The sequence below is a fragment of the Capricornis sumatraensis genome, chromosome 3 (genome assembly GCF_032405125.1).
Source record: "Capricornis sumatraensis isolate serow.1 chromosome 3, serow.2, whole genome shotgun sequence".
NCBI classification, from domain to species: Eukaryota; Metazoa; Chordata; class Mammalia; order Artiodactyla; family Bovidae; genus Capricornis; species Capricornis sumatraensis.
This window is the reverse complement of record NC_091071.1, coordinates 171,545-240,349: the sequence shown is the minus strand read 5'-3', so window position 1 is coordinate 240,349 and position 68,805 is coordinate 171,545. Positions and strand designations below refer to the sequence as shown.

General features: G+C 63.3%; 1 protein-coding gene across 1 annotated transcript; it reads left to right on the top strand.

Annotated features, from left to right (window-relative positions):
- Positions 1 to 12,222: 12,222 nt before the first annotated feature.
- PDGFA (platelet derived growth factor subunit A) lies at positions 12,223 to 29,482 on the top strand. The gene is made up of 7 exons (XM_068968284.1): positions 12,223 to 12,419; positions 13,801 to 13,897; positions 18,473 to 18,577; positions 19,859 to 20,046; positions 25,470 to 25,596; positions 26,121 to 26,189; positions 27,932 to 29,482. The coding sequence occupies exons 1-6, from the start codon at positions 12,357 to 12,359 to the stop codon at positions 26,174 to 26,176; spliced, it is 636 nt and encodes a 211-aa protein (XP_068824385.1). The 5' UTR covers positions 12,223 to 12,356; the 3' UTR covers positions 26,177 to 26,189; positions 27,932 to 29,482.
- Positions 29,483 to 68,805: the final 39,323 nt, after the last annotated feature.

Here is a 68,805-nt window from a genome sequence, read left to right as displayed (position 1 = left end):
TGCTGGTCACTGCTGCCCACTTCTCAGTCCTGGTGTTTGTAACCCCCGTGCTTCTCCTGAGAGGCTGACGGGGGCCCAGCGCTGGGGCTCCCCCATGTGCCAAAGCCAGTGGGCACCTCTGAGTCAGGGCGGGCCTGGTGATCCCCTTTGGGTGGAGCAGGGCGGGCCTGAGTCACCAGTGCCAACAGCGGCAGGGACTTCCCAGGACCAGCCGTGGGGGCTGCCTCGGCTCTGCCCCGCTGCGGTTACTCGCTCTGAAGGAAGCGGAACTGAGGCCTCCAGCTTACAACTGCAGAGCCCCGACCTCCTGTCAGGCTGACGGACAGGAGGAGCCCCGACTTCCTGTCAGGCTCATGGACAGGTCCACCAGCCCAGCGCTCAGAGCCCTGACCTCCGGAGCTCACCTCTCTGGGCTGTGGCTTCACTGTCTGCCTTGGGACCATTCGCTTGGTGGGAGTAGGGAGCTACGGCAGACTTTATCCTCCTGGGATACTGAGACTGGGGCCGGGGAGACCTGACTCACACCCCGAACACACTAGGAAGAGTCAGGCCAGATTCGGGCGGGGTCTTCCCAGGGGCTGAGCTGCCCTCGCCCAGGACCCCGCGGCTGCTCTGGAGTTCAGGGTCCTAGTCAGACCCTCAGTGACGTCGGAGGCCTCTTCCTGGCCACGTCGGGCCCAACGGCCTAGTCGTGGTGGGAAGGCGTGTGGCTCCCTGTGGTGTGTGGAAGAGCTGTGTGCGGTGGGGAGGCCAGGCTGCCTTCAGAACCCGGGTGGTCCTGACTCCCGGGGTGTCTCGGGAGACAGAGCGGGGTCAGGCTGGGCCGGACCCCGACGCCTGCGGATGGAACGCGTTGCGGACCCCAGGGCCTGCTTTCTCACGGCCTGCGTCTGCCTCCTCCCATCAGCTTTGGCAGACGGAGCTGGTGGGGAGGACAGACTTATTTATAACCTGATATCTGCCGGGGAAAGCGCTTTGTAGTTCCGGGGAGGGCCCTGGTGGCGGTGAGGGAGCCTGCTGGCAGAGCCCTTTCTCCATCATTAAGGTTGGACTCGCCTGCAGCCTGACCCCGCTCTCATCTCGCACAAGGGTGGGCGTCATTTAAGCATCTCCTGGAGGGTTTCTCCAGCCCAGAGTTTATTAGGGTAACTTTGGAGCAGAAGTGACCTGGGCGGATTCGCCTCTGAAAGGATCACTGACTGTGCAGTCTTGGGGTACACGGGATAAAGGGAAGGGGTGGGGCTGCGGCTGGCTCGGAGGCGAGGACTGAAGACTGGTCAAATTTCAGAGAGTCAGTAGACAAGGTTTCCTGCCCGCTCAGAGGTACAGAGTAAGAAAGAGTTCACTGTTGGCTCTGAGACTCCTGGGCCTAGCAGTAGGGGTGAGGGGATGGTGTCCCCAGAACTCAGAGGTAGGTCTGGGGGATCGTCTTGGTTGGGGAGGTGCTGGCCTGAAGGGCCCTGGGGTTCAGGAGGGAGCTCTGGGCTGGAGACCCCAGTGCAGGATGGTCCGCGTGGAGGCCATGTGGGAGCCTGCAAGGCGGGGGGGGTGGCAGACCGTCCAGGGAGGGGAGACAGGAATGGCCCTGGACCCAGCATGAGCAGACGCTGAGACTCGGCCTCCAGGAAGGGCGGCCGTCCCAGGACCGGCCTGGTCTCCCGCCGGGGGACACAGGAAGGGGCTCCTGCCCAGGTGGACGCGAGCTCAGTGGCCCCGGCCCAAGGGAACCCAAGCAGCCGCCGCCGTCCCCAAGCCCAGGGCTCCTTTCGCAGGGCTGCTGGTACTGAGCACCTGCTGTTTACCAGGCTTGGCGTCTCTGCAGAGAGCACCCTGTGCAACTGTCCGTCACCGGCCACGGGGCACCAGCTGCATTCAGACACGCGCCCAGCTCTGTGCTGAGCGCCTACCTCTCGGGCGCCACCACAGACACCGCGGGCCTACTTCCGCTCTCTTGCCCACCCTGTCTTTCAGGCCAGTGAAGGAAGTGTCTGCTAAAGGTTGCACCACAGGCAGGAGCGGGGAGGTCCTCAAACCCAGGACTGGCTCCTCGGGCCCGGGCTCTGGCCTGCCCACGCTGTGACTGCCCCCTGAGCCCCCACAGGGATGTGCAGAGGTGCCCAGAGGTTGCAGGGCCTTCCTTGCCCCAGGGGTGCCTGCAGGTCACAGCAGGACAGGGATAAGACTACCCCCGCACTTTGCTCTCTCTTGTTGAGAAAAACAACTTGGAGGCAGAGGCTGCCTCTGGCAGTCACACCCAGGCCTCAGCTCACTCCTCCAAAGGGCAGCTGAGAGTCCCCAGGGACACAGGTGTGAGCCTCGAATTCCAGGGTGCTCCAGGGGTCTGGGGTCAGAGCCAGGGCAGGGCAGCCTCTCAGGGAGGCCGGGTGCAAGGAGGGGCTGTGTCGTCTCATCAACCTGGGGGCTGAGGGCGACCCAAGGAGTCCTGGGCACTGGGTCCACAGCCCCCAGACACAGTCAGCGCCCCAGGCGTGGCAGTGAGACACAGTCCTGAGAAATCCGGGGCTGCACGGGGGTCAGGCGGGGGCTGCTGGGCGCAAGTCTGAGACGAGGCCCTGACCCAGTCACACCTGATGCCGCTCACCCGGGCCCAGCCATCCCCTGTCTCCTTGGGCGCCGTGAGCTGGGTCCCTGTCACAAGAGTTCTGATCCAAAAACCGGATTGTGGGGGTGGGCTGTGACTGCTCTTCCTGTCTGGAAGCTGTCACATTCTGGGAGATGACACGGAACGGGGGGCCTGCTGTCGGTTCTCTGACCCGGGACTTGACTGACAAGGACAAAGGGAGCCTGCCGGCCCACCCTTCCCCTCTGAGCCTCCAGGCCGGATCTCCATGCCCGGGGGTGTTCATGCATGAAGGGGGCCCCCTGTGACTGGGGTCCAACGTGTGCAGCCACGTCTCCGTGTGGCTGCCGAGAAGGGTGCGATCTTCACGTCCCACAGGCGCACACGGGCCCCCTGCGGAGCGGACGCCATCGTGACGGCGACTGGCACCGCTGTCCTGCTCAGGCTGACGCGGGAGAGCCTCCTGTGACTGCAGATGCGGGCAAGACGGAGAGGGTGCTCCCTCCTGCCTCCTGCCCCGCCCCGCCTCACCCCCCCATTCCTCCGCTTCCCTCCTCCTCTCCCACTCCCCTGACCCCTCCTCTCCTCCCAGGCCTCCTGGCCTCCGGAGAGCTGCCCTCCACGTCCCCTAGGGTGTGCCCAGCGGGCCAGGCTGCGTGAAGAAGCCTCTTTTACAAGGAAGTTCTGTGCCCTGGACCTCACTTGGCCCCAGAGGGCAGGACGCCTGCACCCAGGAGGACTCACAGAGCTCCGCCTGACCCAGACCAGCCTGGTCCCTCCCCCAGACGCCAGCCCACCAGGCTGCTGACGCTGCCACAAGACGGCCCTTTCCTCCGACGCCGGTCACAGGCAGGCGGGAACGTGCCGGGTTGACGACACGGCCACGGGGAGGAGGCCACGATGCTCTCAGTGTCTTTCCAGCACTTCTGCTTTTTCTTTCCACAGCAGTCCTGGAACCGAGGTCCCGGAGTCCTGCTTTCCCTGATGGGGAAACAGGCTTGGAGCTGTGATATGATTTGCCCCGTCACAGGGTCAGCAAGAGGCTGGGTCTGGAGCTAGGCTTGGCCGGCCCTGGGATGGCTTCCTGGAGGAGGAGGGCCAGCTGGCGAAGCTCTGTTCACCGAACTTGAGGCCCAGGGAGGTGGGAACCTGCTGCTCCCAGCCCAGAGCCCCGGTTTCTGATCCCACGCGGCTCGTTCCAAATAGAAGCGACTGAGTTTCTTCAACAAGATTAACTCACTGCAGGACTGAGAAAAAGGTGCCAGACAAGCCTCCCCCTGCAAGCGCCCCTCACGGACAGTGCCCTGTCTCTGCCAACACTGAGAAAAGCAGGGCGCCCCAAACCCGGTGGAGAAAACAGAGGTGAGACTGCCGGACACATCGCTGGAGTTTCCACGGCAGGAAACCCTGCTCCCCCGTTTCCCACTGGAGGGGAAGGGTTAGGGAAACAGTCGGTTCACACCTGGGGTTTCTGGCTGTTGCCAGGGTTTGCTGTTTCGAGCTGTGCTGCCCTGAGCCGTTTCGCCTGTGGTCGTTCTGGATCTGGGTCGTCTTTGTGGGCTAAGCGCCCAGCCGTGGGATGACGGGGTCAGGGGCCACGGCCACTTTCACGGCTCCTGATCCAAGGAGCCACTGGCTTTGCCCGCGACTGGCCCCTGCTGCGGAAGCAGCCCCCTCCGCCCTGCCTTCCCGCCTGGTGCCCTCCCCGTACGGGAAACAGCAGACCCCAGGGCTGTGTCTGAGGTGTTGGCTGCAGTGAGGTGTCTCCGTCACTTCTGAGCATCTCTCCTGGTTTTCTCATGAGACAACAGGAGCAAAGACCCCGGCAGATGTGTTTGAAAGTGTTGGCTTAATATACTTACTCTGTGCAGATGAAAATACATAGGGACGGCAGAAACGTGATTAGAACACACCACGGAAGGATTCCCTTTGTTCAGGGTTTAAAATGTTTTTACTTGTTTTCAATTTCTAAATCCGACGGTCTGTTTTGAAGTCAGAAAATGTGACGCATAGCAAATATAATTTGTCCTGTGTCTTCTAGAGCTCTGAAAGTTCTCTGCGTTCTAGAAGTTTGATCAACTACGGGAAAACTAGAAAACGGGAAATAACTTTCATTTTGGAACATTTCGACCTTTCGGAAAAGCGGGAGGAAGGGTCCGATGAGCGGCCAAGTGCCCTTCAGCTGCATCCAGCGCCCGTCCAGCGCCCCGCCTGCGCGCCGCCAGCCAGCCGCCCGCCGCCCGTCGCTCGTCTCCCCCGTCTCCGCCCGGGGACCCGTGCTCCGGCCTCCTGTGTGTGCTCACGTGCGTCTGTCCATCACCTGTCAGCGCCACTGCCTGCTCCCCGAACCACGTGAGAACAAGCTTTGGCATCCTGACCCATCACCTGCAGCAGCACCACGGTCTCCAAGGACAACAGAGCCCGCCCACGTCACTGTGACACCGTCACCACACCCAGGAGTCTTACCTGGGTACAGTCACCTAATGTTTGTCCCGCGGACCCAGCTGCGTCCTGCGAGCTACTTGCTGTTCTCGACGGAGGAGTCAGTCCAGGACTGGGTGCTGCGGTGACCTCCAGCTCTCTCCGTGTTCTCTTCACAGCGGTGATGTTTCCAAGGGGTCAGGAGCAGGTGTCTGCTGGAGTCTCTCTGAACCTGGGTGTGTCCTCCCCTCCTCAAGACAACGGTTTTGGTGAGAACACTGCAGTGGAGGGCAGGGGCCTCCCCCAAGACATACATGGTGAAGTTTGTTCCGAAACGTTTGCTTACCAACTTAATTTCTTATTCATTGAAATGTACTTCGTGGCAAGAAGTGAGGATTTAATCAGGTAGTTTCTCTAACCTGCCCCAGTGGCACTGCGTGCAGGACTTTCAGCGTCTCTCGTTTCCTCCTCTGGAGTCGCTTTAGCTTTTCCGGGCTCTGCGTGTCCCGGCCCGTCTGTCCCGCGCTCCATGCTGTTCTGACGATCGCAGCGCCCTGCCGTCTGACCTTCCTCTTCACGCTCAGAGCCCGTGCGCCTCTTCGTTCTGGGAGCACGGGTGCTCACCCCGTAACTCCGCCTCTTTGGGGCACTCTGATGTCCTCCCCCCGCCCCGCCCGTGAGCCAAGGTCGCCTCCCTGCTGACCCCGCGGGCGCTGGTCTGGCTTGCGCCTCTGCTCAGGGAGGTGCGGGCCTCCCCACGGGAAACCTTTCCATCCGGTGAGCCCGTCTCTCTGGAGGACGTGCTCTCGCCATCTCTCCTCTAGGAGGCCTGGGAAGCCAGCAATGCCTCTCGCCAGCCAACCTGTGAGCCCCAGACTCCGGCCTCCCCCTGGGGACTGAGTCCCATCAAATCTGGAGGCCAAGGGAGGCTGTCTACCCCCCTCACCCCATCCACAGCCCGGACAGAGGGACGGGGCCGCCAGCAGCCCCTGGGGAAGAGGAGTGCGTTGGCTCTGGGTTCAAGCCAGGTGACCACCAGACTTGAACCTTGGAGTTCACGTCTAAGATGCAGGAACTCGGCTATGAATCCTGAAGACAACAGTGGGGGTGAGGTCTGCCACTGGGGCCTGGCCAGTTGGCAGGCGGCCGTGGGGGACCAGTTTCTCTTTCTGTCCTCGCATGTGTCGGTTCTGCCCCCTAGAACAAGCCCACGCCCCTGACACGGTCGCGAGGTCTGTGGGACCTGCCCACCACCCACCAGTCCCAGCTCATGCCCTCCTGCTGGTCCTCGACACGCCTTGCCGGTTCCTGCTTCCAGGCCTTGGCACAGGCTGCTGTAGGCTGTGTGACCTTTGCCTAGAAGCTTCCATCCTGATCTCAGCACTGACTCCTTCAGAAACAGGCCTTCCTGACCACCCCAGCTTCCTGACCTGGAGGCGTGGACGCTAGTCACTTGTTTGCTGTTCCCTGGAGAGACTGCTGGCTCCACGAGGGCATCGTGTCAGCGCTGCACCCCTGTGCCCAGCACGGAAATACCTGCCGTGTGAATGAGGGTTTCTGAAAGCAGCCCCCCGGGGCTGGCTATTACCAGAGGCAGGAGAGGAGGCTCCAAGATGCTGAAGAGTTTGCTCAGGGTCATACGGCAGACGAGGCAAGCACGCGTGGTGGGCAGAGCAGGCCCCGGGTTGTTCTGGTCTCCAGGTGCTTCGGGCTTCCCAGGGCAGGACTTCTGCCCCGCCCCTGCCCTACTCATACTCACTGGCTTGGCTCCACCGAGGAGACAGGAACTCCGGATGCCCAGACCAGCCTTGTCCAGTAGAAACCTCACTAAAGCCACACGCAGTATTTTAAATTTTCTAGCCACCACATTAAACACAGGACCGACAAATGGGTGAGATCAGTCGCAATAGCAGTTTATTGACTTCATGTATCAAAAGTGCTATCCTTTCAGCAGGTAACGAATGTAAAACTTACTAGTGAAAATCTTTACACTCATCATCTTTATACCAGGTCTCGGAGGCCGTGTGTATTTTACACAAACAGCACATACCAGCCACGTTTCAAATGCCCAGTGGCCTCCCGTGGCAGGGGGCTCCCATCCTAGACAGACCAGGTCTGGCCTCGATTCCTGAAACCCCCAAGTGCCCCTTCCCAGAGGTCTTCATTGACAAAATATTCATAGAATGATTGTAGCCCATACGCTATGTAAAACCTCATTGCGGTTTGTGTGTTTAAAAGGAAAATATTTAATAGGGAGTTAAAACCAACACTGAGCATAGGGAGGCCGGACTGGAAAGGCCTGATCCTGAACCGGGGCCTGGGGCGGCTGAGATGATGACTTAATTAACACCCGCCTGGCACTTTTGATCTTCAAGGAGAGCTGCCCACTCAGCTGAGGCCGCTCCTGGATTAATTGCCCTGAACCAAGAAATCCTTGCCCAGAGATAAAGGGAAATGTGGTGTTTCGTCATGACAAATTGTTTTGAGATCTGCTTTGGCAGTGGGCAGAGACCTGGGTCTGGACGCCCAGCTGGCCACCCAGGCAGAGGCAGCTGTGCCCGAGCCTGGGGTGCCAGGGCCTGCAGGCACGTGTGTGCGGTGATTGCCTCCCTGGGCAGGAGGCTGGGTGGTGGGAGACAGCCGTGCACAGCAAGGTTGCCGGCCCCTACTCTTCAGATGTGAGAACAGATTCAAGGCAGGGCAGGGGCAAAGCGCTCCAGCAAAGCCAAGGTCACGGGGCAGAAGGCAGCTAGCGCCTCTCGGGACGGGGGAATTGAGGCCCTCACTGCCAGGGGGCCGCACCATCCTTCGTGTCCCTCTGAAACCTGCAGGGCCAGCTGGCCTGAGACAGCGCCCACCCCCAGCACTGGGAGAGCTGCCCCAGGAGTGGCTGTCTGGGGCTGTGCTCTGGGGCTGTGGGCAGTGCCCAACTTCCTGGCATCTGTAAGAGGGGTGGTGGGGCGGCTCTCCACCCGTGGGGGCCACTCAGAAACCCTCAGAAACCGAGGCGTCCAGTGGACATTAGTCATGACTCCCACTGCAAAAAAAAAAAAAAAAAAGGATACAAGGATGATAGCAGCAATGGAGTGCCAGCTGGTGCCAGGCCCCAGGCCAGCGCTGCACGCGCGGTGAGGTGGGCTGTAGGGTGAAGGGTCCTGGGCTGGCCTCAGGTCCTTAACAAAGGCGTCCCGCTCTCCAGGAGCGGCCGGGCCCTTCCCGCCCCTCCGCGGGTGGCGGGAGGGAGGGGGGGGGGTCATGGGCGGTGCCCAGAAGAACCAGCGAGGGGCAGACGCGCAGCCACCCGGCTGCACCGGGAGTCCCTCTCTGCACCTATTTGTAGCACCTGACTCACCTTAATTATGGGTCCGCGACACGTCGGGGCGCGCCGCGGGGACGCTGGAGATGGCCCGGAAGCACCGGCTCCGGGGGCGACCGGACATCCCGGGCTGCCAGGTGCGCCTTGACCTCCCACCAGCACTTACCCTCTCTGGAGCTCCCCCCCAGCGCCCCCTTCTTCCGCCTCGGGGCCGTTGGCTGCCAAGGGGCGCCCACAGCCTGCCAGGGCCGCGTGTCCTGGGCCTGGGCTCCCAACTGTGTGGGGGGGGGGGCGGGGGGATTAGGGTGGGAGCATCAGGAACCGGGAACTGGTCGGGGTCGAGTCGGACTCTCGGCCTGGGCGGGGATGCCCCGCGGAGCCCCGCCCTTGCGCTCTGCGAGGCCGCCCACGCCTCCTCCGACTCCAGTGTATATTTAGCCTCTTTATCAAATGTTTGCAGTGAACCGTGTGAACCGCCTAATAGAGGCTGGAAGTGAAACTCGATTCCTGGGCAGAAAGGAGCACGTGACCACACCTGAGCAGCCAGGATCGCCGGACAGGCGGGCTGGGCAGGTGCCGGAACGCCCACGTGCCTGGCTTCGGGACCCAGGGTCCCCTCTCCCGCCGCCGAGCCTCCATCTGAAACCGCCTCCCTACTCAGCCCCTTCCCGAGAGATGAGGACGCCAGGCTCTGAAAGGGGAAGGGGCCTCGGAGAGAGGCGCCAGGGCCGGGGAGTCCCCGCACGCGTGGATTCCCGTCCTGGTTGTTGATTCTTGCTCAAGTCGATTCAAGGTCTAGGAACCAGCGTCTAGCGATCTACTTTTGCCGGCTTTTTCGGAGGAGGGAGGGTGGGGGAGGGCTGTCCTTGGTGGCAGGGCAGACCTTGATGGACCAGTGTGAGTCTGCCCTGAGTCTCCCCCAAAAGCGGCTGTCACCGGCTGCACAAGTTTGTGCCACCCTGGGCAGCCGCTGTTGTCGTGGTCGCTATGACAACGAGCCGAGGTTTTATTTTTAATAGCCGCCAGAGATTAGAAGGATGCCTCCGTTGGCGCCCCCCTCCCCCCCACCCAATCTCGCCTGCTCTCTAACTTTGGCCTGGGCTCCTGTAGAAGATGCCCCCATTCCATGTTCCCAGATCTCTTCTCTTCTGCCCCAAACCCACATTTCTGTCCCAAACTCAAACTGGGAGCCCCTGAATTTCCAGGCTGGGATGGGGCACCGAGCGAATCACTTGCTCGAAGCTGGTGGGACCGCCCCCGCCCCCAGGACCTGGGGAACCTCTGTACAGAGGTTGGAGCCAGAAGGGCCCCCACCCCAGCCCCTGCAATACAAGGTGACCTTTCCTCATCCGAACACCCGCCATCAAACCAAGTCCTTCAGCCCCGAAGACGTGTGGGTCCTCAGGTCCCCTCTGCCTGTGAGGAACTGGACGCTTAAGCAGGTGTGATGCAGTCAACTCTCAGGAAATCTCTGGGCTCCGCCAGGGGAACAGCCCGAGTCCAAGCAGTGTGCTCTTTGCCTTCTGGAAACCATTCAGCGGACTCCCTCCAGTGCAGTGGGAGGTCTACTTGGGTGGACAAGGGCAGTACCAAGGCTTCCGGAGCTCTGCCTCACCCTCCTTCATTCTAAGCCCCGAGTGCGTGCTTTGGGGGGGAGGCTGCAGGTGAGGCTAGCAGGGGAGAGAGGCAGGTGCGCTGGGGGGCTGAGCTCTGGGAGACCCTGCCCGCTGGGAATCCCAGGAGGGGCCCACCCCTCCTCCCCGGAATCTGGGGGAAGCTGAGGGACCCCCCCCCCCCAGCCCCCGACCGAGGGCCCACTGGACTCGGCCTTTGAAATGCTGGAGCCCGAGAAACCAAGGATGAAAGAGCGCCTGGAAGGTTGCGTCTTTACTGCCTTTGGCTGGAGGGCAGCCTGGGCGGGGGCAGGGGCCCAACCCGGAGGATGGGGGTGTGGGGTGGAGGGCTCGGGCCAGCGAGGTTCTCTTTCCGCAGCCCACCCAGCCACTCGCAGTCCTTAGCCTTTAATGGCCTCCCGTCTAGCTGCGGGGTCACTTGGCTCGTTACCCCTCTAGCCCTGATGCCGGGGGCTTCTCCGCCCTTCTAGAGACCCGTCGCCAGGGTGCGGTCCCACCTGCTTAGGCAGGCGGGAGGGACCCAGCTCGGCGCACCGCCCTTCGGTGGCGGGGGCGCCGTCCAGCCCCGCTCAGGCCTCGGCCTTCCTCGCGTCGCTCCCCCGCATCTCTCTGTGCGGCGCCGCGGCCGGAGGTGGCGCTCTGTGCGCCCAGCGGATCCCGGCGCGGGAGGCTGAGACTCCCGGGCTCCTCTCGAGCGGCTCTTTTCTTTTCCTCCCTTCCAGCCCTCGAGTTTGTGGCTCAGACCGCCGCCAGGCCTTCCACGAGGGCGCGGGGACTTGGGGGTGCGGGAGCCCAGGGCGGGGACGAGGCCTGCGGCAGCCCCCTCCTCCGACCGGGGCGCCTTCCTCTCCCGGAATGTGGGTGGAGGTTCCTCGTTCAGACGCCCCAGGCATCGGATTCCGGGCGGGGGCGCGTGGCAGCCGCCAGGTGAGTGTCCCAGACGCGCCCCTAAACCCGCCCCACCTCTCACCAGAGCCTCACTCCCCCTCCTTTTATGGCGGGGGAGCCGGGGGCCCGGGATCCAAGCCGTGCAGAGGCCTGAGCACCAGGGCGGGGGGCGGGAGGCGGGGGCCGGCTCGCTTTTGCCCTTTTTGGCGTAGCCGCTCTGGGCGCTGCCCTCTGCCGCCGCTGGGGCCCAAGAGAGGCGAGCCGGCGACGGCGGCGCTTCTGCGGCCGCTTCCTCCCCTCCCCGTCCGGTGCTGCAGGGCTGCAGCTGGCACTGGGGGGTGGGCAAGCTCGAGGGAGGGGCGCCCGGGGAGCCCCGGGCAGCGCGCGGAGCCCCGGCGGCTGTGCTCGGCGCCGGGCCCGGGGCCTTGATGGGTTTTACTGCCTGCGCGAGCGCGTGTGTGTGCTCACTGCGGCCGCGGCGGGGCCCTGCCCGGCCCGTTCGGCCCCCACGCGCTTCCGAGGTGCGGGTCCGGGGCCCGGAATCCGGGGGAGGCGAGGGGGAGGGGGCGGGGGAGGGGCGCGCCGCGGCGCTATAACCCCCTCCCCGCCGCCGGCCGGCTCCACACGCGCGCCCCGCGGAGCCCGCACAACTCCGGCGAGCCGGGCCTGCCCGCGCCGCCTCCTCCTCCTCCTCCTTCTCTGTCGGCGGCGGCGGCGGCGGCGCCGGCTCGGCCCCGGCTCGGCCCTCAGGCCCGCGCGGCGAGGCCCCGGGCGGGCGGCGGCTGCCAGGCGGAGCGGCCGCGGGCGCTGCCCGGCTCGGGCCGGCGGAGGGCGGAGCGCTGCGCCGGAGCCGAGGGCGCGCCGCGGAGGGGCGCACGCAGGCCGCCGGGCCGCGCCGTGCTGGGCCGCGCCGTGCCCGGCCGGGCGGCGGCGGCGGCGGCGGCGAGAGGAGGCCGGAGGCGAGCGCGGGGCCGCTGGTGGGCGCGCAGGGCCGCCCGCAGCCCGCAGGGAGAGCGCGAGCCCGCGCCGGGCCTGGCCGGGCGTCCAGACAGGTGATGGGTGGTGCGGCGGCAGCGGCTCCAGCCTCGCTCCGGGGTCCCTTTCGGGGCTGACGCCCGCAAATATGCAGAATTACCGGCCTGGTCGCTCCTAGAGCCAGCGCCGGGGAGCGAGCGCGGCGGCGGCCAGCACCGGGAACGCACCAAGGAAGAGGCCCAGCCCCCGCCCTCCGCCCCTTCCGTCCCCACCCCCTACCCGGCGGCCCAGGAGGCTCCCGGCGCGGCGGGCGCGGCGAGCGCGCACTCCCTGCTCCTCCTCCTCTCTGGCGCTGCCTGCCTCTCTCCGCACTCGCTGCTCGCGCCGGGCGCGCTCCGTCGGCTCCCTGCTCTCCGCGCCACCCTCCTTCGGGCCGCGTTCCCTGAGGGATGGTACTGAATTTCGCCGTCACAGGAGCCCGGCTGGAGCGCCCGCCCCGCGGCCTCGCCTCCCCGCCGAGCCACCGGTGCCTCGGGACGCGATGAGGACCTGGGCTTGTCTGCTGCTCCTCGGCTGCGGGTACCTCGCCAATGCCCTGGCCGAGGTGGGTGCCACCCCCGCGCCCTGTCCTTTCTCCGACTCCCCCTGCGCACGCCCCCTGAGGTCGCCCGAGAGCCCGGGCTCCGGGGCTCTGCAGGGCGCGTTTTGATTTCTCCTAGGGTGGTCGGTTTTAAAATTTTCCCAACTGGGTTCTATTTTCTGCCATGCCTAAGTGTGTCTGGTGAGTTTCCAGCGTGTTGCGTCGCTCCGCCGCGGAGGGACGGAGTGGCGGCTGGGTGGACGAGTGGGGAGAAACTTCGGGGGCCGCGGGCTCCTCTCCGAGGAGGGAGACCTAGGGCGCGGCGGACAATGCAGCATTGGGGTGCGGGAGCGCGGAAGGGGGTGTGTGTGTGTGTGTGTGTGTGTGTGTGTAAGCCCGCGGAGCCGGGGAAGAGGGAAGCGCCCCCGACAAACTGGTAGGGGCGGTCGCAGCGGGAGCCCCCGGAAGGCAGGGTGAGCAGCGCGGAGCCGCAGACCCCGGGTCCCGGTCCCCACGCCCGGAGCGGCGGCTGGGCCGGCGCAGTCCCGCCCGCCCGGGGCCTGCTTACAGGTGGCTGAGCGAGGCGAGCCGGGGCCGGGCCGGGAGCCCTCGCCCTCCCACCGCCCGCGTCCCCAGCCCCACCCCCACCCCAGCCCCACCCCCACCCCCAATCCCAATATCGAATTCGGAATCCTCGTGAGCTGTGCTGTGATAAATGACTTTCTACACGCCCGTCGTCGGGACTCGGTGCTTGAGACCCCCCACGACCCCCTACTCCCTTTAAAAATCTGGAAAGAGTAGGGGAGGCCGAGAGGTTGCGGGTGGTCTGGGTTGGGACCCGGCGCTGCCGGACATAGATATTTAACCCTCACGTTCCCTGGCAGCCCCTCCCAGTCGCGGCTGGATTTGGGGCGTCTTCGTCGGCGCTAGGGCCGCAGCTGGGCCGGAGCCCGGGGTGGGGCGAGTGTGAGTGTGCGCGCGCGTGCTTGCAGACCCTCTCCCCCGCAGGTTCGGTCGGGATTCTGGGTGTGAAATTTAAACCTCGGGGTAGATTAAAGTGTTAGGGCAGCCGTGACTTTCGTCGCCGGTCCGTGACGCATTTCAACTTGATCTTTCTCGATGTTGATTTCACTATTAGACCAGCAACTCCCCGGGCCCCTCGCTGCCCCTAGACCTCCTGTAATGGACACCCCCGGGCAGAGGGGCCCGGTGGGTTTTTTTTTTTTTTTTTAATTTAAAGGCGGGGAGCGGTTTCTTTTTGTAAAGGGCAGACACGGATGGGGACGGAGAATTGCACTGGGGGTCTCATCCAGCCCCACCCTGGGCCTTAGGCTCCGCGCGGGCCGGGTGGGGGACCAGGCGCTCTGGACAGCCACGGGCGCTGACCGTGTTGCTACGCTTGCAGGAAGCCGAGATCCCCCGCGAGGTCATTGAGAGGCTGGCGCACAGTCAGATCCACAGCATCCGGGACCTCCAGCGACTCCTGGAGATAGACTCCGTAGGTAAATCGCGCCCCTTCCCTCGGCGCGCGGGGAGCGCGCGGGCGGGTGGGCAGGCTGTATGTGCGCCCCGTGCCGCCTCCCGCGTCCGGGCCGGGCCGGGCGCCGCGCAGGAGCGCACCGAAAGGTCAGAATCCAATCCCGGGCCATAAAAGCCGAGGCGGATGAGTCAGGAGTTTCTCTTCCAATCACCACTTTCTCCCGGCGGCGGCTCACTCGCCCAGGGATTGTTTTTTTGCTTTAAGGAAAATGCCGAATGTGTCTCAGAAAGTTAAGCCGCATAGAGGGCGCCGGCGTCCCGGCCAGGTGTGCGGTCCGGGGCTTGCCCTCCGGCCGGGAGGAGCCAGCCCAGGCCTTGGGCGCTGAGCCCTGACCTGGGCGCAAGCTGTTGCGCGGTGCCGCCCCCCGCCACCCCACCGAGGGCCCCTTTGTCATCGGTGCGCATTTCCTCTGCTCCTGCTGCCGGGCTGGGCCTTTGTGGTTGTGAGTCCTGTGTTTTTCTGTTTTCATGAGCCGATAAAAAAGGCGCGCCTCGGACAGTCTGCTGTTTGGGAACTATTTTGGGGCTCCCCCCTCAGGCTCGGAGCTGAGCCGCCTTAGGAAAGTGTCAGGCAAGCTTCTGAAGCTCTTGAGCGTCGGCTGCAGAGTTGGACTGGCCCCCGGTGGGCAGAGGTGCTGACGTCCCATATTGGCCTGGCTGGGAGCCGGGGGTGCGGGGTGGCTGTGCTTGCCTGCGGGCCAGAGGACGCTCTTCTAGAGGACGAGGGGTCTGGCCCGCATTTCTGCGGCAGGAATCCCACTGTGAGTTAGCTAGGGCAGTACTCATGTAAGAAAACTTCCTGTTGACTGGACAAAAAGGAGCCCCAGGTGAGCTTGTCAAATGGAGCGACCAAAGTTAGCCAGGGGTTGGTTGGGAGAATTTTAAGTGAAATGAAGATCTTTCTCTCACTGCAAACTACTCTAAAAGGGGGGGCAGTGGAGGAATTAAGTAAAATCACATGGTCTAGTCATTTGGAAATTTGTACCTAATTATGGTGGTGGAAAGGCCTGAACTATTTTCATTTCATGCCAAAACCATTTTCTAGCAAGGGCATGGTTTCTGTAGTTTCTTGACCCAGGAAATCCTTTGGCTGATCCTTATCAGGAAGAGGGTAGAATTTCACTTGGAGATCAGAGTGGGGCCGGGGGGGGGCGGCGGGAGGGGGGGGGTTTGATCTGGCTCCTTGGTGTGTAACGCTGGGGAGAAGGCTTTGGCTTTGGTTAGCCGAGGAGAACATTTGCCTGCATGCTGCTGCTCCCTGATGGACTTGGGAAACGGGGAGACTGGCTCCCAGGAGGTTTTCCCTGGGGAGGCTGGGCCTCCCGCAGGACCTGCTTTGGCAGTGCTGGGGAAATGGGCCATTCACTTTCTGCTGGGACCTTTCTTACTCTGTTTTCTGCAGCCCCGCCTCCCCCTCCCCCACCCCCACCCCCCACCCATTAATGCTTTTAGCATTGCAGTTCTGGGGGCATGCTGATAGCATTCCTGACCTGGGGACTTCTGGGTCCACGGCCTCCTTGGAGGGTCCAAACAGAGGAAGCAAGGGTGCACCAGCCAGTTCTCCGGGCTGGTTTCAAATTGCCCCTTATAAAAGCCTGGGGGCCTGGCCCCCTCCTGCCCCAGGGAGTGGGCAGAGTGGTTGCCTCCCTCCCTCCCCCACCTGTTGGGGCAGCTGGGGTCTGAGAGGGAGCGCCTAGTGCCTGGTGAGCTTTGGGCTGAGAACACTGGAGGGGCCCCAAGGACCTCCTTTGTTCAGTAGCCTTGTCCCTCCGGGACCCTTTGTGACGAAGACCCCAGGGCGGGCTCCTTCATCAGAGCTCTGGGTGGTCCCCCTCTCACAGCTCTGACCTGAGCTGGTTGCTTCTGTAGCTTGTTTTGCAGAAGGAGTGGGCTGGGGGTGTGGGTGTCTTTTCCCCAACTTCTGTTTCTGCCCCAAGTGAAGAGTAGAAATGGACCCCGCAGCTAGGAAAGGTTGTAAACTGCTGTGAGGTTACTTCTCCAGGCCCAGGACTCCCCAGCAGGGTCAGCCAGAGGTGGGATCAGTGAGGAGGCAGGTGGGTGCAGAGAAGACCGGTTGGCCTAGGTGCCCGTCCTTCCTCCTACAGCTCGGAGTGGAGCTCTTGCCGACTGACGCCTGGGAGCGGGAACAGACACTCGGGTTCGCAGCGGCTCCTCCCTGGGGCGGGGCCTCGTGACTGGCAGGTGGGCGGGGCCTCCAGGGGCGGGCGTTCCCGTCCCCCAGGTGAGGCGCTGCGCCCAGGCCCGCAGGCGCTGGATTCCTTGCCCGCGCCTGAGAGACCGGACAGTTGGTTTTTCACGTGTGACCTTTGGGTGCAGGGGTCAGCATGTGGTCTTTTAATGACCAGTGCCATGGAGTTTGCGGCCTGTGTGTGGGGTGTGCGGAGAGCAGACCATTCAGCCGTGCGGGAGCTTTGTTTTCTGAAGCCTGGCCGGGTGCCCGTGGCCATTGAGTAAGGATACGTAAATTTCATCCCATTAGGCCATTAATGCTCCTCCAGGACTGACAGCTGGAAGACGGCTTCCTGTCTTTCAGACATCTGTGCAGAAGAGGCAGAAGGGAAAACCAGTTGATGAACCGTCCTGAGAGCCATTTTCGGCTGTGATTCACGTGTGGCCTTCTCTTGGGGAGGGGGTGGTCCCTGCCGGTCGCATCTCCACCCACATAAATCAGAGGGCTATCTCCCCATCAGCGAGGTCCAGGCTGGGTTTCCGGACCACCCGTCTCCCTAGGGTAGTGGATGAGCTGGTCTGACTGGGAGCTCTTTCTACTCTTGTTGGGGAGTGAGTCCTGAGTTCAGGTTTTAGAACAGTTGATGGACCAGAAGGCTTTGTCTTTGCTTCTTCAGAGGCAAGAGGCCTGGGTGTGGCGCAGGCAGGCAGGGGCCTCCTGCTGGCCATCGGCCTTGCTTGTTCTTCTGAGACTTGGCCTCAGTTTCCTCTGAGCTGGAAAGGTGGTAGCCCCTACTGTGTGCACGGCACCATGATATCGCGGAAGGCCGCTGTTGCCTGGCTGGAGTGCTGGGTGGAGTGCGGCCTGGGTTGCTGTTGTCCCGTTGTCTCCTAGAAGCTCAGGATGGACCAGCTGCTCCCGGGCTTGGCGATGGTGAGATGGCCACCACCAGGATGTGACTCATCATGTCACTTTTTTCGTGAAAAAATGCTTCTTGTAACAGTTGGTGGATGGGATTCCTACTGCATGAGCAGTTCTGTTCTGATCTTATTTTGGGTCTCAGAAAAAATTAGCGGCAGTGGAACATTGAGTCATTGTGAGGGGAGAGCTGGGCTCTCCTGGACGGCGGCGTGCACGGCGGTGCGTCTTGTGTCCCCGCTGCGTTTTCCGTGTTTGCGCTTCGCTTCTAGTGTGTGCAGGTTCCGACTGTGGGCAAGTGGACAGTCTCCAAGGCCTCTGTGCACTGCGCATCGGGGAGAGGGGTCCTCGGGTCTGGGCTCGTGGCCGGGATACCACTGGAGCTTCTTGGGGAGGGGAGGTGGCGAGAATGGGCTCCTTGGGCAGCTCTGGCCTTTGAGGCGTGCTTTCTCAGAGCCCGATGCCTCTGGCTGCCTCTGGTTAACTGTGGGGGCAGCAGTGATGGAGGGGAGAGGCGGGGAGATGCCCCACCGGGTCTGAGGGCCGGGGTGGGGCAGCTGCGTGTGGCCCACTCCACCCTGGTGCAGGTGCTGTCATTGGGCGGGGTGAGGCCAGACGGCAGGTGTGTGTGTCCCTTCCGAGCCCTGTCTGGGGGCCCTGGGGGCAGAGCGGGTGGTGGTCTGTGTACTGAGGGGGCTGTAGCCAGCCTGGGGCGCTAGGCCCAGTGGTGACCTTGGCTCTGGGGCCGCTCAAAGCACTTTCCTTCCTGAGAGCCGTGTCCCCCACCGGGCACCGGACTCCTGACGCGCTGCGCCCGGCTCTGATGGCCTCTCCATCGTGGCGGGCTGATGTTCAGGGACGAGTGGGGTCTGACCGAGGCCCAGTCTGGCCTTGCTCCTGATGCCCCTTCAAGGCCGGGATGCTCAGCCAGGATTGGGCCAGCGAGGGCCCCAGAGGAGGCGGCAGAAGCAGAGGCGGTGGAAAAGCTGCGGCTGCAGCCTGTGTGGGTCCGCGGTCCGGCCTGCCGTCCAGCCCTCTGTCCAAGGTGCGCTGTCCAGCAAGCAGCAGCAGGCCTGTCGGCTCGGCCTTGCGGGTGGGGCGGGCTGGCTTCAGGCACCTCCCCTGGGTCAGCCCTCGCCCGGCTTCCCTGAGGAGGTGCCCCGGGCGGGCTGGCCGCAGGCCCTTCCCGGGTATTCTGCAGCTTCGCGCAGGGTCCAGGGCAGGCGCCCACGTCAGGAGCCCCATGCTGGCCGCGTGGGGCGGCTGAGACATCTTTGCAGCTGGGAGTCTCATCCTGCACACGTCTGGAGGCCCCCCTTGTGGGTGCAGAGGGACCCCCTCTGGAACGAGGAGGGCGGTGGGGTGTGCTGCTGTGCAGGCCCCAGGGGCCCAGGTGTGGGCGGATGGTCGGCATCTCTTTTTCCTGTAGGAGCTGAGGAGCCTTTGGAAACCAGTCTGAGAGCCCACGGGGGCCACGGCGCTAAGCATGGCCCGGAGAGGCGGCCGGTGCCCATCCGGAGGAAAAGGAGCATCGGTGAGTCCCTGTGCTGGGGGGCTGTGGAGGGGCTCTGGGGATGCGGGCTCCGTCCCTTCTCTGCTGTGCAGGCCCCGCGTCCCCCTCCCCGCCCTGGCCCGCCCGCTCCCTGCTGCAGGCCTGGCCTGGGCCAAGAGTTTCCAGAAGTGGGGAGCCGCCGTAAATTCCTGAAGTGCTCGGTCTTGTTGGGGCCTGTGCTGGAGGCAGCCTCGCTGGAGGATGGGTCGTGTTTAATTTGCAGTTCATAACATCGAGCACAGAGTGCTCCCCGCTGCCCTGCGAGGTGGTGGGTGCAGCCATGCTGGGCCTGGGGGGCCCTTTCCGGGGTCCCCCCCGCCCCCGCAGGCCTGGCCCCTTGGCCCCACTCTGAGCATCCAGGGTCTGCCTGGCCCCTTGGCCCCACTCTGAGCATCCAGGGTCTGCCTGGCCCCTTCAGGAGTGAATGGCTGATGGAGGTCTCCTGGGGCCTTGCCCCAGGGGTGCAGTTGGGGGGTTTGACCACCCGGTCCCGTGCCACCTGGGGGTCCTGACAGCTGCCCGTCCTCCTTGTGACCCTGGGTATGTGACTCCCTCTGTCTGAGCTGTCTTTCCAAGAATATGGATTTTATAGCTTCTGCTTTTGGGCGTGGTATGTGGGTAGACGATTCCTGGTTGAGGCCAGCGGGCCCTCCCAGGTGACGTGTGCTGGCTCGAGTCTTCGGGGCTGATGGGGGCCTCTCCTGCTCCAAACCGGGGGCCTGCCCTTAAGCGGAACTGGGGCTGGACTGAAGGCCTGTGGCCCTGCCTAGCTGGACCCCCCAGACCCTTCCTACTGGTGGGCGCTGGGTTGGACGCTGTGAGTGGGGCCCCTTCCCACACTGGGGTAGCTGGGTCACCAGTACCCTGCCCTCTTGATTTGGGGGCCACTGGAAATGTGCTTGTGGGAGGCGGGGCCCTTGGGAGGTGAGGCAGGTGAGAGATGGCTCCCCGCCCCCGGCCCTGAGTGAAGGCAGTGTCTCAGCTCCAAGCTCGCCTCGGGCTGTGTGAGCCCCTTTTCAGCCCCCATGCTCCAAGGGGGGCTCTCTGCAGCCCCCTCCCCTCTGGGGCCTCCCCTCCCAGCCCTCCAGTTGCCGCTCATCTTCGGGCCGGCCAGTGGCACCGTGCTGGGGGCCGGGGTCTTTCTGCCTCTGCTGAACCAGGGGCTGTGTGACGTGTCCCGTGGGCTTAAGCCGTGGGCTGTGGGCTGCTCCTGCCGGGACCCCTGGGCGCTGCTGCACGCTCAGCCGCCTCTCACCTCTGCAGAGGAGGCCATCCCAGCGGTCTGCAAGACCAGGACTGTCATTTACGAGATACCTCGGAGCCAGGTGGACCCCACGTCCGCTAACTTCCTGATCTGGCCGCCGTGCGTGGAGGTGAAGCGCTGCACCGGCTGCTGCAACACCAGCAGCGTCAAGTGCCAGCCGTCGCGCGTCCACCACCGGAATGTCAAGGTGAGCCCGCGCATCCCTGGCCCACGGTGGCCAGCTGTGGCTGGTGAGCCGGAGGATGCGTCCATTTCTCTGACAGGCACACTGAGGCCCGGGGGCGGGGCTGGGGCTTGGGTCCTGGTAGGTGGTCTAGGGGTGGCGTCTAGTCCCCTCTCCAAGGGCCTCTCGTGGATCTTAGGACGAGTGGTGGTTTGCCTTGCCGACGGGTTTCGCATGGTGTCCAGCCATTTAGCTGAGGGCTGCCTGGTGTCCCCTCCAGGCTCTGGAAGGGTCTCTTGGGCACTTTAGCAGGGGCTGTGGTGTGTGGCAAGGGGGCTGGGCGTCCCCTGAGAGCCTCTCCCCACCGAGACCGGAAGGGAGCCCTGGGCTGGGGCTGGGTGGGGAGGCTGACTCCCACCACAGCTCAGAACTCGGCTCAGAACTCGGGCTGCAGGGCCGGGCACACGCCCGTCATGCTAGACCTCCAGCCCCTGTGAGACCTGGGAGGGTGCCCCTCTCCACTGGACGTGCTGTTGATGGGGCACCAGCCTTGGGGTGTCCTTTTGGGGGCCAGGTTGCCCCGTTTCAGGAAGGTGTGCTCTGCGTGGCGAACCACAGGCCCAGCGGCTTGGGTCAGACGTCTCTGCCTCCCGTATTGGGCTCCTGGGAGCCAGTGCACGGCAGTGCTCACTGCGAGGCCTTCTACCAGGCAGGAGGCTGGCTGGCCTGACCGCTAAGGGCATCGTGGGGTCTTGCAGCGGATCAGGTTCCAAGGACACATATGGGGCTGGTCCTCTGAATCTGGGGGACATTTTGCATCCTCAGGTCACTGGGCAGCTAAGCTAGGGGCTGGCTTCTGGCCCCATGTCTGCAAGCCTTCCTTAGCCTGGGCTCGCTCCCCTCTGGCTGCACCTGCCTCTTTGGGGGAGTGGGTCTGGGGCTTGGGGACTGCCCGCCCCCATGGAAGGTCTGGCTGCAGGTGGGTCGTGGTCCCTGTGGCCCCGGGGCGTGGACTTGGCACCGCCCCGTGGAGCAGCTCCCTCCCCACTCAGCTGGGCCTCCAGTTTTCCTGGAACGCGGACTTCTGCTCCGGGGGTGCAGTAGAACTCTTCTCTCCACTGGGAATTATTTCCGATCGCCTGCCAGTCTGAGTCCAGGCTTCTGGCCCCAGAGTGAGGTGTGGAGTTGAGGGCCCTGCAGCCGGCACGCGAGAAGCGCTTTCGACTCTAACTGGGACTTGACTTGACCTCGGGGACTTGGTCCTCTGCGTGCTTTGGGGATTGAGTAAGCAGATTCCACGGCTGGCTGCCTGTGGTCTCAGGTGGACACTCCCCTGGGGCCAAGGTGCCCTGGAGTGCCTGCCTGGGGCGCTGGCTCCCGCCTCAGGCCTCAGACTCCAGGTGGGCGGCATCTGCCCCGGGCACCCCGCGGGCCCCGCTGCATCCTCCTCGGTTCAAGGAGGAAGCAGGCCTGATGCCCGCCCGCGGGCTCAGCGGAGGCCCTGGCTCTCAGCCCAGCCTCCTGGGCTTCCGTTGGGTCTGGGGATCCCTCCTTGTGCTGTGTTGAGAGGTCTTAGGAGCCCCAGGAATCCACAGAACTGAGGCCTTTGTCTCCTGGGCCTGGGGGTGGGGTGCCCTAGATTAGATGGTCCTGCTTACGGACGTTGGAGCCTGTCTGTAGGGCCAGCAGCAGGGGCCTGGAGGTACGGGGGGGTGGAAACGGAGCGGGCTCTCAGCCTGTGGCTCCACCGTTTGGGGTCCCCCATGGCCCCCACTCTTGCTTCCCATGGTGTGAGGGCCAGGTCATGTCTGGTCCTGGGCTGGGCAGTGACTCTCTGCCTCCCCTGGTCCATCCTAAGGGTGGGCGGTGGTCCACAGCTCCTCAGGGGTCTCGGTGGGTGAGGGCGGGTGCTCCATCTGCCGGGTCACAGGCCTGCCCAGCGGGCGGGAGAGCCTGGTTCCGTCTGCCCAGAGCGGGGTGGGGGGAGGGTCAGCCGCATCCGGTACCCCGCGCGCCTCCGCCCACCCCCTCTCCCGGGGAGGGCCCCTCCCGCCCTCCCATCAGGAGGTCGGCAAGGAGACATCCGGGGCCAGGCCCCGGGGTCCTGGCCGGAGGAGACGGAGGTCGGTGGGAACAGGAGGCCCATTGTGGCGTGCCCGCCCCCCGGCCTGGCCAGGGGCCACCCCTGTTCCATTTGGGGTTGAGGCCGAGCGGAGAGCAGCCCTCGAGGCCCAGACTGAACGCAGGGTGGGTGCTGGGGGTCATGGGGCTACGCACAGCCCGAGGCCCCTCATTGGGAAGAGAGGGCGGGGAGGCTGGAATGGCCTCCCAGGTGACTGAACCAGGTGGGCACCCTCAGCTGCAGGGGGCTCTGGGCCCAGGGTCAGGACATGCCCCGGTTGGTGGCCTGCCCACCAGGGCCCTGAGGGCTCCAGGGCCTGCCCTGGGGGTGGCTCGTGGACCCCGGAGCCCCTGCAGACCCGCCGTATTGCCATGTGGGCAGGGGTCCTGGCCACCTCCCCTGCACAGCAAGGTCAGCGCCTGGCGTCCGCCCCCTGGTGCGGGCTGACACACGGACCCCGCCCCCTAGACCCGAGCCTCCGTGGCTGGGACAGGTGGAGCTGGGCGTGGGTGGCGGAGGGTCAGGCAGAAGGAGCGGCTCCCCGCCGCCAGGTGGGCCTCCGGCCTCTCAGGTGTTGGGAGTTTGGGGCGGCCCTGCTTTCAGGGCAGCTGTTGGCTCAGCGCTGCAGCCGTGTCGGGCAGTTAGCTGCAGTCTGCCATCGCTAGACCTCCGGCCTCTGGGAGGTGGGCCTGGTGCGTCTACCTCGGGCAGTCCAGGGTGGGCCTCTGCACCCCTTGCGGACAGGGGCCTGTGCTCTGGGTGGGGCTCCCCGCGGGGCCGCATCGGCCGTTGCCGTTCCGGGAGCCGGGTCGAGCCGTGAGGGTGAGGTAGTGACTCTGGCAGCACGTCTGGGTGCTGGGCTGCTGAGTCCCTGCCCCGTGCGGCGAGGCGCCCGCTGCTTGCCCGACTTGAGCCCCAGTCGGTCAGGGAGGCCAGAGCCCACTGGCCACAGGCCCTGAAGCTGGGGTTCTCTTCTCCGGCCGCTGTGGCCTCTAAACCGAGCCTGGAGAAGGCCTCCTGCTGCCCGCCTGGGAGCTGGGTCGGTCTGTCCATCGTGACTCCAGGAGCTGGACTCAGTTCTGAGTGGACTTGGGGCTGCAGGGCCCTGGCGACCCCGCCCAGCGGACTCAGGACGTGGCCTGGCTGAGGGGCGTGCTCGGGCCCTGCTGGTCGCAAGTCCGGGACCCCTGCCGGTGAACCAGGCCCTGTCTGTGCGGCCTCAGTTTCTCCGTCTGTGAAACGGGCCATGGTTGTGCCCTCTCGAGGCTGCTGTGAGAGTCATGGGCCTGGCCCGTGGGGTTCAGGAGACGCTGTTCATTCCGGCTGACCCGTGTCGGGGGGCCCAGCAGGGCGTGGCTCCCCCTGGCCCTCCTGGGAGTGTCCTGCTTCATGGGGGCTGGTGGGCACAGGAACCCAAGGCCTGGCTCAGAAGGCTGACAGCGTCGTGGGGGTGTGCTCGGGTGGGTCTGGCCTGGGGCCCTGCAGGCGGGGCAGCTCTGGCGGGGAGTCCGAGTGTCTGGTGTTTCAGGAGCAGCTGAGACAAACGGTGGGGAGAGCACGGCGTGTGGGCTCCGAGAGGCTGTAGCGCAGGTCTGGAGGTGGGGTGCCGAGGACGGCAGCATCTTCATCGTGGCCTTGGCTGGAGTGGAGGACGCTTCTGAGAATTTAATATTCACAGCGCATTCTTGGGGGAAAAATGTGGCCATTTCCTGGCCAGATGGAGGTGGTGGACCGGCCCGGAATGCTTGCATACGCAGGAGCAGGTGCAGCCATGAATCCCTGTTTGTTTTTCTGTGATAAGAAAAACAAGATTTTTCTCTGAAGGCTCGAGTGGCCGCTGTTGCGCGCCCTTCACTGAGGCGCCTCCTGGGGCAGTGCTGCTGGGCCTAGCGCTAGTCCCTGGACAGTCTGTCTGATGGCTGGCAAGGCCCCCCCGCCTCGGGCCCTGGGCCCTCGTCCTGCCCTGCAGAGGATGCCAGAGGAGGCACCCACTGGCCAGAGGCATGCCATACGGAGGGCCAAGCCCTCGGGTAGCCTGTGTCCCCCAGCAGAGGCCAGGGTGGCAGGAAGCGTGTGGGCACTCAGAGCAGGGTCTGGGGCGGGGTGAGGCGGTGGCCTGTGTGCAGGCCTCTCTGCATGGGGTCCTTGGATAGGCTCTGTGCAGAGGTGCCAACTTCAGTGGCCTCTGGACAGTGACCTGAGTTCCAGGTGCTTCTATTGTGAGCGTGCGTGTGACCCGTGTTCCCACTTTACAGATGGGAAGGCGGAGGCTGGCTGCCCACATGGCCTGCATGCCCAGCTCTCGGACTCTCCCCGGGGAAGGGGGCAGGGACAGCCGAGCCCCAGGCCGCCCCGGGTGGAGGCGTCCTGCAGCAGCTCCCACCCGAGGCCTCCTCTCTCCCTGGTCTTGAGATCCCGACTTGAGAAACCCCTGGGCCTGGCCGCAAACCCGGCCCAGCTCCTGACCCGTCTGAGCCGCAGCCTCGTCACGCGGCCGGCGGGCCACTGGCTCTCTTCTGCTTGGTTAATTCATGCGGCCGGGTGGCCGTTCCAGGTCTGGACGGGCCTCCAGGCTACTTGCCTATGGGGTGGGCAGCCTGGCCACCGCAGTGCAGGCCAACCCCCTGCCCAGGGTCCCCTGGCTTCTGGCCTCGAAGCTCCTTGTAAAGATGGTCCCAGGCGGGAGGCTTCTGGTTGCCGCCTGGGGTCCTGTTTGCCCCGGTCAGCTGTGGCCCATGAGCCGGGCTTCTCCGGGGCCTCTGAGTGCTGGAGGTGGGTCTTGGCCAAGCCCTGCTCCCCCCACACCCATGTCCCCGGGCAAAGAGCAAGGGATGGAGAGAGTGTCCCTGGGGGCCGTTCTGGGAGCCCTGGTGAAGCTGCAGGGCTGGGCCCGGCCGAGCGCCGGGCGGCTACGGGGTCCTTGTCCGGAGCCCCAGGTGGGCCCACGCCTCCTGCCCCTCGTCGCGCTCGGGTCTGGGCCAGAGGGCGGATGGCCCCCCTCGAGCAGCGGCCCTGGTCCCTGGTTGCTGATGGCCAGGCGCACCTTTGCCGACCTCTGTGGCTGTTCCACGCGCCCCTGAAGTGTGGAAGCAAACCCCTTCCCTCGCCCAGAGCCTCCCCCTCGAGGGCATCCTCAGGGCCTGTCCTGGCGTGCACGAGCCCCTGGGCTCAAGTTAAAATGGGGCCAAACCACAGACGCTGCCCCGGATCTCACCGCTTCCTCACCGGGGCTCCCGCTTTTCCCACGGAGGAGGTCAGGGGCCGGGGGCGTCCCCGCTCCCAGGCCCGTGTGCCGCTCGTCCACGGCGCGCTGCTGTCTCGGCAGGTGGCCAAGGTGGAGTACTTCAGGAAGAAGGCGAAGTTGAAAGAGGTGCAGGTGCGGCTGGAGGAGCACCTGGAGTGTGCGTGCGCCAGCGCCAGCCCGAGCCCCGAGCGCCGCGAGGAGGAGGCGGGTGAGTCCCGCCAGGGCCGCGCCCTGGCCTCGGCCAGGGGCCTCGGGGGGCGGCAGGGGCGGGGGCTGCCGCTGAGGGCTGTCGGCCGTTCACTGCGGGGCCTGTGCGGCCCGGGACCTGCTGGCGGGGCGGGGGCGGGGGGGGGGTGCCGGTGTGCTGCCCCCGAGGGCATCGCGGGGACAGGGCCACGTGCCTGGAGGGAGGGGTCAGGCCGCTGTGGGGTCCCGTCTCCCGCCCCGGCCCAAGCGGTGAGCTGGAGAGATGCAGCCCGTCCCTGGCGGGTGGCAGGTGCTGGCCACAGCGTTGGCGCTCGGGGTCCTGGCCTTCTCGGCCAGACTCTGCCCAGAGCAGCCCGGCGTTGTGGCCACCGCGCCGGGCCGGCTCACGGGACCAGGAAGTGTCTCCCTGCCAGCGCCATCGAGCTGTTTTCACAGAAAGACAAACACCCCAGGTATTTATTGCTTCAGTGTCCACCCCACACCCTCCCTTGGGCCCACTCACCCTTCCTGCCCTTCTGTCAACAGGAAGGCGTAGGGAATCAGGTAAAAAACGGAAAAGAAAAAGGTTAAAACCCACCTAACGTGGCCAACCAGGTAGGAGCCACCTGCCCGCCGCGCCGCCATCCTGGGGTGGGAGGCGTAGCGCCCGATCGCTCCGCGAATCACCCACAGGCGAGGACGCGCCCTGATTGGCCTTGATCCGTCCGCGAGCTTCCGCTGTCTGTCCGGCCGGGCTGCGGGTCTCCACGCTCCTGTCCTCTGCCCCCTCTCCTGCCGCTCGGGACGCCTGGCCCCCAGCCCCCTCCTGCTCAGGGGCCCCCGCTCTGGCTTTGGTCCTCGTTGATTGGGAGGCGGAGGTCATAGGAGCTGGGTGATCTGGGCTCCCTGAGCAGCAATGGAGTAGCTCCCACGTTGAATTGCTGGGATCACACGGACAGCTTACCCACTCCTTTGACAGATGGAAAAACTGAGGCTCACCGGGATCACAGATGAGACTTGTTGAAGGCTGGATAGATCCTGTCTGAAATGCTTTATAAACACGTAGGGCTGTTGGTTGCTGTATTGGAAATTGTGTTTGGCTGCGAACAACACGCTAGAAATAAGGGCGAGATAAGGTGGATGCCAGAGCAGGTATGGCAGTCTCAGAGTACCATCAGACACCCACCCCAGGACTGGTGATGTCCGTTCTCAGCCTCGTGGCCTGAGATGGCTGCCACAGCTCCAGAAGTCGTGCTACACTCCAGGCTGGAAGAAGGATGACAGTGGGGAGAACAGTGGAAGGACCCAGTGACTTGTGCTTGACCTCACTGGCCGCCCTCCACTCTAAGAGGGGCCTGGGGAAAGTGGCCTTTTTGAAGGGCTTCCCAGGGCGGGTGGGTGTGGGCAACTGCAGTCGTCATGAAGGGAGGCAGTGTGGAGTCTCCCGGGCCTTGCTATTGGACTGTCTGCCTCTGGAGAGCCTGGTCCTTGCTCCTGGGCATGTGGGAGCCCATGGCATCCAAGACAAATACTTGTGAGAGGAACTCTTAGCGACAGGCGCCTGGGAACCCAGGGCCCAGCTGAGAGATGTGTAGCTGCAGAACCTGACCAGGCCAGGAGCGTCTGAGGCCTGTGGGCCAGGTCCGCTCCGGAGGCTCCTCTGGGAGGAAAGGCCCATGTAGACAGACCCTGAAGCAGCCCCCAGCTGCTCAGCCTTGGCTGTGGGTCCTGAGGGTGTGCAGGGGCTGACCTGTGCCTGCCTGTGCTTCCGGTCTGCAGCCGCTGGGCTAAGCCTCCATGGGCCAGCTGGGGACAGAGGCCCCAAAGGGAGAGAGCCATCCCCACCTGCCTGCTGGCATTCGGGCTCTGGGCACGTGGCACAAACGCTGGGATGAGCAACAGGCAGGCAGTGGAGGGCAGGGAAGAGCTGCTGCCCGCTCAGGTCCCTGTACCCTGCCTAGTCACAGAGACCCCTGCGTCTCACTGGTGACATCCAGAGGCAGGATTGCCTCGTGGCCCAGAGTGGCTGCCAGAGCACCAGAAGTCACACCAAGCTGTAAGCCAGAAGAAAGAGAAAGGTGAGGAGAAAAGCAGAAGAACCCTTCTGGGCCTCAGTTTTCCCCATCTGTACAATGGGAGAATGGGGCTTGCTCTGAAGCTGTGTTCTATGAGATCCCAAGAGCCGAGGGTCAGTTCTGGTCAGGATGTTACAGAAAGGGTAATGGGGCGTATTTGATTTGAAAGATTTAACAAAGGCTTTAAATCCCGCAAGCTACCACACGGCATGCGTGCGTGTGTGCCATGATGGCGTTCGTGAGCTCGTGGCCTCTCAGTGTCCGTCTCTCTCCTGCCTGCAGATGTGAGGTGAAGGTCAGCCAGCAGCCCTCTCCCGGGACACGGATGTACATGGCGTGTTACATTCCTGAACCTACTATGTACGGTGCTTACTGCCAGCGTGGTCTTTGTTCTCCTCCGTGAAAACTGTCTCCATGCACGCTTTGGAGAACAAAGAGACAGTATACGTTGTTCATGTGACATCAAAGCAAGTATTGTAGCACTCGGTGAAACAATAAGACGCTTCCTTGTCAAAAAAAAAAAAAAAGAGAGAGCAAACAAAACCACGAAACACGACAAACAAAACTCACACAAGCATCTGAGCAGTTGCCGGAACGGAGGGGCGCCCCGAGCGGCAGAGGGGCCGGCGTCGCGGCGGACCGGCCTCTGTCCAGGTGGCCACAGGTGCTTCTGTCCAGGGTGCAGAGCCTGCTTTCTGGAGGCTGCGCTCAGAGGCCGCGGGCTCTGCAGGCGCACGCGGGAGCCAAGACTGTCTGGGAAACCGCATCTCCTTGCCGTAGTGTCTGAGTCTTATCCAGAAACCTCCCTGAGAGCCTTAAGTGGATTTTTTTTTTTACATCATAAAGTGATTATTAAGCTTTCCTTTTTACTCTTGGCCTAGCTTTTTTTTTTTTAATTATCTCTTTGGAAGACATTTACACCGATAACACCAGGCTGCTGTAACAGTCAGGACAGTGGGACGGTACCTTTCCTAGCAAGATGCAAGTGAATGAGATGTATTACAATAAACATGGTATACCCACCTATGCATCATTTCCTAAATGTTTCTGGCTTTACGTGTTTCTTCCTTGCCCGGTCTCACCCGCCTTTTAATTTAAGCCATTTCGAGAGAACTGCGTGAAGCAATCACATGCCATTCCCCAGCCTCCTGCCTGCCGTGGACGGGCCTGAGGACCCGGCTTTCCTGAGCGGCGGCCCGGGGTTGCTCCCTGCTGCTGCCAGTGTTTGGACAGAAACTAAACTCTTATTTTTGGTAAGATGTTATGCTTTACGTGTATTCAACAGAAATTCTGTGTGGTGTTGTTTTTGTTTTTTTTTGTAAAGGTGAAGTTTGTATTTTTGTCTAATATTACCAAGTTTTATATACCTGAGAGCCTGCCATGCTTTTTTTTGTTTTGAACCAAAAGAAAAAAAACAAACCCACCAAAATGCATTCACGGTGAAAAGCATTTGTGGCTGCGGCCCATCAGCGTCACGTGTCCTATGGCCTGGGTGCTGGAGCTCCAGGTGGTGCCCGGGAGGTCTCGGTGTCCTGGGCCTGCCTCCGGGATTCTGGAACCTAGAGGACCAGGCGCCCTAACCTCACAGAGGCACAGCGGCGCGCCCCACCAGATGCCAAGCGGACGAGGAAGATTTGCTCCCTTGGAGTGCATGGACCCCAGTGTCTGCTGTGCCTGCGAACTGGGTCAGCCCCGTGTTGCCCGCGGCCTGCCGCCCCTGTCCTCCTCGTCTCGGAGCTCGAGTGACCGTTGGGACCCTTCTGTGCCCTGGGGCTGTCTCTGGCGACAGGAAGCGTCCCGGGACTCACCTGTCCGTGGGGAGTCTTCCACGTTAAGGAGCATCTTCCACGCGCGGCTGCAGGACGCCTTTGAGCGAGCGTGTGGGGGCGTGGTCATGGGCTGTGGCCCCACCCCATGGGGACCGCCCCCGTGCAGTCCCAGGACGGGTGTCCCGAGGGGTGCGCGATCCTGTGCTATGGATACGTGTCTGATGTGATATGTACAAACGCGATCTGTGTATTTGCGTCTGGTGAGATGCCCAGAACCCTGCTCACTTCCTCTTCCTTTGGGCAAATGCGTCTGATGGTCTGTCCATTAAAGCAACGGCGCAGAAAGGCTTGGTGTGCTCTTGGGGGAGAGGAACGCCCGGGAAGGGGAGGGGCCCCAAGCAGCTGTGGGGAGGATCTCGGCCCGCTCTCCGTTCCCAGATAAAGGCAGAAGGCCCTGAACGCTGGCCCCTGCCCAGTGCCCGTCCAGCTCCAGGACTCCTGGGAGCCCGCGCCATCGACCCCCGAGGGGTCCAGGTGGCGCGCTCAGCTGGTTCAGCTCCCTTGCCCCCCATCTGTTGTGAATTTCCCTGGAAGCTCTAGACAGAAATGGGGAGAACAGGCCCCCCTAAGGAAGATGTGGCCATACAGTGGGGTGCTGGGCCTCCAAAACGGCGCCTGTGAAGGGCTGGGGAGCAGAACGCTTGTTGTAGGGGGCATCCAGGGGTCAAATGGTGAAGCAGGGAGTTGGGCTCCATCCCAGGGGCCTTGGAAGTGCCCATCAGAGCTGTCTGCCCGGGTTGTGCACCTGTGAACACACACAACTCCTGCAGGGCCCTTCCCGTGGCGTTGGGGGAGGTGGGCAGGAAGCTGGGGACCCCACTGTGGTGCTGAGTTTGTGAGCGGGAGGATGCTGTGGGCACAGAGCTGCCCACAGCAGCCCCAGCGAAAGCGTGAGTGCAGGGCCGTGCTCAGCCCTGGAAGCACCTGCCGGCCTCCCCACCCCAGCCCTCTCTGAGAGTGCGGTCTGAAACCTGGGCTGGGCTTTGGGCCCTGCCTGGCTGGGAAGTACCCCCAACCTCTGTGCTTTCTGCTTTCCCCCCACCCTGGCCTCATGACCCCCCACCCTCGCCTCGTGACCCCTCACGCTGGCCTCGGCAGTTCTGTCTATTCCGTGGGGTATCAATTGCAGCTGAGTCTCGGGGCTCAGGCTGGGTGGGCGGCCCAGGTGAAGGAGCCAGCATTTTTGGAGCCCAGTGGACAGCTGTCCCCCTGTGGGCCCCTGGCCTGAATAGGCGAGCTAGTGCCCTGCGCTGCCCAGGCTGGGGAGGGCTGTCTCGCCAGCGGTCCATCTGCAGACCCCGGCTCACGTGCTGGGGGCCGCTGAGCGTGGAGTGTGGGAACGTGGCTCTGCCCGGCTCTTCCCTGCCAGGGCCACCTGGCCCTGTGACCTTGGGCGACCTTGCATGTGACCTTGGCAGGTGGTTTCCCTGCTCTTGATTGGACAGCTGTCTCCTTGGTGAATGGAAGGGCTTGGCCCAGAGCAGACGCTCCAGAAGGACTCATGGGGCTCCCGACCCTGAGCGGGAGCAAGAGGAGCTAGTCTCAGATGGGGCAGCGTCTGCTGGGGCTGTGGGCTGATGGACCCCGGGACCGCTGGTGACAGCCCGCCAGGCCCGCTTCCCCAGTGGGGCTGGGCTGAGCACGAGAGCAGGGCCTCCCCGGAGCCTCCGCCCATCGGGGCCGCCTGCCTGCTCACGGCTCCTTTCTGGGTGTCTTCTCACCAGCCTGGGACCCTGGGAGGCAGGGCCAGGGTCTGAGTCTTTTCTGGGCCCCCAAGGGAGACCTGGTGTTCAAGTGAGCTGTTTGCTCAGAGCGTGTTCCGTGTCCCTGGGACTGCTCTGAGGGAGGAACCCGGGGTCACCCCTAGGCTGGAGGCCAGGACCCAGCCTGGCCTCGCGGGTCTGCAGCATGGGCAGGGCCTAGCTGTCACCCTACAGCGCCCCCCACACCCCTCCACCATCGGCTGGAAGCCATTCCCGCCTGCTGCGGGGCCCTGTGATGCAAAGCTGGTGGCTTCTGCAGAATAGCAAAGCAACTGTCAAGACCAGGCCCTTCAGCTGCCAAAAATGTGGAGTGTTCGCCGTCTGCCCCCGGAACGTCAACCAGACCCTGGCCCTGTGCCCCCGGCCGAGGCCCCTGCCTGGCACTCTGTGGGTGAAGCACCCCACACACCCTCTCCGGCCCCGCGGCCTGTGCTGGCACCTGCCTCTGCAGGGCTGGCCACCTCAGGCTCCACCAGGCGCTGTGCTGTCCCGAAGGCCGCGTGTGGTTCTAGTGTGCAGGGTGGACAGACAGACAGAGACTTCTCCAGGTGGGGACACAGAGCAGGCCCCAGGCAGGCAGTCCAGCCCCAGCACCCACAGCCCTCGCATGGCCCCTGGGCCTCAGGCTGTCCGTCTGGGGACCAGGAACCCGGAGTTGCTAGCAGGCCCCTGAGCCCCGGCCTGCCCTCTCTGCATCTCTAGACCCTGGGCAGCCACGCCCTCTGCCCTTTGCCCTCTGCCCTTGCAGGTGGGCTCACAGCCCGGTCCTCGCTCTTCCTGCTGCCCCTCCGGGGTGCTGGCCTCACGGGCTTGGTGGACATCACCCTGGGCAGCGCAGGTGTCTGGTGCCTCCCTGGGTGCTTTGCGGGCTGGGCCTCCCTTGGGGCTGTCTGGTACTAGGAGCTGGAGTCCCTGCCTTTCCGTCTGATGGCCCTGGCATCCTTCCTGCAGGCCCTCAGGGAGGGGGAGCGGACAGAGCCCCCTGCCCTCCGGGCCCCTGGCTGCTCCGCGGAGGCTGTGTTTCCTGAGGGAGAGGGGCGGCTGTGGGCTTGTCAGGACCTGCGCTCCCCTGGGTCGCTGGCACCTGCGGGGGGGCCCGCTGCCACATCAAGACAGAGGCTCAGCTCAGCCCACGGCTGCTACGGACCCCCAACCCTGGAGCCCCGTCCCTCATCTGCCCCAGCCCCCAGCACAGTGGAGACCAGGAGCCCAGGTCCCCCAGCACCCAGACTTCCTCTGGGGTGGGTGGTGGAAGAGCCAAACCCTGGGTTTTAAATGCAGAGGATGGTGGTTGTCACCGCTGGTCCCTAGAGATGAGCTCCTTCGTTCGTTCTTGTCCCCGCAGATGCCCGCCGGGGCCGCCCCGAGGCATCAGACGAGCTCAGGGGCCTCACGAGGCCTCCCTGTTGCTGGGCTGTTGTCGGTGAAACTGTTTCCTTAATTTAATTTCTGGATTGTTCTTTGCTGGTGTGTTTTGATCCCTGCAGCTGGCTTCTATATATTGTCCTACAGTCTTGTGGCCTTGTTTTTAGCTCTAACGTGTGTGTGTGTCTGGGTTTCCTGGCATTTTCCATGTACCAGCTTGTGTCACCTTCCAATAGGAGTAGCTGGCTACTCTCTTCTCGATCTGTTTCTGTTTTCTTCTTTAGTCGCCGGGGTGAGAGCCTCCGGGACGGTGGAGAGAAGCTGGCAGAGCAGACACATTGTCTTGCTCCTGATGGGGGAAGCTTTTACTTTTTCTGCCTAAATATGGTGCCAGGTGTGAGTTCCTTCCAGGGTAAGGGAGTTCCCTCCTGTTTCTAGTTTGCTGAGTGTTTATCGTGAAACGGTGTTCGATTTTTTCTGGGTGATGCTTTTCCACAGTAATTGAGAAGATCATGTGTATTTTTTTATCCTGTGAACATAATGCATGTATATTATATGTGTGTATACATATACACACACATTTACACACACATACACACATGCATTTACACACATATACACCTACACCCATTTACGCACACACACACACAATTTATACACACACATATATACACACATTTACACACACATACATACACACGTTTACACACACATATTTACACACCTTTACAGACGCACACACACGCACACACTTGCACACACATGCACACACATATACACATACACACATATTTACACACACGTTTACACACATTTACACACACATTTACACATATACACATTTACACACAATTTATACACATATATACACACATTTACACACACGTACATATACACATACACATTTACACACGTGTTTACACACATTTACACACACATGCACACATGTATACACATACATATTTATACACGCGTTTACACACATGTACATATATACACACATTTACACATAAATTTACACACACATACATATACACACATACATATACACACATTTACACACATTTACACACACGTATACACACATACATATATGCACACACATGCACACATGTATACACATACACATATTTACACATTCACACACATTTACACACAGAGACACATATACACACATACATATACACACGCATTTACACACATACATATACACACACTTACACACACATTTACACACATACACACATTTACACACATACATATATACACACGCATTTACACACAGAGACACACATATACACACATACATATACACACGCATTTACACACACACACACACACACACACACACACACACACCAGCGCTGACTGGTTCTTGGCTGTTGAGCCGCACCCGCATCCCTGGGATAGCCCTGCCTTGCTGTGCGGTACAGTCACTGTTTTTATGTGCTGCTGGATTTGTTTTGCTAATATTTTGTCGAAGTTTTTACATCTGTACATGAAGGCAGTGGTCTGTGTTTTCCTGTGATGTCCTTGGTTTTGGTATCAACACCTAAAAATAATGATTCTGTGAGAGTGAGTTCCTTCCTCTTATGTTTTTGGGAAGAGTTTGTAAAGCATCGATGTGAATTCTTTTGAGAACTGTTTGCTAGAATTCACTGTGGACTGACTCCATCTGGTCCTGGGGTTGCCCTACTTGCGGAAGACCCCCGGGGCTCAGCCCTGCTCCCTCCCAGGCCGCAGGCCTCAGGGGGCCACTCTCCCAGCTCAGGCCCCCGGGGATGGACGGCTCTGTTTGCCCAGCATGGTGGGGGGTTGGCAAGCAGCCCTGGGCTCTGGCTCTGGCCTGGGTGGCGTCCATCCCTCAGCCTGCATACCTTCCTCTCCCCCTCCTCACTGCTGACCTGCGGTGACCCCGAACAAAGGAACTCCCTGACGCCGACGTCCACGGGCTGCATGTGGGGACTGGTCGGGGCCTCCTCGGAAGTCACACGTCTCCGCTCCTTAGAGGGGTGTGGGCCGTGCCCAGAGTCCCCAGGGTGAGCTGGCTGGTCCCCGCCCAGAGAGGAGCAGCAGCCTGTCTGGGCACACGCAGCAGTGCCGCGGTCTCCTCTCGTGGCTTCGGGGCCCCCGGGACCCTCCATCTCGGAGCCCCGACCTCCCCCAACAGCACGTGGCCGCTGGGGGCCCTGCACTGACGGGGGAAGGAGGGAGCCGTGGGGGGACAGACCCGCTTCCTGAGGCACTGGGCTCCTGTCCAAATTCATAACAGCCTGAGAAATACCCTCTGGAAAAAAGCAGCCCAATCATCGTCTCATGTGTTTAAAAAATTCTGGCATTTTCCCCCTCAAAATCTGTCCTAGTTATGCTTGAGATCTCCTGACCCCAGAATACTTTTATTTATGACAGAAAATTCATCTCCATGGCAACGCCTTAGGAAGCTGCAGTCTCGAGATGATAACTTCCCAGGCAATGCAGACAGTGAATGGATTTCTCAGAGAAAAGCGGACAGCGGCTCCATCTGCAGTGGCCGCTGGGCAGTCTGGGTGGACTTGGGGGAGGTGCTGGGCAGGCCTGGCAGGGGCCAACAGGGAAGCCTTGCACGGAGCGGCCAGCTCTCACCCTCCATGCTGAGCAAACAGAGTCCAGGGCTTTCCAAGGCTGCATCTGGCCGGCAGGGCCGCCCCTATGCTGGGCACCTGACTCTCCCAGCGCCCTGTGGGCTATCACCTGTGCCCCATGTTCCTCCCCTGAGCAGTGGGCACAGGACGGGAGGAGGCGGGCCGGCCCTCGGGAGACCCTAGGCACTCTCCCCGCAGCCCTGCTCTGCACCTGGGCTCCCGGGTCAGTTCGCGTTCCACAGCAAGGGAGACAGCACGGGCCTCGGCCACAGTTAATCCATCAATCGGTCCACGTGTCCTCACCTGCCCATCCATTGATCCTCAACACCGTCCACCCACATATGCACCCACCCACCCATTTATTCTTCTGAACACCCCCCCCACCCACCCACCCACCCATCCATCCATCCATCCATCCACCTACCCATCCATCCATCCATCCATCCATTTATTCTTCTGAACACCCCCCACCCATCCATCCATCCATCTATCCATCCATCCACCCACCCACCCATCCATCCATCCACCCCCCCACCCATCCATCCATCCATCCACCCATCCATCCACCCATCCATCCACCCACCCACCCACCCATCCATCCATCCATCCATCCATCCATCCATCCATCCACCCACCCACCCATCCATCCACCCACCCACCCACCCACCCATCCATCCATCCATTCATCCATCCATCCATCCATCCATCCATCCACCCACCCATCCACCCATCCATCCATCCATCCATCCACCCACCCACCCACCCACCCATCCATCCATCCATCCATCCATCCACCCATCCATCCATCCATCCATCCACCCACCCACCCACCCATCCATCCATCCATCCATCCACCCATCCATCCATCCATCCATCCATCCATCCATCCATCCATCCATCCATCCACCCACCCACCCATCCATCCACCCATCCATCCATCCATCCATCCATCCACCCACCCACCCACCCATCCATCCATCCATCCACCCATCCATCCATCCATCCATCCACCCACCCACCCATCCATCCATCCATCCATCCATCCATCCACCCACCCACCCATCCATCCACCCACCCATTTATTCTTCTGAACACCCCCCACCCACCCACCCACCCACCCATCCACCCATCCATCCATCCATCCATCCACCCATCCATCCATCCATCCACCCACCCACCCATCCATCCACCCACCCACCCACCCACCCACCCACCCATCCATCCATCCATCCATCCATCCATCCATCCATCCATCCATCCATCCACCCACCCATCCACCCATCCATCCATCCATCCATCCACCCACCCACCCACCCACCCACCCATCCATCCATCCATCCATCCACCCATCCATCCATCCATCCATCCATCCATCCATCCATCCATCCACCCACCCACCCACCCATCCATCCACCCATCCATCCATCCATCCACCCACCCACCCACCCACCCACCCATCCATCCATCCATCCATCCACCCATCCATCCATCCATCCATCCACCCACCCACCCATCCATCCATCCATCCATCCATCCATCCATCCATCCATCCACCCACCCACCCATCCATCCACCCACCCATTTATTCTTCTGAACACCCCCCACCCACCCACCCACCCACCCATCCACCCATCCATCCATCCATCCATCCACCCATCCATCCATCCATCCACCCACCCATCCATCCATCCACCCATTTATTCTTCTAAACACCACCTACCCACCCATCCACCCACCCATCCACCCATCCATCCACCCATCCACCCACCCACCCACCCACCCATCCACCCACCCACCCACCCATCCACCCACCCACCCAAAAGATGTTTCTTCAGCATCTACCAGGGCCTGTCACTGGGCTGGGCACCAGGGATATTTGCCTTTGTGGAGCTGATCATTAGGAGAAGAGTCGGGCGTTGCTCGCACACACACTCACACACACACTCACAGTTGTGGACTGAAGTGGGGGCCTGCAGGGAAAATGAGGCAGTGGATGTGTTGCAGGACCCTGGTGCTGGGAGAGATGCTTTATGTTTTAACCCTCACAGCTGCCCCAGGATCAGGGCCCCCAGCAAGCCCTGTTTTACAGGAGAGCTCCGTCTGGAATGTGCCTCACATCCGGTGATTGGCAGAGGCGAGGTCTGAACCTGGGCTGGACTGGAGCCCTCAGGATGTTCTCTGTTCACGGCTTGGGGGCTGCATGTGGTGAGCGGGGGCCGTGGGGGGCGGCGGGAGGGGCTGCCGGGCAAAAGGACCCGTGGTGGCCCCTCAGCCTGCACAGACTAGGTGGGTTGCGGTGGGGGGTGGGTGGGGAGGGGCTAGGCTGCCCATTAGGCCCAGCCCCTACCCCGGACCACCTGTTATCAAACTCTGCTAATGAGCTGCCTTCTAGGAGGGGGGATGGAGAGATTAGGGGAGGGGAGCCTTCGGTTTCCAAACATCAGGACAGAAGGTAGACAAAGCCGGTCTTCAGAGACGCCGCTGTCTGGAGCCCCGGCGCTCCGAGCTGTTTGAAGCAATTAATTAGCAGGATCAGGGCCTGGCTTCCTGCCCGCAGTGCCAGCCCCACCTGGGCCTTCCTGCTTCCCCTGGAGGCCAGGCCCCCGTGGGCGCTGCCTCCAAAGTGTGAGGCGCTTGGCCTGGACACAGCGTGGCTCCGGCAGGCGCTTGGGACCCCGTGGCCAAGGACTGGAGGATGGGGCGGCTGCAGAGGAAATGCTTTCACCTCGGGCTCCGCCTGGTGTTGGCCGGCCCGAGGCTTGCTCCTGGGCCCGTCCTGGGCCCATCCTCCTGGTCCTCAGCTGGGCCTGTGGGCTCCGTCCTGCTGAAGCCGTGACCTCCGTGCAGGAGCTGGGCGCCTGGCCACCCCGGGCCCCGTCCCTGCGCAGTGCCTGGGACGGGCCTGCAGCCAGGGGTCTGAGCAAGGCGCAGGGTGGGGTGGGCACGGGCCTGGGGCTTTGCTGGACGCAGGCAGACGCGTGAGGAATGAGGACCCGGAGGGTCAGGCGCCCACAGGCCCCGGACCCCGACCGCTCCCCCCGCCTCTGGGCCAGTCCTGGTGGCCCTGGCTCTGGGTCTGGCCCTCTGGCGGCCCCCGAGGCCCTCGGTCTTAGGCTGTTTTCTCCGCACTACTTGTTTCTTGAGACTTCTCTCCCAGTGTCAGTGCAGCCAGCACGTGCTGTGCGTGGTGGGAACGGACGTGAGGGTCCCGGCTGGGTCCTCCATGGTTCATTAAAGGAGCCAGTCCTAAGAGCCACGGCTTTAAGAGCGAGGCTCGCCAGCCCTCCAGAGGTCATTCAAAAGGGGCATGGAAGAGCAACAGAATTCCGGAAGATGATTCGGGTCCCCAGGCAGTGTGGTGCCTCCCCCGGCTCTGCTTTCCACCCTCTGGCTGACGGTGCCCCCAAACTGTCGCTTCCTAGGTCTAGAAGGAGGGAACCTCGACAGGTTACCTGCCCCACTCCCCTCTGTGTCCAGGGCTAAGCATGTGTGGTCCCTTGGCCTCTGGACAGTGAGACCCTCCGGAAAGGCTTTCCGAGCCGTCCAGACACCCCTGTTGGCCTCGCCAAGGAAGACGTACTAGTGGTGAATAAGCCCAGAAAGATACCGACGGGACCGAATCCCTGCCTCACCTTGGAAAAGCTCCTGCACTCCCTGGTCCTCCCCGCAGCCCACGGCGGCCCAGCTGGGAGGCTGGGCGCGACTCTGAGGGCCAGCCGAGGCTGCTCGTCCTGGGGCCACCTAGACTGTGACCCCGAGGAACTGAAGGAAGCCACCGGGCATGCTTGAACCTACGTCTCAGAACCTGGTGCAGAGCCCTCAGGCCATCCTCTGATTGGCAGACTCAATTGCAGATGAGGAAAGTGGGGAGCGGGGCTGGGTGAAGCCCCGGAGCAGGTCTATACCTCAGGCCCAGGACCGTTGTCCACCCAGACGCGCCCACCTGTGCCCGCTCTCTGCTCAGGACAGGACACCCGGGGCCTGACTCCCCAGGTCCTCTGTGTCCTGCTGCCCTGGCCACGGTGGGGGAGTCTACGGTCTCTGCCTGTGAAATCTCATTTCTCAAATTCACAGCCCCGCAGGTGAAACAGCTTCATTTTAGGAGGAAAACCCAATTTATTTTTGCACATGTTTGGGAGAATGGATTCCAAAGATATGAATAATTCATCTCTCTACTTACTCCGCTCCTCCGACATTTCGAGGTCAGGAGAAACGGCTGAATTAATTAATTTTGTGTTTTAATAAAAACAACTACAGTGCTTCAGTCTTTCCCTCATCATGCAAGATGTTTGAGCAAAGGGGAGGGTGTGCTTGGCACTGCGGCAGTGCCCAGCTGGCAGGGGGCAGGCAGCCACCCCTCCCGAGACCAGCTCCCCAAGGGGCAGAGTGACCCCCTGTGCAGACCAGACCCACGGACACAGATCCCTGAGGCCCCGGCTCTCAGCCTCAGTGAGTCAGCGCTTCCCTTCTAGCAGGAGCCAGGATGGGGCTTAAAATCCTTCCTGCTGCCCTGGGAGCCCGGGAAACCACTTCTGTGGGGAGCAGCCGCTGTGCAGGTGGCCTGCTGCGAGCGGCGTGGGGCGTGGTGCGTTAGCAGGACCTTAGGCCCAGGGTTTGTGTTGGGCTGGCAGCTTGAGAAGAAAGACAGACACTGTGTGGGCCCGCACGGCCCCCCGCCCTCCCGACCCTGCCTGCCACTGGGCCGAGGGGCCGCGGAGGGGCCTGGGGAGCTGGAGCCGCGGTCATCTGGGCCTGGTTCCCTGAATGAGCATGCGGGCTGCTGCCCAGTGATCAGAACATTGGAGTCGGGCTCAGGAGAGTGAGCCCAGGCCAGGCCCTGGGCGCAGGCTGGGGAGAACCCATCTTCTCCCAGATTTTCCTGGCACACCCTGGTGTTGCCCTGGAGGGACTGAGCCCACAGTTTGGAGCCCAGAAACTGTGCTCTACTGAAAAGAGGGTTTCTTTAGAATAATGAGTTAATTTTTTTCTTATTACAGAAAGAATAATTGTTCACTTTAGCGTAAAGAAAACAGCCACCTTTCCGAAATAATCTTGGCAACAGAACTTTAGAGAAGGCTGCTGAGGGTTCCTGGGAGCATCCTCTTGGCTCTTTAAAAACGGGCCACAAGCAGGTGTGTCTTTAGAGGTTGGTGGATAAGGGTGTGATATCCAGAGCTGTGGCAGTCATCTTGCAACCAGGAGAGCCAAGTCTGAAGACTGAGGCCAAGTGAGGATGGCAGAGCTGAGAGGAGGGACCCCAAGTCCTGTGATGTCACGCAACCTCTGCGCACTAACTTGAACTTCCTGTCATATGACATGATATATTTTAAAGCCGTTTCAAGTTGGTTCCTCTGTACTTGCAGGCAAACATCCTAACTGGTTACTTGAGTACTAAAATTTCCCTTCTTAGCATTAAGAGGGGATCAAAAGATTGCTCCTTGTGCAGAGAAAAGGCAGTTTTAGGAGAGGCAGTGACGAATGAGGGGCCGGAGAAGCGTGGCCAGACCTGAGGCCAGTCACCAAGGCCAGTGCAGGACCCCCACCTCCAGCCCTCTCCAGCTGCAGGACCCCCGCCCCCCACGGAGAGCCTCCTGGAGGACCCCCACTTCCCGGAGAGCACATGGAGCCCCGGGTGAACACGGGGCCCTCGGGCCAGCCCCCCGGCCGCCGGGCGCTTTCCCACAGAGCTCTGAGGAGGGACTGAGTAAGCAGAGCTATTTTTATGTCTTCAGTCATCGGAGTCGTGCTCTTAACTTGTAAGAAGTTTATGCTCCTTAGAAACTCGAGCTGCCCAGGAGCCCCTGGGGGCTGCCAGAACAGATTCGCCCCCAGCCCTCTCCTCCTTCCCTCTGGCCTGGGGGGCCACGGGGGCGCCAGCACCTGCTCCGGGCGCTGCCTGCTGGCAGCATCCTGGGCAGTTAGTCGCCTCCTCCGTGCGCCCCCGCCGCTCTCAGCCCCAGTGACCCCAGCTGGAGGGGTGGCGGGCGCGTCCTCCGTGCTGGGCATGACGCTCCGTGGAGGGGCTCCATGGGGGCCTGCTGGACAAGGCCCCCGACAGCCCTCCTCTGACACCCGTCCCTTGCCCAGGGCCATCTTGGTGACCCTTGCCTACCCCCCAGGTCAGACTGGATGGGAGCCTCCCCTCCCGCCTGCAGAGATGGGGACACGGGGCTCTGGCTGGGGAGTGGTGACCGGCACACCCAGCAGAGCCAGGCCTCAGACCCAGGCCACCTCCCTGACTGTGCGCTTTCCTTGCCTGAGGCGAGCTCCTTGACCGAGGCCCTGCAGAGACTTGGGAGGGGCCCGTGCGGCCCCTGTGTCCTCTCTCCCTCCCTCGGTCGCTGAGGCAAGTGTTGGCTGGGCCCTCACCGTGGGCCAGGCTCTGGGTTGCAGGGTGCCGGGGCAGGTGCTGGCCCAGGGCTTACGGCCCAAGGTGGAGAGAGATGGGTGGCCTGTAGAATAGCGCGGGGGCCCGGGGCAGCAGGAGCTGCAGGCCTGTGGGCTGAGAGGCGTGCTGGGCTGAGGAATGTCTTCCTAGGATCCCCATCCACGTGGGACCAGTGACTGCAGCCTTATTTGGAAATAAGGACTTTGTAGACATCATCAGCTAGGTCGAGGCCACCCTGGCGTGCGGTGGCCCAGAATCCGACGGCCTATGCCTTTGAAGAAGAGGGAAGCGTGGACGCAGGCCGGAGGGGAGGGCCCCGTGACGATGGCAGGTTGGGGCTGCTCCACGTGACAGGGGGCCTCAAAGGTGCTGCTAGGAGCTGGGAGAGGCCTGGGCCAAGCCCTCGGGGCCTCCAGCAGAAACCAGCCAGTGCAGCGTCCGGACCGTCAGCTCTAGGCCCACGCAGTCATGACCTGTCACCGTAAGCCCAGCTCTGCCCATGAGAACTTTCCGCCATGATGGGCATCCTCACCCACGTGGACAGAGCCCAGCAAGGCAGCCACTGGCCGTGTGTGTCCACTGCCTCCTGAAATGTGGCCTGTGTGGCCAAGGGACCGAGTGTCTACAGTGTCACTTACTTGTATTTAAATGTAAGTGGCCATGTGGGACCAGTGCTGCCGTGTTGGCCTCACGCCTGGGGGGCTCGCTTATGTCCAGGAAGAGTCCTGCCCCGTGGGCCAGGCCCGTGGAGGGCCTGCCTGGGCCCTGGACTTGGCTGAGGGGCCATGTGGGCAGGGATGGCTGGGGGACCGTTCTGTGGCTCTTGTACCAGGTGGGGGTCATAATCCCATCTTCTCTCCACCAGTTGGAGCTCCCCGGGGCTGGCCTTCCCAACCTCGTCTGGCTCCAGGGCCTGGAGCATCCAGAGAAGGGCCTCCTTGAGAGCTATGCCCAAGCGCCCGGGCTGGCTCGTGACGTCCAGCTTTTCCTTCTTGAATTTACAAAGCCCCAGGGCTTTAATGAAACCGCTGTCTTTGCTTTGCAAGCTGCCCCTGAGCCAAGCGAGCATTCACTTCCCAGGGTTAACAGAACTGCGTTAAATATAAACTCTACCAGCAGTCCTGATTGGGCAATAAAACGTTTTATTGGTGGTAGTCATTCTTCGGTGGGGCGGTTCGTCAGCTCAGACTTCCAGCAAGGGTTATGTAAGCGCAAGTCCAGGGTCCTGGGAGTGGGAAGGCCATGCAGCTGGCCTGGAGGGGCCCACGGTACTTTCCATACGTCACGTGACTTCCTTAAAGGTGACACCTTTGGGTCCATCGGGGAACCTGAGGGGCATCCAGGTACGTGCAGATTACGCAGGCCTTGAAAACAGGGTCTCAGGGAGTTTTAGTCCACCACCGGACTTGTGGCGGACGCATCGTCATCTGGGGATGGGTCTTGGCTGTGGGACTGAGTACTGAGGTGCAAAGGCCATCAGTCAGGGTCTGAAGACTCTCGCTGGAATGTAGGGTTGTTGCTTGCCTGGGGACCCAGATACTAGGACATATACCTGCATCTTAGTAATAAAGCAAGTGGGCTCAGAGCAGGGATCAGTGGTGATGATGGGGTGGTGGAAGTGGTTCTGGAGGCGATGGTGGTGGTGGAGGTGATGGAGGTGATGTTGGAGGCGATGGTGACGTTGGAGGTGATGGTGGTGATGTTGGAGGTGATGAGTGTGGCAATGGTGGTGATGGTGGTGACGTTGGAGGTGATGGTGACGTTGGAGGTGATGGTGGTGACGTTGGAGGTGATGGTGACGTTGGAGGTGATGGTGGTGACGTTGGAGGTGATGGTGACGTTGGAGGTGATGGAGGTGGTGACGTTGGAGGTGATGGTGACGTTGGAGGCGATGGAGGTGGTGATGTTGGAGGCGATGGTGGTGACGTTGGAGGTGTTGGCGGTGATGTTGGAGGTGATGGTGACGTTGGAGGTGATGAGTGTGGCAATGGTGGTGATGGTCGTGATGTTGGAGGCGATGGAGGTGGTGATGTTGGAGGTGATGGTGACGTTGGAGGTGATGGTGGTGACGTTGGAGGTGTTGGTCGTGACATTGGAGGTGATGAGGGTGATGATGTTGGAGGTGGTGGTGATGATGTTGGAGGCGATGGTGACGTTGGAAGTGATGGTGACGTTGGAGGTGATGACTGTGGCAATGGTGGTGTTGGTCGTGACGTTGGAGGTGATGGAGGTGGTAACGTTGGAGGTGATGGTCGTGATGTTGGAGGTGATGGTGATGATGTTGGAGGTGATGGAGGTGGTGACCTTGGAGGTGATGGAGGTGGTGACGTTGGAGGTGATGGTGACGTTGGAGGTGATGGTCGTGATGTTGGAGGTGATGGTGATGATGTTGGAGGTGATGGTGACGTTGGAGGTGATGGTGACGTTGGAGGTGATGGAGGTGGTGACGTCGGAGGTGATGGTGACGTTGGAGGTGATGGTCGTGATGTTGGAGGTGATGGTGATGATGTTGGAGGTGATGGTGGTGACCTTGGAGGTGATGGAGGTGGTGACGTTGGAGGTGATGGTGACGTTGGAGGTGATGGTGGTGACGTTGGAGGTGATGGAGGTGGTGACGTTGGAGGTGATGGTGACGTTGGAGGTGATGGTGACGTTGGAGGTGATGGAGGTGGTGACGTCGGAGGTGATGAGTGTGGCAATGGTGGTGATGGTCGTGATGTTGGAGGCGATGGAGGTGGTGATGTTGGAGGCGATGGTGATGTTGGAGGTGATGGTCGTGATGTTGGAGGTGATGGAGATGACGATGCTTGTGATGGTGGTGACGATCTCGCAGGTGACGGAGGTGGTGTTGGTCCAGGAGGAGGGGCAGTGGGCTGAGAACAGCAGTGGTGCTCGGGAGGAGACAGGATAAAGGTCGTGATGATGTTCCAGACGTTTTTATTTTTAGTGTCATCAACCCCGGGGGAACCTGCTGGTCTGCTGGGCCTCACCCCTTTTCACTCTAGCATCACCTGGGCTCAGACCCTGGTGTGTCTCCGTGGCCAGACCCACCATGAGGGCACTTGCCCACTGGCCTGCGGAGGCTGCAGCCCAGCCCCCAGGATGAGAGAAAGCACACCCTCTTCCAGACTGGCGTCCGCCTCCCGTCCTGTGCAGGGTTAGGGTTAGGGTTAGGGCCGGGGTGTGTGCAGGGTGGGCTGGGGCGGGGCCCTCGAGTGTGTCCTTGTCCTTTACCGCACTCTCCTGAGGTGTGAGCTGCACACGGGGAATCCAGGACCTGTGTGCACAGCTCTGACTTACACGTGCAGGCCCGGGACCGCCTCACAGATCCATGTGCACGCATTTCCCACGCCCCCAACCCCCTGGGACCAATCCCCACCCGAGGGAAACCCTGTTCTGACTCCCATCACCATAGGTCAACACTCCGCTCCTGAATGTCTTGGGCTGGACCCCGGAGCCCTGCTCGTGTGGGGCCCCGTCTCCACGTGGCCCTGGCAGTGTCCAGCCCTGGGCCCAGTCAGGCGCGGCTCCTTGTGTGACATCTGTTTCTCCGTCACTGTGAGGCGTGTTTGCGTTTGTCAGGGTCTTGGACCGTCAGAGCCAGCATGAGCATCCTTGCCGCTTTCGTTCACAAGCCTTGTCCCTCTGGCTGCTCTGAGGGCCACTTGGGGTCAGACCGTGCGAGGACCACAGTCTGTGGCTGGCACACAGCGGCCACTAGGCAGGGCTCTGCCCTTCAGATTTCTGTGTGCCCGCGTTCCTCGGCCTCCGAAACTCCCCTCTCAATGGCCCAGAGCGTTCTGCTGTCAGGAAACGTCCAAGCATCCAGAATTCCGGGAGCAGAGCGGGCAAGCTGAGGGATGGGCGTGGAAACACGTGTTCACAGCCAGCAGCGCACAGCTGTTTCCTCTTGCGGCTTCCCAGCCTCAGATGATTTGTTTTATTAGAGGCGGGTCGTGTTTGCTACCGGCCCACAGCCTGGCGGCCCGGGGTAGGCTGGTGCCCAAGCACTGACCGGGCCCCCCAGCCCTCTCCTGCCGTGTGTGTGCGGGGGAGCAGGGGCCGGGCCCGTGGCACGACGTGGTTGGTGGGCTCGGGGCTCTGGAAAGAGCAGGCCCTCCTGGTCTTGCCCCTGGGGGCCTGCGGGCAGTCGAGTGCCCTGACAGTGCTTGGTGGAGCCCTGTCTGCTGGCCACCTTTGCCCAGCCGTGCCACGGGTGGAGCAGCCTGGCATCGGGGATCCTCAGAACAGGCAGGGCACAGACCCTGCCACCCTGGAGGCGCTCTTGCCTGCAGGGCCTCAGCAAACCCCAGGAAGACCCCGTCCTCACCTGCCACAGGGCCAGCTGCTGCCCTCTGGGTCAGTGTGACGGCTGGGCGGGCTGGGGTGTGGCCAGTCTGCCACCTTACCCACATTCCATGTGCCCTGTGTCCTTCCCACCTTGAGTCAAACCAGCTGCCGGTCACAGCAGCCAGTGTGTGAGTGTGTGTGTGTGTGTGTGTCTGTGGTATGTGTATGGTGTGTGTGTGTATGTGTGTGGGTGAGTGTGTGTGGTGTGCATGTGATGTGTGTGTGGTATGTGTGTGTGTATGATGTGTGTGTGCATGTGGTGTGTGTGTCTGGTGTGTGTGTGTGCATGTGATGTGTGTGTGGTGTGTGTGTGTGAGTGTGTGTGGTGAGTGCATATGGTATGTGTGCCTGGTGTGTGTGTGTACATGTGATGTGTGTGTGTGTGTGTGGTGTGTGTGTGCATGTGGTGTGTGTGTGTGTTGGGGGCTGCCCATCACAGAGACCAAGCTGAACAGTGCATCCAGCCTACCAGCGTCTCAGGAGCCCCTCGGGATGCCCCCGAGCCTGGGCCTGGACGGGCGCGGCGCTGGGAGGCTGGTGGTTTCTCAGGAGAGCGTTTCCTGGTCTCCCCATCCCCGACCAGCCAGCACCCCCAAACTGAAGTTTCCCAGGGCAGGTGGGCGGCAGGGAAGGCTATCTGGGTTGGGAGGAAGTGAAAGTGTGAGCCGCTCAGTCATGTCTGACTCTCTGTGCCCCCATGGACTGTAGGCCGCCAGGCTCTTCTGCCCATGGGGTTCTCCAGGCAAGAATATTGGAGTGGGTTTCCATCCCCTCCTGCAGGGGATCTTTCCGACCCAGGGATTGAACCCGAGTCTCCTGCACTGCAGGCAGGTTCTTGAGCCACCAGGGAAGCTGGTGGGTTGGGAGGAGGTCCATCAAATTAGCATGGTTTGCTCTGACCTTGGGGTCAAATTTGGCCCAAGAACATTATTTGACACAGAAGTGGACTTCATGTATTTGCCTGAAGTATTTGCCTATGTCCACGTCACCTGTGAGTGGATGGGGCTCAGCACGCTGGGTTCGGTCTGGGTTTGGCCTCTCCAGGGTGGGGACTTCTGGGGTCGATGCCCTCCCTGGAGCCGGGGTCCTGGGGGCACAGGGGCCGCCTGCCCGCCTGCTGGCACTCAGCCACGAGGGCCTCCTGCCGGCCCACCCCCAGACCCTCCCCCAGCCCCGCTCCAGCTGCCCTGCACCTGCTTTGTGGGAAACCGTGGAAGGGGATTTTCTCAGGACTCTGGGGTGGGGGTTGGGGTGGCGTGGGGAGGAGCCTCCCATGACATATTAAACCCCCCAACTGGAAAGACCCATTGCAGAGACTGCAGGGCCCTCCACTCTTACGCCAGGAACTGAGCGTGCGGCGGGGCATCCCAGCTGGGCCTCTGGGGCCCCAGCTCAGAAAGTATCCCCTTTGCTTGCTTGTCCAGGCTCGCAGCTCATGCTGGAGGGCGCCCAGCCCGCGGCCGGATGCTCGCATACTTCTGTGCCCTGGGCCCACGTTGTCCCGTGTCCTCCCGGCTCCCTGCAGCGCATCCACCCTGGGGCCCTTCCTGCAGCCTCTGCCCTGCCCGGCCAGCCCGTCACAGAGCCAGGGGTGGGCTGGACTCTCCCATCCTCTCCAGGTGTCTCGGCAAGCCCTCCTCACGCCCTCAGGACAGGGCTCAGTTTGGGCAAGGTCGGCCCCCTGGGTGTGGTCACTGTGGCGGTCGGGGGTTCACACCCCCAGATGTCTCCTGTGGGCCCATGGTGCAAACTCCAGAGTACGGCCGATGCCTGGGAAGGTGTGTGTGCCCCTGCGCCGACCCGATGGCGTGGTCCCTGCATGGGGCACGTCTGGCTGTCCCCAGGGGCCTTCGGGGACAGAGTTCTGGCTCAGGACTTGGCCTTAGTTGGGAGAGGAGGCTGCACGCAGGGTCCTCATGGTCCCCAAGCTCCCACCTCCAGGAAGCTCCAGCCCTCGCTGCTCTGTGTTGCGCTGTGTGCAGGGAGCGGGGGCCCTCAGCTGGGTGCCTGCTTCTGGGGACAAACATTGACCAGCCTGTCAGGAAAGGGTCATTCCTGGCAGGGACCCCCGGGGGCTGTCAGCTGGGAGCTGGCGGGAAGGGTCTCTGGGTTGGATGGGAAACGCAGGCAGCTGCCGCCATCCACTGAGTGGCTGTGGGCCCCGGAGCCGGGGGGCCTCTCCCCCAGCTTCCCATCCAGCACCCGCGCCGACGCTTAGCTGCAAGCAGCAGCGGCCACTCTGGCTGGTTTATGCCGAGAAGACATTTGGCAAAAATCACTTGTTAGGGAGGCCCGCAGACTCCTGAACAAGCCCTACGCCCCAGGGTGCCATCAGCCACAGGCCTGAGGCTCCCACAGCTGGGGACCTCCGGAGGGGCCTGGGGCCAGGCTGCCCTGGAGGATGCTTGCGCAGGGCCTCTGGCAGAGCCCGCGTCCAGGGCGGGACACTCCCTGCTTGGGGACTGGGAGGCCCCCTCCTCATCTTGGGGACACTGGTCTCCTAGGGGCACTTTCTCTGAACTTGGGGAGGGTGCCTGCAAAGAAACGATTGTCCATTGCCCAAGTTGCTCGGCAACTTTCTGGAAGGAGCGCTGCCAACCTCTGCCAGGATCTGCTGAGGTGAGGGGCGCTGGAATCCACGTGCTGAACCCTGGGCCCCCTGCACCTTGCGGGCCCCTCTCCATGGAGCCTGCCCTCCCTGGGATGAGACGCTCACCCTTGGCACGTGGCGCTGCCCACATCCTGCCTGTGGCCGCTGCCTCCCATCTTAGGGAGTCTCCAGCACCAGCTCTGCTCAGGCACACAGTAGGCGCCGTGTGTGTGCCCCTGAGGGTAGGCACAGGGCTGGGGCTCGCACAGCCCGGCTTGGACCCCAGGCGCACCCCCGCTCTGGCTCGGTGCCCTTCCTAGCATCCCGGGGCCTGCTGGCAGGATGCTTGACCGAGGGCCAGCCTGGTTCTCAGCTTGGCGCTGGCGGGACAAGGGCTGTCCTGTCCCCTGCCAGGGTCAGCACAGGGCCAGGCAGCAGCAGAGGCTGGAGGTGGCCCGAGAGGGAAATGGCTGAAATCTGCAGCCAGGGCAGGAAGTGGACGAATTGCGGAGGAGGAGCTGGAATGCCAGCTGGAATGCCGCCCCCTCGGTGCCCGCCCCTGCCCGGAGATCTGGGCCCAGAGTCAGGAAGTGCCTGGTGTCTTGGCCGGAGGAGCTCAGGCCCCCTTGGGGTGGGCGCCCGCCCGCCCCTCGCCACCTCCGGTTCCCAGCCAGAGGCTGCCCAGCAGGAGGGCTGGGCGCAGACGGGGCCGTGGGGCGGCGGGGACCGCTTCCTCTCCGCTCGGTCAGCCCCACCAGCCTCTGGGGCCCCAGATGCTGGCACGTGCCACACCCGCACTCACCCTCTGGTGTGCCTGGAGGCTCCTCCCCAGGGGAAGACTGCTCAGCCTTCAGGGCCCAGCTCTGGCCGAGTTCCTGGATCCAGCCGTCCCTGAAGCCCCCCAACCCACGATGCCGTGCCCCTGCGTTTCCGTCCTGCAGCTCCGCAGCTCAGGCCCCCTCCCCTGCGCCGGGGCAGCCCACACGCTCCTCTGTCCCCTCCACAGGGCTGCGGCTGCCGCATGCCGCGGCGCTGGGTGGAACATACAGTTGGCACCCAGTGTTTGCTGGGCTTGGGGTGGGCACTTCTGTTGTAGTTGCCTGAGTGAACGGCCTTGGGATCTGGGAGGGTCTTCTCTTTCCTGGGCCGCAGGAGCCGCATGAATGCAGCCTACAGCCGCCACGGCCCCCTTCTCACCGTCAGGCCCCCGTGTCTGCGCGGCCTGGCCTCCGAAGTCAGCAGGCCTGTGTCTGCTCCACCACTCACAGGGTCTGTCCCAGCTCCTGGAGCCTCGGTTTCCTCCTTTGTCAAGTGGGCAGAACAGCAGCCCACCTGAGGGTGGGGGTCCCAGTGAAGCTCTGAGCCGCAGCTGACATCCAGCAGGTACCCCTCTCAGAAGGAGGAGGGCCCCCCGCCCCCGGCAATTGCGATTTCCAGGCTGGGAGGGCCCCCCTCAGGATTCCTTTGCCCCAGCGGGGGAGGTAATTAGCATTCCTGCTTTGAGAGAGTCGTTCCTTCCGTTCCTTCCGCAGAGCAGGACAAGCCCAGCCCAGCAGCCTCCCCAGCCTCCCTCGCTCCTGGGGGCACTGCTCAGGGTGTCACGGGCAAGGGGGCCGCGTGGGCTGGGGGTTTGGTTTGCCCCCAGAGTTGGATGTAATTCTGTTGTGGAAGCGACTCAGGTCTCCAGGGGCAGGGAAGCGGGCGGCAGGGTGGGATTCGGGGGGGGGGTTCCCCGCCTCTCTCTCAGGAGCCCTGACATCTGGGCTTGAGCTGGCCTGGCCCCTCAGGGTCATCAGCGGGGGCTCTTGGTCCGCCCCGTCCACCTACTCCACCTCTGTGTACCAGGCGCGCCCGCCTCTGCTGTCGGTCCCGCTCTGGCCCCGTGTGCCAGGCAGCCCCCAGGGCGGGGCTGATGCCCGTATCCCTTTCTCCCAGGGCGGCCCGGGGGCTCCCAGTAGGCGTCACAAAGGCTTTCTCCCCAGAAGGGTGGGGTGGTGGAGAGGCAGCCATCTCGGAAGGCTTTCCCCCGGAGCCTCGGGGGCTCTGCAGGGAGTCCGGCAGCTCTGAGCCCTCCCTGCCTGGCGCTGGGTCCTCGCCCACAGGGGGCCCGAGGGCTCGGGTGGCCTGGGGAGGGGGCCACACACCCTGCTGCCCCTGCTCCCCAGCCCCGCTCTCGCCTGCCTTCCAGGGGAAGGTGGTGGGTCCCGGACGGGGGCGGGGGGGGGGGGCTCCCGAGCCCCAGGGGGGCAGACGCACCGGCCACAGCCGTCACAGGTAAGGGGGCCGCCCTTCCTGCCCCTCAGGTTCTGAAGATCCTTCCCATGCAGAGCCCCGCCTCAAACCAGGAGGCGGCAGCGTCTCTGAAAGCTGCATTTGTGGCACTGGGTCTGACCGCCTGACCCCTGGGCTCAGGGCCCCATGTGGCCACGTGTGTCCCTCCCCTCGCCTGTCTGGAGGGGCCCCCAGAGCCCTGTGAGGACCCCCGTGAGGACCCTGTGAGGGGCGGGTGGGGGAGCGTGGCCTCTCGGGATCACCAAGGTGCCCGGCTGGGGACACTCCGGCCCGGCCTCCGTCCCGGGCCCAGCAGGCAAGCCTTGCTCAGAGTCTTGATCTGTCTCGCCGCTTCCCGAAATTTGCCACCGGAGATCAGATTCGAGCTAAGGAAACATTTATTTTAGATGTAAGCTGATCGTGGTGCAACCTAGCTGGCCTGTGGATGGCGCGGCGCTGATATAAATAGAGTGCAGCTGCCGCCACTCATAACTGGGGCCCCCGACGGCCTGCAAGGGGAAGCGGGGCTGGGGACGCCCGCCGTGGGGCAGCCCGCAGCCGGGGGGCCCTCTCAGCCGTGCCCCCGCCCCCATCCCCAGTGGGAGGGAGACTCGTGCGGCCCCTCCGGCGTGGGGGCCCGGGACCCCCCGTGCGTGCGGCCCCCAGGGCTGGCGCCGCCCTGCGCCCCTTCACCCGGGTCCGAGACCCTGACTGTGCTCGGCCCGCAAGGCTGACACTGAGACGGAGCTCCCGCGGCCCTGGGCCTCTCCAGTGGGGACCCCCACCCACCCTCCTGCAGGGGGGCATCCGCACGGCCCCTTCCCTGTCTGCGCCCCCAGGCCTGACATCTTGTGCAGGATTCCAAGGGACTCTGGGCCCCACCCCCTACCCAGGCATCCGAGGCCCCCGGGACGTGTGACAGCGTCTGGCGGGGCTCCAGAAGTCACCCACAGGCATGCTGGGGAGCTGGCAGGCGGCCAGCAGTGCGGGGTGCGGGGCAGAGCGCCCCGTCCTGGGAGCTGGAGGAAGGGGAACTGCCAGGGCCGGCCTGCCCCCTGCCAGTGCCCCCCACCCTCCCAGAGCGGGGGTGCCTGAGGCTCAGGAGGGGCTCCCTCTGCCCTGTCCCCTGGTCCTGGAGCCCAGCGGGCCCCAGGCTGGGGCTCCCTGCCCAGGAGGCACTTTCCGGAGACGCCGCCAGCCTTGCTCCGCGTTAGCAGGAAGGTTATTCCTGCTTTATGGGTACGGAAGCCAGAGCTGGGGCGGCTGACCGCGGGTAGCTGTGGTCCGGGGTTAGGACCCGCTCGGGGCGTGTTCTGGAGCTCACGCCCCCCTGGGGAAGCCCGTACCTGAATTCCCATTTCAGGGGGCACTGTGAGTCTGTGACCAACAGAGCCCTCGGCCGGGGGCCAGGGGGAAGGCCTGCCCTGGGCATCCTGCTGTGGCCCCAGTGGGCGGCACCCCGAGGCCCTGGGCACCCCTTCACCGCCGCTCTGAGGCCTGGCCCCACGGCCTGGAAGCTGCTGGGAGAGGCCGGCTGTGGTCTGGGTGGACGGAAGCCGTAGCAACTCCTGGCCCAGCCCCCCGGGGGCCGGGGGTCCCTGCCGTGTCCCTGGGAGTCCACGTGGCCCGGCAGTTAGTTCAGACCCAAGGGTCTGCAGGTGATGCAAAGCCAGGCTCCCAGCCTGACTCAGACCTGCTTGCCCGCTGCTGGTGGGGCTGCCCGGCCCAGGGTCTGCCTTCAGGGGCTCAGGGGGCGGGGGCGACGTTCAGGGCTGCTGACCTGGTGCACGAGGGCGGGGCCCCGCTGCTGGGGGGTCCACTCGGGCAGGGAACTCGTGGTCCCCCCGCTTTCCTCTTCGCAGAGTAGCCGGAGGACAGCTTGCCTCCGGGGCCAGAGCTGTGGGATGAGCTTGCCTCACCCCAGGGACAGCCGTCCGCGTCAGGCCGTGAGACACACCTGCCGGGAAGGTGGGGACGAAGGCAACGCACGGCCTGGGTCATGGCCTCGGAAACCAGCGCAGCAGAGAAACAGCAGGGACCCTGAAGCTAAAGGGCCGCTTAAACTACTGGGGGCGTCCCTGGTGGCTCAGCCGGTAAAGAGTCTGCCTGCAATGTGGGAGACCCGCGTTCAGTCCCTGGGTTGGGAAGAACCCCGGGAGAAGGGAAAGGCTACCCACTCCGGTACTCTGGCTGGAGAACTCCAGGGACTGTATAGCCCACAGGGTCGCCAAGAGTCAAACGCGACTGAGCGGCTTTCACTTAAACCGCCGGGGTCTGGTGTGGAGACTGACTCAGGTGCTGGCCCGCCCTCACCAGTCACGGGGCCTTGCGAGCAACGCTGACCTCTCTGCAGTCTCTTTATCTGCAGGGTCTGGCGGGAGCGTTGATGGACTAGGACACACAGCAGTCTGCAGTGGGCGCTCAGTAAATAGACGCTGTCTCTGGACACGACACACACAGGTTTGCTGGAACTAAAGCAGGGCCTCCGCGCCCTTGGCGCTGTTCCGTGTGTCTGTGGCCCGTCTGCACGGCTCTGCTGGACGCTGATGGGGGCATGGGGGACGCAGGCAGGGCGGCTGTGGCCTCAGAGCATCTGGGACGTGACCTAGCCGCTGCACATCCTCCAGGAGGGCATGGTGCCCCCGAGAGCCCATGACCGTTCCGGGGGCGTGAGACCCTGCAGAGTCCGTTGCCCACCCGTGGTGGGTGTGGTGGGACCTGTTCCCGGGGCTCCCTTCTGGGGAGCAGCCACCCCGGGCACTTCCTCCAGCCCCTGCACAACCGCCTGGCGCGTCACGGAGAGGGGTTGCCCTGTGACCCCCTGGACTGGCTGAGGCCAACCTTCCTGAGACCCCAGGCCCAAACACAGCTGCCCCGGGGACAGAGGGCCAGGCCACTCCCCCTCTCTGGAATGTTCCAAAGCCTCAGATAAAGCCCGCTTGGAAAGGAAATGGGCAGCAGCTGCCGGCCCACGGAGAGAGGGCAGCGCCCGGGGCACCATCCTGCATTTCCGAGGCCTCCCCATCCCCGTGTGCACAGGGGCCCGGGGCCTCCCTCCTGAAGGCAGCATTACCTGTGCGTGTCCCCTGGGGTCAGCAGGGGACCGGCCCTGTCCGTGGGAGGAAAAGGGAGTGGCTGGGCGATGGACGGAGGCCAGCAGCTGTGACCACGCTCTTGGGAGGCGATCCTGGCCTCACAGACCTCCAGCCTTTCAGAAGGGCCCCGTTTCACAGGTGCAGAAACTGAGGCAGGAAGCTGTGAGTGGCTTGCCCGTGGCCACACGGGTGAGAGCTGGGTCTGCCTGCGCCCCCCTGCTGGCCCTCTGCCACCGGCCATGCCCCGAGGCCTTCCCTTCACTCTGGCTCAGTGGGCGGCCTCCCAGCCCTCCCCAAGGGGTTCTGCGCTCAGCTCGGGGGTCACCCAGTGGCGCCAGCGTGACGATTGGCAAGTGTCCTGGGGCTGCCCCCCACAGCTGGCATTCAACCCCTCGCATTCCAGGGGCCATGGGGCGTGAGGCTGGTGGGGCCAGAGCCCCCGAGGCCCTGGAGAGCCGACCCTCATCCTCCCAGCTCCTGGGCTCCTCCTTCCTTCGCCCCCATGCAGACGCTTCTTCGCGGCGCCCGTGGACCAGGCAGGGGAGGAGCCGTGACCCTGCTGTGCTTCTGGAAGCTTCTTCAAGTTCCCTCGAGCTTCAAAGGCCTGGGAGCTGGGTGACCTCTGTCCTCAGCCAGGCGTGGTTTCCGGGCATTCCTGGGGTGGCAGGCAGCTCTTTGGGGCTATTTTGGGATCGCCACAAACTTTACCCTTCTCCTGTGAACGGGACTTTTCATCGGACTTGGCTAAGACAGGGGTGATGTCACTCCAAATTATAGGGGCTCTGCGGGGTGGGGCAGGGTGAGCCCGAGGGTGGGACCCCAGGTGCCCTGCCGGGTGACCCCAGGACAGTCACCTGCGGGCGGGCACAGCGCTCCCCTCCCGAGAGTGCCCCGGCTGCGTGGGGCTCGGTGCGCTTCTGGAAATGTCAGCATGCTGGGCAAGATGTGTTTATTTAGGACGCGGCCGCTGGATGCGCGCCTTCAGGGAAACGACCAAATGCCTTTGTCTTTCCCAGGGAGGCTGGCCCGTCCTTCAGCCCGGAAGGAAGGGGGCTAAGCGACGCCCCCACGTGAGCAGGTCATCCTGGCCCCGGAGCCCAGGAGCCCCGGCTCTGACGGCTCCACACTCTCTGGGTGAGGCGGTCCCTGCGCTGCCCCAGCACTGACACCCCGGCGTCTCCCGGGGGGCAGGGCAGAGCACCCCCGGGGGCCCCGCTCACCCCTGTAGCAGCAGCACAGCCCAGCTGGGGGCTGAGGGGGCAGAGGGTCCCCGGCAGGAGCAGACAGACTCAGGCAACAGGGAAAGAAGCAGAGACCCTCCCGGGGAGCCTGGGCCCCGGCCTCTGGGCCCATGCTCAGTGCCCTCTTGAACGGGGCAGGGGTACCCTACCTCAGGGGCCCGCAAACAGTGCCAGCAGGCAGGGCCCCCGAGGTCAGAAGCACACCCTGGCTCATCCACGCACTCGTTCACTGCCTCATCCATCCCGGCACCCGGGACAGCTTCCCAGGAGGGGCGCGGGGTCAGGCCTCGCCCCTCAGCTCGCTTTGAAAATCCATTCTGCCCCTTCGGGGTCGCGGCCCAGAAAACTCCTGCTCACATGCAGCTTGCCTGCGGCCCGGGCAGGCTGGCAGCTGGCACTGGCGAGCGCTGGCAGCTCCTGGTTGGGGGGGTGGGAGGAAGTCATGCTTCCTGCTGACACTTGGCGGGAGGCCGCGTGGCCCGGCCGGCTCCCTGCAGGGCCCTGCGGGAGGGTGCACGGTAGGTGCACCCTGCCCCTGCCAGGGGCCCGGAGGACTCTGGCCGCAGGGACCAAAACCCAGCGGCGGACACAGACCCAGAAAGATGGTGACAGGGAGGAGGGAAGACGGGACGGCCGAGGGGCCTGCAGCCGGTGTCCCCGCTGAGACCCGGCTGCCCCCTGGCCCCTCCTGTCACGCTGGCCCCGCGCTTCAACCCGGCAGAAGAGTCTGAGAGAAGGGGGTCGCGGCCGCAAGCCTGAGAGACAAGTCTGTCCAGGCCGATCGGGCCTGGACCCCAGAGGACCGTCCCGCCGGGTCAGCACGGTGCCGCTCATCAACAAGGGGTGGATGAGCAGCTCATTAATGAGCCGTCTCCCTCTCCCTGCAGCGTCTGAGGCTTAACTTGCGCTGACGGCACGGCTGAAGTTGCGCCTGCATGCTCCCTGCACAGCCCTCCTCTGTACTTGGATTCCATGAGGCTGCAGCTGAAATGGGGATCCACTTGCTGGGCTGCCTGACCCACCCTTGAAAGCTTTCCAGCCAATTCAAATGCCCCCTAAGTCATTCCTCTCTGATACTCACATCCAAACAACACCACAGCTCTGGTTAGGGTTTTCCTACCTGCTGTTTTCGAGCACATTTTCATGTGACGCCCTTTTCTGTTGTGTCTTCATTTCTTTAGCCCATTTTTCTATAGAGCTAGCCTTGTTTTAAATTTGTAAAAGCTATCTAAAAAGTCGGCGCTAGTAACTTCTGGCCCATGATATGGTTGGGAGGCAGCTAGCCTTTTTCTATCTGTAAAGGCCACTCAACAGCCTGCGCTGGTAACCTTCAACCCATGATCTTTGACCCATGATGATACAGTTGGGAGGCATTTTCTCACTTTGTCATTTATCTAGTTTCTAATTTCTCTGCAAAGAAAAGTTCTTTTTAAACAAAAAAATTATGGAAAACGTGCCCACATTTTCTTGCAGGCCTTCCGGACTGTCTGCTTATTCCAAAGACTTCTCGCTGTGGAGCAGCGATGGAGTCGCAGGCCGTGGCACAGAGGTTCTGGCCACCTGACCCCTCTGGCGGGTGAACTTGACCTGGGGGGTCAGACGAGAACGTCGGCTGGGACGGAGCGGAGCTGCCAGCTGGGCGCTCCCCTGCGCGGCGGTTTCGCCGTGTTTGGTTCTATGTCCCTGAACCATTCCAGTTTGCTTCTGGTATCAAGTACAAGGAAAGAATCCAATTTAATCTTTTTCTTTTGAGTATCCTACCACCCTGATGCCACACTTTCTTTCTTGTTTAAAACAGCTTGATTGAGGCAAAATTGACATTACTCAGATATCTGAGTACACGTATTTGGAATCTTATTTTGGTAAATCCTGACTGGAGTATATGCACCATCACTGAAATCAGGGCAGTGAACACGCTTGCTGCCCCACAGCTTCCCCGTGCCCTTGGTGACCTGCCCCCAGCACCTCCCCAGCACCCCAGTTCCACTTCCTGTCACTTCAGGTTGGTGGCTGGTGTTTCTTATGGTTTTATGTAAATGAAGTCACAATGTATGTAACCTTTGTTTGCTTGGCTTCCTGAGCTAAGCCCATCAGTGGGCCCTCCTTTTTTATTGTTGGCTGCCAAGTGCTTCACCTCTAACCCTCTAGCCTGTGTCCATCCACCCACCCACCCACCACCCATCCATCCATCTATCCACCCACCCATCCATCCATCCATCTATCCACCCACCCACCTATCCATCCATCTATCCACCCACCCACCACCCCATCCATCCATCTATCCACCCACCCACCCACCTATCCATCCATCTATTCACCCACCCACCGCCCCATCCATCCATCTGTCCACCCACCCACCCACCGCCCCTGCCACCCACCCACCCACCCACCCACCGCCCCTGCCACCCACCCACCCACCCACCGCCCCTCCCACTCATCCACCCACCGCCCCTGCCACCCACCCACCCACCCACCCATCCACACACCCACCCACCCACACGCCCACCCATCCAGCAGCTACCATAACCTTGCCAGGGTCAGGCAGGGCCATAGGTGAGGCGACCTAGCCCAGACAGGATGCAGCCCTGCCTTCATGGAGCTGCCATTCCAGGGCTTTAAGCTGTGGGGGAAACAGTGGTCAGAAATGCCGTGGGGCCCGCAGACTCCTGTGCCCAGGGCGTCCCTGTGGGGTGTGCCCTGGGCTGTGGGGGGTTGCTACGGCAGGGCTCTCCCAGGCCACGGCCGCCCTGGCTCCCCTCCTGGCCTCACACTCACTGGGAGTTTTCTAGGAGCACAAAGGCTAAAGGGTCCCACTCGAAAGCCTCCGTTCTGGGGGCTCTGTCCAGCTGGGAGCTGGGGCGGGGGAGGGTCCTCTCCCACGGGGTCTCAGAGCTTCTGAGCACCAGAATCCAGAGGCCTTGGAGGCACCGAGCTGAGAGCTAGCGACGCTTATCGAGCGCCTGCTGTGTGCGCCTCCTCCAGGGATGGGCTCATCCAGCTCCTGAGAGATTCCATTTTGCAGCCAGGAGCAGGCGCCGGGGCGCGGGGACGGGCAGCTGTGTGCCGGAACCAGGCGACCTGTCTGTCTTCCCACTTGCGTTTCTCAGCAGGGGCCTCCCTCGGGGTGGTGGCCAAGAGCCGGCCAGGTCGCCCGGAGTCTCTCCACGTCTGATCTCGTTCAGAAGCTGCCGGTGGCTGGGCGGCCACCCTAGCATGACCTTTCACCTCCCGGTGGCCTGGCCCCGGCCCGAGGCGAGGCTCTGCTGCTTTCTTGCCTCCGCTGGGGTGACTTGGCCGACAAAGGGTAACTGAGTCTAGGGCTCCAGTGCCGGCCTGGAACAGCCACTGTGGGCGGCCGGGGGCCTCTGGCCGGGGAATCCGGAGAGTCCACCCCCAGTTGCGGCAGGGACCCTGGGAGGAGGAGCTCCAGGCCAGGCCGGGAAGTCCCGGGGCAGAACACCCCTGTGCGCAGCAGTGAACTTGGGCGAACCAGGCCCTCCTCTGTGCCTCCGCGCTCTGGGGACTGGCAGGCGCGGTCTCACTGCAGATGTCTGGGGCGTGAGCTGAGGGGTGGTAGGTGCAGGGCCCGGTGCCAGCCTTGGACCCCCCACCCCGCCCTCTCCACGGCCACACAGGCTCCTGGGTCCTCACCTGGTTGGACCTGACAGCCCCTCCAGGGGACGGCGTGGGCCAGCTCCGGCGCTCGAGGCCATCAGCACCTGGACCAGCGGTTCCCGGGGGAGCCCAGCCTCCTCTCCTGCCCCCACCCAGCCCTGCGGCATGCCAGATGCCCGGGAGCTTTTCTTGGACTAGTTCCATCTGATTCTGCCACTCACTGAATGGCCCCAGAGCCACAGGATGACTACACTCAGAGACGCAGGCTTCAGGGAGAAATCAGGCTGAATGAGGTCACGGGGTGCCCTGACCCAGTAGGCCCGGTGCCCCTGTAAGAAGGGGAAGGGGCACTGAGGCACTCCCCTCCACGCGGGAAGACCATGGAGGTCAGCCATCCGCCAGCCAGAGCGAGCTCCCCCAGATGCCACCCTGGCGACACCGTGGTCTTGGACAGCTGGCCTCTGGGTCCACGAGAAGGCACCTCTGGTGTTTATGCTGCCCGTCAGGGCGTGCTGTGGCAGTCCAAGGAGACTGATGGCCTTTGCAAACCCCTCTCACTTTCTGCCTGGGAACAGGAAATAAACGGGAACAGAGAGCCCTGCTTCCCGGACCTGCCAGGACCCGGCTTCCACACGGCCTCAGACGAATGCCGCTTGCTTTCGGGCCTCTGTTTCCTGCCAGGAGACGAGGATGCCGTGCTGGGGGACATGTGCGGCCCCCCATGCCCGCTGTGCGGCCTGACCCTGATGCGGGGTGCACGCTGGGCCTGGAGGAGGCGGCCCCTGGGCAGTCCGGCCTTTGCAGGAGCTTTGGAGACGGGCTGCCAGCTGGATCCTTTTCGAGGAGCCTGCGGCCAGCGCTGCGCAGGGCCTGTCCCTCTGGGGCTCCATCCAGCGGGAGCTGTGCGGAGAGAAGAGCCCCTTCTCAGCAAGCCAGGATGCTCTGTGGCCCCGGCAGGAAGCTGGAATTCCTTGCTGGAGGTGGCCCCCCTCGGCCCTGCGGTCCTCACCTCGTGTGCCCCGGAAGTGGATGTGGCCTTTGCAACAGAGCTGGTCTCGGAGCCTGGCTGTGATGGACGGGCTGGGCTCCGGGTTTCTGAGCGGAGGAGGGGGCGGGTCTGCTCCCAGGCCCTGAGGGAAGCTGCACTCGGCCCTTTGCCCTGGGAAGCAGGCTCGAGGGGCCGGGTCCCGGTGGCCCCCCGGAGCCTCCATCCTGAGGTGGGAGCTGCCTCTGCAGCAAATGGGCTCCGCTGGCTCAGGGCAGCCTCTCTGCCGTCTTGCGGTTTAGATGAAAACTCTGGAGTAAGACAAGGTCGCTGCTTCACGTGGGCACTTGTGGCCCGCCCTGTGGTGCCTGTTTGCTGGACGGGACCCTCCCTGGGGCTCGTCGTCCACCTCACCGTGTCTCCTACACTGGGCGCCTGCTTTCCCAGGCTTCACGCCCTGACTCTAACGGGGTGGTTTTTCTGGGTCAGAGCTGAGCAGGAGCCACAGAGGGAGAGTCGCTTGCCATCCCAGGTTCGCTGGTGTCTGCGTGTGAAGGTGACAGACACAAACAGGTGAGAGCTGGTCTCACCCGACAACCCAGAGTACTGCCGTTTCAGCATGCGGCCCGCGTCAGACCACTAAAGCAGAAGGTTGCCTTGCCGGCACTGAGCCTTCAGAATCCTGTGTGCTTCCTGTTTGCTCCCAAGCTGGGACCCAGCACAGCTGCTCCCCTCTCCCCACCATGAGAATCCCTGCATCCTGGTCAGCCAGTTCTGGGTCTCAGAGGAGGGCCTGGCCCGAGAGGCGAGCTGGCGAGCCAGCCGGGCAGGTGCTGGGATGAGCCGGGGCCCCGGGGCGGGCAGGGCACGGATGCTCCCCTGACAGCCTTGGCCCAGGAAGCTGCTCCGAGGCCTGGAGGCCAAGGGTGCCGGCCCCGTGTCCTGCCCTCTCCACTGGGGCCACGCTGGGGGGTGGGCAGGGCGCTTCCTTTCTGCCCTCAGGGATGGTCGCCCTGGTGTCCTGCGAGGGTGTCTAGCCCTGAATTTGAACAGAAACAGCCACGCTTGCTGACGATCTCCCAGCGAACTAGTGATGAGGTTTAAGTCGGCCAAACGCAGGGAGGCTGGGGTGCGTCAGGGAGCAGACACGTCCAGGCCCGGCCACCCGCCATCTGCTGGGGCCACAGTCCCTGTGCGGCCTGTGGGAGCCCCCTGGCCAACTCCCTGGGCAGGACCGGCAGCGGCCGCCCCGGAGCCCAGCCCCTTCGGACCCAGGGCCGCTGTGCCCCGGGCAGGGGGGAGGGGGCAGGGCTCCCATGGGGGCCCACTGCTCCCCGCTGGGGTCTGAGTGTGGGCGCGGGGCTGAGCACCCAGGGCCCCCACCTCTGTCTCCAGGGCAGCCCCCGCCCCAGCCCCTTTCATCTGCTCCACAGAGCGTTTTACAGACTCTGACTCATTCCCCTCCCATGGGCTCGAGGTGACTGGGTCCACTCTGTGGGAGGGAAGCCCAGCCACCTTGCTGATCAAGACTTACGGCTGGGCCACCCATTGAGCCACCCCGACCCGCCACCCCTGAGACCCCAGATGCAAGACGCACTCGTGGGGCAGAGCCCTGTCCTGGGGGCGGGCGCCGGGGCCAGCCTGGGGATGAGGGCTGCTGGGCCTGGAGCACGCATCTGTTCCCCACGGAGCCGTCTCCCTGCCAGACGCCAGCCCAGGCCCCTCAAGGACCCGCAGGAGTCCTGAAACAGGTTCAGTCCCCGTCTCACAGGCGAGAAAGCAGAGCTCAGAGAGGGTCGAATCTGTGAGCACAGAGCTGCCAAGGCTGGGCCTGTGCGCACTGAGGCCTCAGTCTGTCCCATCACCATGTGGCCACCACGGAGGGGTGTCCTGCTCAGGGGCTGACCCTTGCGGTCAGGGCGTGTGGCCAGGACCCCGGGACAGGGCATCTGGCCTGGCGAAGCTGAGGGCCGGCAGGCGAGTCTCACTTGTGCTGGGAGCTGGCTCCAGCTGGGCCTTGGGCGGGGTGCGTGGGGCTGCTGGCGGGCCTGCCTTTGGACCCTGGAGCCCGGGACGCGCCCGCGCTCGCCTGCCCACCTGCGTCTGCTTTGATAACCCGGGCAGCCTCCACTCACTGTCCTCACACGTCCATCAGCCTCATTTGTGAATCACTTTCATCAGCACAGCCCCTCCTGCGATTTCGGGGGCTCATCAGGTACGACTTAAGGTGAAAACCTGTCTTCTGTTTGACAGGGAGGAGGTGAAAGTCACTCTGTGAACAGAAAAGTGCAGGTTACACAAACAGCGTGTCACGGGATCAGGAGCTGAGCCCGCTTGCGGGCGGCAGGGCTGTTGGGGCCCCCGGGCCCTGCAGCTGCCCCTCAGGGCCCCCCAGCCCCCGAGTCCCCGGAGCGGCCCAGCTGGGTCTCCGTCTGGAGCTTGTTTTCCTGACTCGGCAGGTGAGGTGCCCACCTCCCTTCAGCACGTCCCTGGCCTCAGGCTTTCTTCCGGAAAGTGGGCCCAGCCTGCAGGCCCGGCCCTGGAGGCCCAGATCCCTGCTCAGCTCAAGCTGCCCCCACCGTCCAGGCTGCCTCCAGCCAGCATGGAGGGCCAATGTGGGGGCTGGCCCGTCGGACAATGACCAGGGCCGCGGCGGTAACAGGCGACTTTCAGCAAGTCAGGGCCCTGGGCCAGCAGGGCAGCTGACTGGCGGCACCTCTGGCCGGTGGTGGGGAGGCTGGGCCCGGTTTCTTGGGCCTCAAGGCTGGACCTGCTCGTCTCTGCACCGATGCCTCCCCGGAAACCCTGACATCTGATGTTCCATTCTGAGCTCGGGTCCCTCATCCACGCAATGACAGACTGTGTTTGGGGGCAGACGTGCGGGTAGAGATCTGTTTAAACTAAGGGATGTGGGACTAGATGCTGGGACCTGGGGATCTGGGGGCGTGGGCCCTGCTCCAGCAGTAGCACCTGAGCGGGAGCCTCCCCGAGGGCCTCGGGCTCCTGCACCTGGGCTTCCGCCTGCGAAGGTGCGGCTGTGTGCCTGGGACTGAGCCGGGGTGTCGTGGAGGTGCTCAGGGCAGGAGGTCAGCTGTCCTTTCCGCCGACGGAATGGGTGGCGGCTGTGTGTGTGGCTCCACCGCCTGTCGGTCCGTCTGTCCGTCCATCGTGGTCCCTCTCCACGCCACACTCCTGGCCTGGTCTAGAGGCTCTGGGACTTGTGGGGCAACCATGCTGTGTCCCTGAGTCCGGAGAGGGCAGGCCCGAGAGGTCCCTGTGTCCGGGGGACTTTTCTGGCCCCGGGAAGAGCCTGGCTGCCCCGTCCGGCTGTAATGGCCGTGGTTGGGAAAGTAAGCAGCTGGACAGCTCGCCACCAGGAGCCCCAGCTGCACAGCTCTCTGGGCTGCCGGCTGGCGGGCACTTCTGAGAGCCAGCCCCAGGCTTACCCGCCTCCGCGTGGGCTGCGTCTGTCCCCTGCAGGGACCGCACTTCCCCACTGAGGCTGGCTCCCTGGTGGCCCCAGGGATCTGTCCCAGGCAGCCTCCCCTCACCTGCCCCCTCCCAGGGCCGAGCGGTCAGTGCAGCAGGGAGAGGGGTGGGGGTCAGAGGCGCCCCAGGGACTTCCCTGAGCCGGCTTCGACAGTCATCCAGAAAGACAGGGCCGCCAGGCAGCTGCTCCCGCGACTGCACCAGCTTTAGGCGGCCTCACGGAGGAGGCGGCTCGGCCTGCTGCCCGCTGAGCCCAGGCCCTGCAGGGCTGGCAAGCAAGGGGGCCTGCCAGGCCGGCCTATGTGGGGCAGCTACGCACGTTCCCTGCCACCATAGCTTCCTCCAGAGACATGAGGTGAGCTGCCTGAGGTCACAGGCGGCGTGGGATGGAGCCCAAGTCTGCTGATGTGGGCTGGCTTGTCGGGCCCTGTGGCCCCCGTGGCTCATCTCACGCCCTCCGCCTGAGAGTGGCCGCTCTGCTCAGTCCTGGCCCCTCTGCTGCCTGGGCCCTTGCTCTGTGGCACTCCAGACTGCACGGCCCCAGCCCGCAGCCTCCTGGCCCCCAGCAGCCTGCTCATCATGCCCGCTGGCCTTTGGCTCTGAAGCGGGGGCCCCGGCCTGGTCCTCAGCTCCCCGCTGGCTCCCAGCCCGCTCCCAGCTGGCCAGGAGCCCGAGGCCCAGCCCTGGCCCCACGCTGCCCGCGTCCCTCCTTGCCTCCCTCCACAGCCGTATTCCTGCTGCTCCCCACTGTCTCCAGCCCAGGCCTTTCTCCCGGAGGACTGCGCGACCGGGCGGGACTGCCCAGGCTGAGGGCGCAGGCGCCGGCCCCCCTCAGAGGCCCGTGGTGCTCGGACGCAGTCAGAGACGCGTGCGGCCGCCGGGAGGGGCCAGCGCTGTCCGGCCCGCTGGGCCCTTTGTGAGGCCCCCACCCCCGACTGAGCAGCCCCCGCTGCTGACCCGTCAGAGTAGGAAGCTCCCACGTGACAGTGCGGTTCTCCTGCCCGAGACCCTGGCCACCGTCCTGACGCCTCTGTCAGAGGCGAGGGGGCTCAGGGCGCAGAGGGTGGGCTCCCCGAGGGCCAGAGAGTTAGGACAGGCCCAGCCCTTCCCAGTCGTCGGTCCTTCTTCAAAGCTCCCCACGCCCTCTACTCCCCGCGGGGCACCCGGCCCGAGAGGCCGTTCCTGGGTCGGGGCAGCCAGCCTGGCGGGCGTGGGGACCGCCCGAGTCCAGAGCTTGGCCAAGTAACGAGGCACCACCTCCCTTAGGCCCTCAGGGAAGCTCCCGACGGCCACGTCACCCCTGGCCGGCGTCCTGGGACAGACCCTCTTGTCGGCCGCCCTAGAGGCCAAGGGATGCTCCCTCTCACCGACCCTCTCCTGAGCGGCCAGGCCACTGGGCCCGAGGGGTGCTCAAGCGTCGCTTTCTGTGGGGGTGTGGCCGAGTGTGGTCACCGGGAGGGCCCCCACCTCCACACGTCACCCAGGTGCAGGGGTGTCTTTGACAGTGGAGCTTCAGCCCTGTTTCGTCAGGGACCCCAGAATCATGACCTGATGTCCAGTGCACATCGGGATTTGTCTGGCGGGAGGACTTCCAGGGTTGCTTGCTTCACAGCTGTTCCGCCTGATGTGTGACGTCAGTGTTTGGACGCAGGGTGCAGGGGTCTCTCTGTACTCTCGGACTGAAGCGGGTTCCAGTGGAAGTCCCCCCCAAAGAGCGCCCTCCTGGGCCTCTGCCTGGAGTCCAGGCTGGGGGGCCATGTGGGAGGCAGCATTGAGGGCTGAGACTCTCCCTCACGGCTCATGAGAGCCTCTCCCCATCAGGGTGGACACACTCAGAGAAGCCAGACACGTTCCGGGAGGCCTCACAGCCTGCCTGCAGGCAAGGGGGCGGCGGCGGGGCCTTGCCCCCACCCCAGCCAGCCTCGTCTCTGCACAAACAGCTCTAGAGCCCAGTCTCCAACCGTTAGTGGCGTCTTCGAAGTGCGCCCTATGATTTATTAATCCTGCATTGGAACGCTTCAAAGGCCCGTAGCTGCTGCATCAGGACCAGACCCCATGGAAGGCTGATGCTCAGAAAACCATTTGGCTCCCATGAAAAATGCATAGCAGCATTGGAAGCAGCCGTGAGGTCCGTGTTAGCCCCGCTGCTGTTGGGGCCGGCGCCCAGCCTGGCGCCGTGGTGGCCCTTGGAGGCCCTGGCCTGGCCTGGCCTGCCTGCAGGGACTGGAGGAGCGCAGCCCTGTTGGGACAAGGCGCTGGGCTCCAGTCCTGTGCTGGCCCCACAGATGGAGGCGGGCAGCTGGCACGGTGCTCAGGGTTCCCCACTGGGAGCCTTTAAAAAGGCTTTGGGCAAGACAGACAAAGGAACTTTCTAGGGCAGGGGTGCGCCGTCCACCGTGGCAGCCACTGGCCACGTGTTGCTACCAAGCTCTTGGAATGGGGGGACTCAGGAGCCCTGTGCTTTTGGGGGTCACAGACAAACACCTGCTTCTAAGTCCCGTGGGCCCTTGGGGATCCATGGGGAGCTGGGCCTGCTACACAGCTGAGCCAGTGAGCTCCGCCCACAGGCTGGGACCCGCCTCACCCCCACCTCCAGCCCTGCCGCTGCTGGGCGTCTGAGCTTGTCCCTGCGGGAGGGGCTCTTCTGCGGGGCGTGCTCCCTGGAGGAGGTGCCACCTGGGAGGAGGTGCTCCCTGGGGGAGGGGCGTACCCTGGGAGGAGGTGCTCCCTGGGGGAGGGGCGTACCCTGGGAGGAGGTACTCCTTGGGGGAGGGGCGTACCCTGGGAGGAGGTGCTCCCTGGGGGAAGGGCGTACCCTGGGAGGAGGTGCTCCCTGGGGGAGGGGCGCTTCCTGGGAGGAGGTGCTCCCTGGGGGAGGCACTCCTTGGGGGAGGGGCGTACCCTGGGAGGAGGTGCTCCCTGGGGGAGGGGTGCTTCCTGGGGGAGGGGCGCTCCCTGGGAGGAGGTGCTCCCTGGGGGAGGGGCGCTCCCTGGGAGGAGGTGCTCCTTGGAGAGTGTCCAGGGCCTCTCTAAGGCCTCCCATCCACATGAAAGCCCCTGGGGATGCAAAGAGGGGTCAAGCCCAGCATCTCAGCCCCTTTCCAGGGACCCTTGTCAGTGATGAGGCTGGAGCCTAGGGGGCATTGTCCACACATATGCACACACACACTCATGCATGTTCAGGCACACTCACATACACACACACACATACTCACACATGTCCACACATGTTCACACACACACATGCTCACACACGTACACTCACACATGCTCACACACACGCACACACATACACATTCACACACACACGCACACTCACACATGCTCACACACACACTCAAACCCACTCAAGCATACTCACACACATGCTCACACTCACACTTGCTCACATACTCACACATGCTCACACACACATGTTCACACATGCTCACATTCACACACATGCTCACACACTTTTACACACAGTCACACACACTTACACACACAAGTGCTGTTCACGCTGTGTCCCTATCAGCCCTCTGCCCACACCCTCCCCTCCATGGGAACCAGGGCCTGGGCGTCGGGGCCCTCAGTGCTCAGCCCGTTCCTGGGCTGCAGCTGGGCGTCCGGCTCGTGGGGAGCTGGCCGTCTCTCCACACGTCCGCAGCTGGCTTCCTTTCCTGGGCTCAGCTTCTGACCGTCTGAGGAAAGCAGGACTTAAACACCGTGGGGAAAGTGCCCTCCTGCCCCTCCCCTGCCTGCCCTCCTGGTGGAGGCCTGTGAGCGTGGGATGACGCTGATGAGCGCTCGTGGGCTGGGAGCAGGGCGCACGTTGAAAGGGGTCTGTGGACCGAGCCAGGCCAAGCAGACAGCAGGCGGCCACCTCCCCAGGGAGGGTCAAGAGGGGACGCTGAGCCGTGGGCTGTGGAGGGCAGGGGCAGGGCTGGCTGCAGCCTGAGCCCAGCTCGCTCAGCCGCCTCCTGGGGGAGCGGACGGCCTGCTCGGCCTGGCCTCAGTCCCTCCAGCCTCTGGGCAGCTCCCGTCCACCACACAGGGTCCAGCAGGCTCGGGTGTGCGCCTGCGGCTCTCGTGGCCTCTGGGAGGTGCTCCAGGCCTGTCCTCCCCGCCGTCCCCACCCCCTCCACCCCGCAACCTCCCCGGGATATTTCTGGGCTCCCGTCTGAGGGCTGGGCAGGGTGCCTGCCATGGAGGGCTGTGAGTGCCCCCCACCCTCAGCCGAGGGTGAGAAGGGCCTGCTCTCCACCCGCCCCTTCCCTCGAGTCTAGGAGCCCCCCGTCTGGTTGCTGCCGCTCTTGGTCTCCCATGAGGGTGGCTGGGTGCTGCGGGCCAGGCGCTGCCTGCTCTGAGCAGAACTGTGGGCTCACCAGCCTCCCCGCTTCCCCAGTGCCCGTCGCCCAGGCACCCTAGGGCTGGGCAGCCACGCTCGCCTACCCCCACCTTGTCCTAAGAGCTGACAGCCCCCCAGGAGCAGAGAGAGGCCACACGGGCCCCCGACTTGGCGCTCTGGCTGGATGTCTGCCCCCTGCCCCCTGCCTGGTGCCCGCGGGCCCCACACTGTCCTGGAGGAGGTCATGGGCTGAGAGCCTCCCAGGCCTGTGCCCAGGGGCCGCCCCCGGTGAAGCAGGCACACGGAGCTGCTCATCTGGGAGCTTCAGCTGAGCACAGTGGGGCCCTGACCCCACCCTTGTGAGGTGGGCAGAGGGACAACCTCAAGGGGTTTGCCCGGCAGAGCTCACATTGGGCTTGTTGGCTGCTGCTGCTGCTGAGTCGCTTCCGTCGTGCCCGACTCTGTGCGACCCCATAGACGGCAGCCCACCAGGCTCCCCCGTCCCTGGGATTCTCCAGGCAAGAACACTGGAGCGGGTGCCATTTCTTTCTCCAGTGCAGGAAAGTGAAAGTGAAAGTGAAGCCGCTCAGTCATGTCCGACTCTTCGTGACCCCACAGACTGCAGCCCGCCAGGCTCCTCTGTCCATGGGATTTACCAAGCAAGAGTACTGGAGTGGGGTGCCACTGCCTTCTCTTGGCAGCAGGAGTTTATTCAGGAATACTCGTGAATGTTCCCTGCACACACAGGGCGGGGCTCTCCCTCCAGGGCTGCCCCCAACCCCACAGCGGACCCAGGACTGCGACCTGGGGCTCCAGCTCGAAGAAGAGAAGCAGGCCAGACGGGTTCTCTCTCTTAGGGATTTGCCGAAGGAAACATGGAGGGAACGTGCTGTCAGCCGAAGGAACGAGAGCCGAGCGATTGTGAACCACAAGGCTCTCGGGGGAGGCTGAGGACAGGCGGGGCAGCAAGGCCGGGCCGAGGCTTGAGGAGATTAGGGGAGACACAGCTCTCCAAGCGCGCCCCAGGGACCCCCAAGGTGCCGGAGGCTCTTCTAGGCAAGAGGTGAGCTGAGGACCAGTCCTCTCAAGGATGTGGGCTCTTCAGGGCCACACGTGAGTGACGGCAAGACGGCGGTGCAGACAAGGACGCCGGTTCCCATCCAGCCAGGTGGCGGAGACCCCACGTGGCCCTCCCGGGCAAGTGTTTTTCTTTCTGGAAAACTGTTC

Coding starts and splice junctions, on each gene's coding strand:
- PDGFA (XM_068968284.1), top strand. CDS start 12,357: ATGAGGACCTGGGCTTGTCTGCTGCTCCTCGGCTGCGGGTACCTCGCC. Junction 18,578..19,858: donor CCGGAGGAAAAGGAGCATCG/GTGAGTCCCTGT, acceptor TCACCTCTGCAG/AGGAGGCCATCCCAGCGGTC. Junction 20,047..25,469: donor TCCACCACCGGAATGTCAAG/GTGAGCCCGCGC, acceptor CTGTCTCGGCAG/GTGGCCAAGGTGGAGTACTT.